Here is a 50,803-nt window from a genome sequence, read left to right on the forward strand (position 1 = left end):
CACCCTGGCCCACAAACAGCGTAGGACAACTCAACCGAGGTGATGTATCTTGCTTGTCCTCTCAGGGAGTGCCACACCCAGATACCTACCGCACAGGAGCCAACGGAGGGTGAATAGCAGCACCAGGAAGGCCCCAGTTACATCTAAAGAGGATTAGCTGATGGATGCTGTGCAGGAATGACGTCGCAGCCCAGCCAGATCTTTCAAAACAGCTGGAAAAGCAGTTTTTGTGTTTTTGGGGGGTTTTTTTTATGTGCAATCTTCCTAATTTTAAATTTGGTCATTAATTCAAAGAATCAAGCCCAGCCTGTCCAGGGGCCTCATGCAGCCCATGCTTTATTCTTCCCTGACCCAAAGCTGAGCAAGAGAAGGACCGGAAACTGGAATAGTGCCCAAGGCAACAGTACCTGGGAGCTCCTTCCTATTTTAAAACTCCCAGCTGTAAGAAAAGGAAGGCATCTTTCAGGGGTCTTGTAACAGAAATTTCTGCTGCATAAAATCCCTCTTCTTAAAATTTTCTGTTGCAGTAATAATGAGAATATAGTTGACCTTCACTGAGTACTTGACCTGTGCTTGGCACAGTCCCAAGTGTTTCACCTGCATTAACCCATTTAACCCATTTGCAGACAAGGAAACTGAAGCTCAGAGAAGTAACTAGCTCAAGGACTCCTAGTTCGAAGTAGAAAAGTGAGCACTCAAACCCAGGTGGTCTTCTGGCTTCAGAGCCTAAAGCTTTAACCAGATAAGAACAAAATGTCCAGCACCCTTACATGTGTACAACCTTCTGACTGACCCCAGAGTTCAGTGTAGGCAATGAAGGAAGGGGTGGGTGAGTGCACATACCCTCATGCATCTGGTGAGTCCTGGCTCCCTGCCCTGACTTGGCCACGCTTGCAGGTTATACAGGAAGAACAGTACCCCTGACTAGATGCCTACAGTACACAGGGCAGGGTGCGGAAAGAGGCCGAGGTGGAGGTATTACATGACTTGGTCAAGTCCCCGCAGCTGGTCACTGAAGCAGGAACAAACAGGCAGCATTATCCATTCTCCTAGTCAACAAATAGCCTTTGAGCCCAGCTATGCCTGGCACCATCTCTGCAGTCAAGCCCCAGATTTATAACACAGGTTTTGAGTGTAACTGTAGTTGGCTGGACTAAGTTTTAAATGCATGCACCAGGAGGGAACCTGTATTCCTTTATATGCTCAGGTGTTCGGTGCCTCCACGGCAGGCAGAGAGCTAAGAGAAGAAAAGAGACTGCAGGGAGAAAATAACTTTCCTGGCTGGAAAAGATCAGAAGGGAGATTCCTTTAGGAATTCAAGACCACAAGGTAAAGTAAGCATATAGTGTCTACTCAGCTTTTGCCAAGCTCTGTGCAAAAGAAACCACGTTTTTTTGAGCTTTTTTTCATGCCCTTTTAAGTGGAATAAAAGAAACTAGATCAGTCCCACCTTTCATCATACACAAATGGAAATTTTAAGTGGGATAAAAATGCAAATGTATACAGCATTACTTGGAAATTTTTTGTTGTTCGGTTGCCAGGAAATTTTTTTAGAAAACAATATTAGGAAAATATTTTTATTACACTGGAGTACAGACAAAATTTGTGAATGTGGAACAAGCATAGCGTATAAAGGAAAATTGATAACGTTGACCACATTGAAATTAAAACCTTTGGGTTATCAAGTTTAAAACTTGAAAAGTCATACACTGGAGAAAGGTATTCGCAATACATGATCTACAAAGGACTAGTTTCCAAAATATGTAGGAACTTCTACAGTGAGGCAAATAGAAAAATAGACAAAAGATGGGAATGGGCCATTGACAGGAGTGGAAGCACAAATGTCCAACAAACCTATCTCAAGATGCCTGCACTCACCCACAACCAAGGAAATGCAAATGAACACAGAAGGACACCATTCCACACTCCCCAGACAGACGCAATGAAAAGGCTCACTCTTCCAGTGGCAAACTCACTGCCAGTCAGGGTGTAAACTGGTTCAGCCACTTTGGTTATGGGTTTTATTTTCTACATTTTCCTTTTTTTTTTTTCCCTACATTTTTCAAATCGAGGGCTAACCCACATATAGAGTGCACAGAGTACACAGTCTGGTATCCAGTTTGATGCTTTTTTCCTACGTATACACCCAGGTAACCACTACCCACACCAAGACATGGACTCCTTCTAGAACCCCATAGGGTTCCATCATGCCCCTTTCCACTTCATCCCCTTCTCCTTGAGGTAACTAATCTTCCAGTCACTTTTCTCACAGATTCATTCTGCCTGTTTTAGGACTTCATCTAAACTTTTAACTTCTTTTATTCAACAAGATTCATCGATGTTGATGCAGGTAGCAGTAGTTAAGTCCCTTTTATTGCTAAGTGGTATTCCATTGTATTGATATACCATATTTGTTTCTCCATTCTCCTGGTGATTGGCAATGTGAATTGTACTATTATGAATGATGATACCATGAATATTCTTGATGTGAAGTACAGCTACCCTGGAAAGCAATTTGGCAATGTTAAGTTGCAGGTGTGTATGTGCTACCACCAGGAATCCCACTCCTCGGGTAACGTGTTAGAGAAACTTGCCCACATGTTAAAGAGGCAGCAGTTGGGGTTAAAAATTCTGAAAGGTATTATTCAAAATTGCAAAAATAAATACCTTACATACCTATTGACAGGAGAATGGATTGATAAATTGTGGTGTAGTCATACAAAATGGCAACCCACTCCAGTACTCTTGCTTGGAAAATTCCATGGACCGAGGAATCAGACGCCACTCAACAACTGAGCATGCACATACATACACAATGAAATACTGTATATAAGTAAGAGTAAATGAAATAAAGCTAATCATATCAACATGGATGACTCATACACAACATTGAATGAAAAAAAGCAGAATGTCGAAGAATACATACTCTATGATGCCATTTATATAAAATTTCTAAACAGGCAGTACATTACAGTCACAAAGTACAATATATTGTTTAGGAATACATTTATATGTAGTAAAAGTACCCGAAAATGCATGGCCTTGATAAACATAACATTCAGAACAGTGATTTACTCCAGGTGGGGAGGGAAGCGCTTGTGAGACAGGAATCCAGTGGGTATCTGCTGAATTGATGAGTGCTTTAGTTCTTAAACTGGGTAAGCAGACACAGGTGGTTATTTTACTCTTTAAACTTGAAATATAATTGTTTAAGGAGATACAGGGATGGGGACAGTTCAGGGCAGAGGTGTGCTGGTAAGTGTTGACAGTTGGCCACAGGGAGGGGAGTGACTTGCAGTATTCACCAATTTCTGTGGCATAAAGACCATGCATGCATGCTAAGTCGCTTCAGTCATGTCCGACTCTTTGCAACCACCATGAACTGTAGCCTGCCCGGCTCCTCTGTCCAAAGGATTCTCTAGGCCAGAATACTGCAGTGGGTTGTCATACCCTTCTCTAGAGGATCTTCCCAACCCAGGGATCGAACCTGTGTCTCATGTCTCCTGCATTGGCAAGTGGGTTCTTTACAACTATCCCCACCTGGATAGTGGCTGATTTCAAACTGCCAGTGTGATACCAGCAGAGGCTCCCAAGCCAGCTCCAGCACACCACTGACACTGAACGTGGGAGAAATTTGCTCCAAAGGCCAGAGCTGGGAGCCCAGGCTCGCTCTGAGGACATTTCCAAAATCCTAAGACCTGGGTCGAGGGCTGGATTGTATTCATGTACGCTGTTAAGTTACCCGGAAGTGAGGCTGGTTAGAACAACAAATACTCATTCTCACACAATTTCTGAGAGTCAAGAATCCAGGACCGACTTAGCTGGGTGTTTCTGGCTCAGGCTGTCTCCTGAGGTTGCAGTCAAGCTCTCAGCCAGAACTGCAGTCATTTGAAGCTTTGCCTGGAGCCAGATCTGCCTCCCAACTCCACCCACCCCAGACTCTCTCAGTTCCTCCTTACAGGGACTGCTCCAGGGGACTGCTAAGATGGAGGTGAGGGGAGTATCATAAGCTCATTTCCAAAATAACAGACTCTACAGCTTCTACAGTATTCTGTTGTTTACACACACCAACAGTGATGAGATGCAGGAGGGGATGACTCCAGGAGGCAAATGCCAGGAAGCAGAGATCACCAGAGGTTGGCTCACTTCTTGGTCACAGTGGAAGGAGAGCGCTGGTTGTCCTGAGATGCTTGTAAAAGGGTGAGGGGATGCCTAGGGTCTCAATGAAAGGAGAGACAGGGGAACCTGAGGGGCCCTCCCCTTCATTTTATAGCTGAGGAGACTGAAGTTGACGGGTTTCCTGGAGCGCAGGGTCTCCGTCTGGCCTTGGTCCAAGTGAAAAGGACTATGCCTTACCTTCTCCCTGCCTTCCCTCTGCAGGTGCAAATACTGGGGTCCTGGCACATCAAGACCTCCATCAAGGTCACCTTGCCCAAGAGTTCCTTCTTCCTCCGAACTGTTTTCTCACATTCTCCCTCAGCCAAAACAAGACAACCTCCATTTATTTCCACACACCTCGTCCCCTGCCACAGGGACCCCAGAGAGCGGCATATGGCATCATGTTGGCACTACCGGACACAAGTCTATGCTGGCCTTCTGGGATCCCACTGCCACTTGCAGACTGGGGTAGAACTGTTTCAGAGCTCTGTGATTGATCTCTGACTGAAATATCAACGCTGCTATCTGTTTCTTGATCTGAATGCTAATTACACAGATTACTCAGTCTACGAATAAAGTGTGTGTGTGTTTTTTTTTAAATAGTCCCAAAGACAGGGACACATGTCTGGGAAGATCCCAGACAGAAGCATTTTACTGAGCTGTTAGCAACCTTTATTCTCCAGGTACCACTGGGAAGTACCACTCAGGTGGACTCATGGGCAGATCTGAAAAGGGACTAAAGTTAGGGAGTCCTTGGCAGCAGATAAGAAGTGACATTCAGGGTGAAGGTGCCACTCAGGTAAGTAACCCCCAACATCGCTCACCTTCCTCCACACTGTGCCGAGGCCCAGAGACCCCCAAGCATCCTCAGTAGTCATGGGGCCATCAGGGTGGGGTTCCCAGTGGTCAGGATTAATAATGCAGGCTCCAAGTGCTCTTTCTTAGTAGACAGGTTAGTGGGATGGGGGAGAGGGGAGACAACGGGGTAGAAGAAAACAGGTTCAACCCAGCACGATCAGGTAGAAGATCTAGGAAGGTGCACATTTCTAACCCCTGTCCTGAGCCCCACCCTTCCAGGCACTGGCTCACCATCCTTCTCTTGACCCTGGGAAACAACACTGATCGGGCCATCGAAGAAGGAAGACCAGCTCATCTCCTTGAAGATGCTGGTCCATGCACACCCTCCCCCAGCAGCTCTCCTGGCCCACCCCTGAGCTGGGACTCTCCCAGTCCACCAGGCTCTGCAGCCAGTTGCAAGCTGGTGTCATGAGACAGGACCTACTGGGCTGAGCCGTCCCTCCATGGTTCACACCACAGTCCTGGGTGGTTATCAGCCCACAACCTCTTTGCCACCACAGTGCCAAGCCCTTGTTGGCTGCTCAGATGCTTGACGAGGAAGGAAGGACCTGAGGTGGGCCTTTCCCCGCCCCCATCCCGCTTCATGTGTAGCCACAGTAGAAGTGGGAGTGACGGAGAGGGACCTGAATGTGGCTGGGGAGGCGGGGACTTCCCTGGTGGTCCAGTGGTAAAGAATCTGCCTTGCAATGCAGGGGACATGGGTTTGATCCCTGGTCGGGGAACCAGCACTCCACATGCCATGGAGTAACTAAACCCCTGCATGTGCCACAACCAGAGAAGCCAAGTGGCATCTAGTGAGCCTGTGTGTGGCAACAGAAAATCCCATGTCTCACAACTAGGACCTGACACAGCCAAATAAGTATTTTAAAAAAGAAACTAGTAGTGAGGATCCTGGCTATCCAGGAGCCAGGCCTTGGAGCGGGGGTGGGTCAGAAGTCTCCTTTGCCCAGTAAAGCCAGGGGAAATCCTGGCACAGTGAGTTACAGACCCAACATCCCCTCCCTTTTGATCTGAAGACTCTGCCAAAGAGGTGACTCTCAAGATGCCCAGGAAAAGGTGCTGAATTAGCCTAAGGGCTGGGGCGGGGTAAGTGCAGACCTGGGCACAGCTAGCACCCTCCCCCCACCCTCCACTCTGGGACCCTTGCTGCAGACACTGCCTTAGGATCCCTAGATGGATCTGTCCCCCAGACGTTGTGGCTAGCCAGCTACAGCTGCCTGGCCAGAAACCGCACCCATTGCTTGTACCCATTTGCCAGGGCACTGCTTTGAAGCCATCCTGGAGTGGGTTCCCATTCTCAACCCCTCATGGAGTTCATTGTCCTGTCAAGGCCTGTGGTCTGGCTCAGACCACACTCAGACCTTCTGGTCCTCAGTAATGCTCTACCCGACCCTCACCGGGGGCACCTTCTGCCTCAGTGCCAATCCCTGGGCTTGTGTCCATTTCTGCCCCCACCCCAGTCCTCCCTGAGTTCCAACAGAGCCCTTCCTAGGCTTCTCTGTCATCCCGGGCCCCATGTGAACCCCCTAGTCCTGGGCCCAGCTCTCTGGCTGCCCCTCAGCGCTGTCACAGGGTACATGAGATCCAGGAAGCCTGTGGCCACAGTGGCAAAGACTTGAATCAGTGACATGATACAGGATGTGACAGGGATAAATAAGAATGTTCTGGGGAGAAGAGAGCCCCTTCCAGGTCCTATGTGTCTGATTTGTGTCCACCAGGGAGGCTCATCCCTCACTCAGGGATGCCCACGTGGCAGGGCCATGGGAGGTTCGGCCATTGACCTAGGGGTTTTAGAAGACACAGGTTGGGCTGAGGGTGGGGCAGCCCAACACCCTTCCTGTCTGACTGACATTTTCTCCCTGCAGACCATCCCCTAGAACAGAATGGGGCCCTTTTGCTTTTCTTGAAGGGTAGAAGACTGCTTCTTCTGCACGCTTGCTCAGTGCCAGCCTTCCCAGCTGGGCTCCTCCTCCTCACCAGCTACAGACCCAGACTCTCTCTGCTCACGCCCAGCTCTCCTGCCTCTCCCCTGAGACTGTCTCACGCACGAGAACCATCTTCTCAAGAAGGGTTGCTGCTGCTAACCCCATAGCCTGGGACTTGCTCCAGAGGAAACAGCACAGGGCTGTGACTAAGATTCCTGGGCTCTGGGCTCTCACTTAGGGGCTGGAGACCCAGGTTCCCTTTCCACAAGGTTCTAGGAACCTGGGCTGTGGGCTCCGTGCGGGATGGCAGAGGACATGCCTTCTGTGCTTCTTGTTCCTACAGAACCCACTGGGGGGCCTGCGCTGCAAAGTCCAGGTTGGTAAGGAATTCTTGGACCGTCCTTGTTCTGATTTCTTAAAGTCACCCCCATGTTCTTTCTCCTGTTGCGGGCAATGCTGATTTAGAGACACAGCAGGAACCACTCCACCATTTGCGTGACCCCTGAATGGTGGATCAGTCCCCTCTCAGAACCTGCAGTGACAAAAACAGTGATCTCAGGGGGACTCTGGGGCCCCAAGGCTCTCACACAGGTAGCAGCCCCAGCTGCCCTCTGGTGCCACAGAGCCCAGCAAGTCTCCGGAGGTGGGGGCAGGGCTGTCCCCTGACACCGCCTTTGTTCTCCTTCCCTGAGAAGAGGGCCACACCGGCTCCACCCTGTCTGTACCTAAACAGACCTGCTCAGTGCCTCTTCCCTGACAGGGCTGGGGGGTGGGGCGGTCAAAGGACTGAAGTCTTGGTTATGGAGGATCAGGGCTGAGGTCCTACATCTCCAACTGTCACCGGAGTGTTTCTCCTGTAACACAGTCCATCAAAGGGTCCTAGGACAAATGCATCCCGAGGTCAAGAGCAAATGGGGGTCACAACGCACATTAGCATAGTAAAGGCTCTGAGAAGGCCTGTGGGAAATTACCTTACTGTGTTTCAATCTGTGATTCCTAAACTTATTTGATTACAAGCTTTCTATTTGTTTTTGGTAGAACACATGCTTATGGAACCCCTTTTATCCATTTAGGAACCACTGCCTGCTTTCCGCACGAGGAAAGGGCCCTGACCCCCACGGCCACCCCCCCAGAAGGCTTGTCCCAGGGTGGGGGCTCTACACCTTATTCCTCTAGTGTGTGTGTGGAGCAGCAGCCATAGTTGCTGGGATCTCATTAGGATTGCAGACTCTCAGGCCCCACTCCAGACCCACAGATCTGAATCTGTATGTTAACAAGACACCCAGGTCATCTGATGAAGCACTCTTCTACCCCTCCTGTTTTTCCCTCTCCAAGATGTCCCCTTGGGTCATCTCCCCAGCAAAGTGGGGGCTCTAGGCCAATCAAGATGCAGTTGCCATACTTTGAACCTTGCACCTATGTTTGGGAATTCCCCATGTTATGAGTTCTCCTTCTCCAGGGCCCATGAGGGGAACCAAAAGGGACGGCCAGACATTGAAGAGGAATCTTTGCCAAGGCTTGCAGAGGACCAAGGAGTTCCTCAAGCTTGGCATCCCCATCCTGATCAGGTGTCTCTTCCATAGAGACACGTGGAGACTTGAAGACAGTCATCTTGGGGCTCCAACCTAGAAGGCCAGTAGCAGTCATTCACAAGGGTCAAACAGTCAATCTTGTGAGCTTGTCCCCCAGTCCACCCCCTTAGGTAGAACCCAGAAGAAAGGGAAGGTGAGCCAGCCTCTAGGGAGAAGATATTTTATTGAGCTTTTGCCACATAAATAGCCACACCAAGCTGGGAGGGCTGAATGGAATCCCTCTGCACAGATCACTAAGGAACCCTTTGCGGGGGGACCAGAAGGGAGCCTGGTAATGACCAGAGAGAGAGAGAGGACCCCCCTGGATGCTATATGGGATGAGGAGAGAGCAAGAGAGAGAGGCTAATAGCCTACATGTCACGAGGGAGGGACAAGAAGGGGTGACACAGGTCACAGCCCTTGGTATCACTGGGTCAGGGCCTGTACCACATCCTTCACCAGCATGGTGCCAATCACCATCTTCTCGCTGTTGACTGTCAGCTGGGCAGCTCCAGTGGGCCGGGCATCCAGCGTCAGCAGGACCAGGCTCCCACTGGTCAGCGTCCTCCCTGCAAACCTGGGGTAGGGGTGGAGGAATGGGCTCAACACTGGGGCCCGGGGCCCCTCCTTCCAACTAGGCCCAAGAGCCCATCTCGTCACCCTTGCTGGCAGTCAGTACCTGTATTCGTCAGATGTCCCGCAAGGGACACGACCCAGGTTGGCTGTGGCCGTCACTTTCTGCACCACAACGTGGTCACTCCGACAGGTGTCTGGCAGTGTGAGCTTCTCTGTGATCTCGTTCATGCCTGTCAGCTTTGCTGTGGGCAGAGGTCGTGGTGAGGGTGAAGGCCATGGTGGGTGCCCCTGGGTCTGCCCACTGGGCCTTCTCACCAGGGTCTACGCAGGTCTCCCTCACCAGTCTTGGGGAGGGGCTACTTCCCTCTCGGGCCGTGTCCTTCCCCACGGAGATTTTGTCAGCTTCTCCCCGCCCCACCCCAGGGTCTGTCCATACTGCCAACCAGAGACTGACTTGGTGCTTCCCCACTGTCAGACATCTGGGCTACCAGCCCCTTGGGAGTGGCCGGTGGTTTTGGAGGCCAGTCAGTTCTCAGAGGTTTCTTCCGCCTGGCCCCCACATCTTTTGGTCTTTCCTGGTTGGCCCTCCAACCCAAGTTTAACTCTCCCCCAGCTCCTGGAGGCTGACTTCTCGCAGAGAGGTCACTGGTAGCTGCTATGGGTCCTCACCAGACAGGCCAGAGTCCAGGGGTCACAAGCAGCCCTCATGGGTGGACCCCTGATTTCACACAGGACAACAGCTCCAAACATGGCCCAGGCTCGTGACATCCCCAGGCCTTCACAGCATCCCCAGAAACCCTCACTCTTCAGGGCTGACATCTCCTCTGCACTCCTATGCTCTCCCCAGCACATGAGCTCCTCCATCTGTCCTCCTGCCCACCTTCTCCCCAGCCTCTCTCCTCCCTTTGCTGCTCCCTCCATTGTTCTCCTTTGGAGAACAGACACACCCTTCCTGTTTCTTTCATCCCCTCCATTCCTAACTAATGACATTTTCTTGTCCTGTACTTTTAGTTTCTCCTTATCAAGTCTCCCCATTCTTAAGTCCTCCCTAGAAGCCAGACATGCATGATGCCAATACTGTTGCCCCTTCCCTGTTGACCTCCAAGGTCCTCCAAAGAAGATTTACTTCCTCAAGCCCCGCTCTCTCTAAACCGACTGCAGTTGGCCTCGGTCTCCCCTTTGGCAATAACCTGCTCTCTTTGATGTTGGCAGCAGTTTCCTATCTGCTGGACCTGAGGGTCTTTGGTCATCTTGGCCTGCAGGCTATCCAAGACACATTTCTACCTCCTCATCCCTCCTCCTACCTACACTCTGTTCCTTCTCTTTCCCCTCCCTTCCTTTTTCTCCTGAAGGATGCAAGTTTTCCTCAAGAAAGGTCTGTGGCCTCCTTATCTCCCCATTCATCTCTCCCTCAGGGTGATCTCACTTATAGTCACAGCTTCAGTTATCACCTCTATGCTCCTGACTCCAGCCTAGAAGTGTTTCCTGGGCACAGACCCACATTTTTCAGTTGTGTATGAAACACCTCCTCCTGAATTTCCCACGTATATTTCAAAAAGCAGCTCATCCAAAACTATCCAAGATCTTCCCCTCTCCCTTGCCTGATTCATCCTTCTTTCTTCTAGATTAGGGGTTTGGCAAATTATAGCCTGAAGGCCAAATACAACATACCACCTGCACAGTCCACAATGTAGTTTTTGTTTTTTTTTAATATTTTTTAAGTGTTGGGGGAAAAAATCAAGACTAGCTATTTCATGACACATGTAAAGTATGTGAAATTCAAGTCTGTGTCCATAGATAGTTTTATTGGAATACAGCCACACTCATTCATGTATGTATCATCTATGACTGTTCCTGGGTTACCAAGGCAAATTGCAGCAGAGACCACATGACCCAGAAAGCCTAAAATGTTTGCTGGGACTTCCCTGGTGGTCCAGTGGCTAAGACTTCACACTCCTAATGCAGGGTGCCCATGTTCAACCCCTGGTTGGGGAACCAGATCCCACATGCCACAATCAAGAGTTCACATGCCGCAACTAAAAATCCTGCATGTTACAACTAAGACCCAGCACAGCCAAATAAATAAATATTAAAATGTTTAACATAAATAAAACATTTACTTTATGGCCCATTACAGAAAAAGCTGGCCAAACCCTGGTCTAGGTGAACAGCACTGCCATTCTTCCCGCTCTCTAAGCCAGATATTCTAGAGACAGCTTCCATGTCTCTGTCTCCTCTTTCATTCGGCAAATGCCCATGGAGTCCCTCTCCCCTACCTCAGCCTTTCATTCTTTTTGCTGTGGCTCTAATCCTGGTCCTCACCATCTCTCATCAAATCTACATCAATAGCCTTATAACTAGTCACAGAATTTAGTCCAAGGTGACACACCAAGCAGGTGGCAGGTTCAGAACTTAAATCCAGGACTCACGAAGCCCCATGATTCCTTCCACTTATACTGTTCTGCCTCTTTTTCCTGCTGCCATTCTCTCAATTCCAGTCCTAACTGTAAATGTTGCCAGATTTCACTTTCTGAAACCCAAGACTGAACTTGGCCCCTTCTTTGCTCAAAAAAACTTCAATAATTCCTCTACTGCTAGAAAAATGAAATCTGCACTCCTCAACCCTCTATTAATGGAGTTGGTACCAAATAACCTCTGTGACCCCTTTCAGCTCTGAAATTTTAGGACGGAAATATTTTAGCACAGCATTCAAGGCTTCCAGAAACTAGACAGAACATATTTTCATCTTTGTTCTCCTTACTCCCCAGTGCTAAGGATCCCTAGGCTCCAAGGCAAACTGCACCCCTGCTTGCTTCCTGTAAATTTTCACTAACGCCTACTCATAATGCTTCCCCCAGCTGGAATCCTGGCCTAGAATCTTCTGCCTGGCTGCATCTCAACTCTCTCCAAAGTCTCACTGAAGTGTCCGAGGGTCTGGGAAGCCTCTGCTGGAGTCACAAGGGGCGAGGCCTCCCTCTGTGTGCAGCAGCTGAGGCTCCCGCAGCATGCCTGTACAGTGGAGCTGAATAAGCCCCAGTGGAGGGTCCTGAGCGCCCATCCCACCCACCCCCAGGGAGCACTCACCCTGTTCCTTCTTGAACTCATTCTCACTCAGGAACACAGGGGCCATCAGCTCCCCAACGGGTGGCTGAATGGAGACATAGAACTGTCGGGTTTGGGTGCTGGGAAGGCAGGAGGAGACAGAGAGAGGGAGTCAGGCTGGCTTCTCTCCCCTCACCTCGCACTGTGTCTGGAGGTAAGGCCTGAGGTCCTGAGATGCCTTCCAGATCATGATGCCTCCCCACCTAACACCACCTCCAGTCCCAGTTTATTTTGACCCCTCCTCTCCCCAGCTGCCCTCCCACTCCTCTACAAGCGGGACACATACCATAGCTGGAAGTTGGCTGCCTGGGTTGAGTCACAGAAATTAATGCCCATGACAACAGTGGCAGACTCTCCAGGTGCCAGGGACTCTGCAGTGATGGGAGGCAGGAGCAGGGGGAGACGGAGACCCCATCACCTGATGGGTCTGGAACCCAGACTCTTCTCCCCTCCACTGCCACGGCTGACTGCCTTCTATGGAACCTGGCTTTCTGGGCTGCTGGAGACTCTTCCTGGTTTCTTCCTGAAATCTAGACACCCACCCCCACCTGCCCTCACCCCACGGAAGTCACTGCTGAATCAGTCAAACCTCAAGCTCCTCCTATCCTGATATGGACTTGCTCGTTTTCTAGTTTGTCTTGTCCACTGGGGCGTGGATTATGGCAGATGCCATCTCTGTACCCCTAGAGCCTAGCCCCTGGCTGGGCACAGAGTGGACTGTCAGCAGCCACAGGCAGACCCGTGGACCCCCCTCCCCCTGTCCCCCAGAGCTTCCTCCACCACTCCGCGCAGGGCCCTTCCGCACCGATTTCAGGGAACTCCTGGATGCTGATGCCGGGAGGCAGTTTGGGGGTGCCCACGTGCAGGCCCTTGATGGGGGTGTCTGAGCTGTTGGAGAAGTGGATGTGCACAGACACCATGTGGGGGTCCCCGGAGAAAGGCTGGCGGCTGAAGGTGTAGTCCACAGCCAGCCCCTCGCCAGCCACGCGGTGCAGCAGCTCCTGTCTTCCAGCTCCTGACACAGGACTCAGCAGCTGGTGGGGATTTGGGGTGGGGGGAGTGGTGGGAAGGATGGAAATGACTCACCAGAAAAGGGCCAGCCCCAGCCTCGTCCCTGCCTGTGCTCACAAAAACGGGGACTCAGAGCTACCCACTCCATTGCACCCTCTTCACACAAACCCACACCATAGGATACACCACAGAGATGTATTTCTGCCCAGCCCACTCACCGAGGGTACCAGGGGGGAGTCTGTGAGTGTCAGGCCCTCCAGGTCAGCAGCCAGGCTGGTGGACACGACTGTGGGCGGGGACACAGGCTGGATGCTGGGCGGGGTGACTGTGGGGCATACAAGGAACGTGATGATAAAGGAGAGGCAAAGTGGAATTGGCTTGGATACGGCCATGGAGCCTAGGGCTCAGGGAGCAGACAGTTCAGCACCATGGACAGCGAGACGTGGCAGCTGGTGCCTCCAGAGCGATGCCCATCCTTGACTTCAACCCTGCACCTGAGGAGGTTGCCCTGCTGCCCCCTCAGGCTCAAAGATGTATTCTGTCTGCTCCCATTACCCTGAAGCCCCAGGGAACCTAGTCCAGAGCGCCACGGACCTTCCTACATCATCCTCCCCAGGCCTCTTTCCCCCCTGACTTCTACCCAAACTCACAGTCCTCTAGGTCAAGCAGGGAGACCTCCTTGGTTGCAGGGGCACTTTTGCTACTGGGAGGCTGGAAGAGAAAAATGGGGTGTGAGTGCGGAAGGGAGTACCCTGACCCGTTCTGGGTTGTGAGCAGACGCCTGGGCCTGGCCCAGAGGGTGGGTTGGGGTGGCTGGTCCATGAGCCAACCCCCTCTCTGCCCCAAGGTTCTCACTGTTTTTTTCCTCCAGGAGGCAGGTTCCACCTGCTCCTCCTCAGTCTCTGACGTCATCTCAGACTCTGAGGAGCTGTTGCTGGAATCGCTGCCCTCATCCGAGGACGAACCGCCTTCTTGCCCTTCTGGCACCTTCTTCTTCTTCTTCATTTTCTTCTTCTTACCTTCCTCCTCACTCTGTTCACTGGAGAAGAGGGGGCAAACAGGGCTTGGGTCCAGCCTGGATGGCCCCTTCATGCCTCACAGAAGAGCAGGGAAAACCTTGAAAACTGGGGGTGAGGGTGGGGAGCCTGGACCACAGCACACCACACCTGGGCTGCAGTGAGAGGTTCAGACCAGCCTGTGCCAGCAGGCCCCATCCCCGACTGCTTCTCCAGGCTGTGGCCCTGGTGCAGAGACCTCCTGTGGCCCTCAGGTGAGCAGACCTCGGGGACTGCAGGCCCCAGCAGCTCAGGAGGAGGCTTGGGGGCTCTTAGGAGACTGACTAAGGCTGAGTGTTGGCCCTTCTTTCCCAAGGGAGACCCTGAAACCCCCCAGTCATCTCACCTCTCACTGCTCCTCCCTTTCTCCTCATCCTCATCCTGGTCTTCGTTGTCAGACTCGCTGCTGGACTCCCCGGAGCCACTTTCACTGCTGCTCTTACTCTCCGATTCACTCTCGGACTCAGGGTCTGTGGAGGGACAGTCTCAGTCTTCCCTCTTTTCCGAGCAGGCCTCCTGGGGAGCCCTGGGAGCTCAGCTTCAGACTCTGCACTGATGCAGCAAACTCACCTCTTCCCCCTCCCCCCCGCCGCCCACACCCTGAACTGCTCCCAGCCAGACGCCAAGCAGACCAGCTGGGACGCAGATGGACCCGTGTGGATGGAGACCTACGCAAGCACACACGTGTCTGGGACATGCAGTCAGTCCCTCCGGTGCATAAACACACATACTGGTGCATGCTCCCTTGGACCCATGACCATGTAACACAAGAGCACACGCTTGCACCAGACAGGTAGCCACAAGATGCACACACAGGCCCCAGCCCTGACCATCTCCTCACCGCTGTCTGCAGACTCTGTGGGGCCCGACTCTCCCTCCGAGTCTGAGTAGAAGGGTTTCTCCTTCTCCTTCCTCTTCTCCCTGTTGGAGCACTTGGTCCATTCAGGTACCTGGATATGAGGAAAGTTGTTAGTCGCTTCAGTCGGGTCTATTTGAGACCCCATGGACTGTAGCCTGCCAGGCTCCTCTGTCCATGGGATTCTCCAGACAAGGATACTGGAGTGGACTGCAATTTCCTTCTTCAGGGGACCTTCCTGACCCAGGATCCAGGTCTCCTGCATTGCAGGCAGACTCTTTACCATCTGAGGCACCAGGAAAGCCCCTCTTATCCTTCACCCCAGCTCTTTTGGGGGCCCCACCTGGCCCTGGCCCCGAGAGGGAATAATGGGGGGTGGGCAGGAGCACTATCCCTGGAGGGTAGGGGTGGTGCTCACAGAGCCTGGCTGCCAACAAGGAAGGATCAGGGTTCGGAGCAGGCACGGGATGCAGCACACAGGGGGAGGGGGGCACTGGAGGCTGGGGGAGAGCACTGCACGCAGGGCAGGGCACACAGCACACGGGGCGGGGGACCTCGGTGTATGTGCCCAACAGGCCCACGTGGGTCTCAATAAGGGAGAGGTCTTCTTCCTGCATGTGGGGAGGGTGTCAGGAGGGCCGGGCACACCCCCAGGGCTCCCTGCTGTCCACCTCTCTCAGCACACCCTGGCCCACCCCACTCCTGCTGACCTCCACGTTGCGCACAGATGGGTCCGGGGCTTCCTCTGGCCAGTCTGGCAGCTCCTGGTAGCCCGTGGCCTTGGCATTGAGCAGGTGGGACAGGGAGCCCAGCTGGAAGTGGTCCCGGTCTGAGGACAGGGTGAGAGGTCAGGCCAGGAGTGGCAGTGAGGAAATGCCCTGGGGGTGGTTTCCTGGGTGGGGCGGGGTGACAATTCTGGTGGGAACATCCTAGATAGCCCGAAGAGGGGGTGGACGTGTCCCCTAAGGGCTCTTCAGCCCTGACCGAATCTGCAGCTCCACAGGCTGGAAAGAAGGTTGTATGACTGACAAGAGCAGGGCTGAGGGGTGGGGGAGGGGTGGGGGCAACTGGGACCTCAGAGGAGATGGGGGGCACTGTGGGCCCAGAGCTGCTGCAGGCCTGTCTGCCGGGTCTGCCTGCTGAGATGGGGGCGGGGGGAGCAGAAATGTGGGTGTGGCTTCTCCCAGGGCACAGTGCGGGTGGGGTGAGGGCTATGTGGCTGCAGGGCCAGGCTCAGGAGGGAGGCCCACTTGGGACAAGGGTATCAGCTCTAAGAGACTGGCCAGGCTGGGACCAAGGGCAAAGAGCTGTGTCTCGTCAGGCTCTGGCCTCCATGGGGAGAGCTGAGCCATCTGAATGGGAGTGGGACGGGGTCAGAGCCAGAGGAGGGCAGCACCGAGACCTGTGGTGGGGATGGTGTTGGGGAGGAGAAAAACACTGCCCACTTCCTCCCTGGGGGGTTTCCCATCTGCCCCACCGCTCTGAATCTCCTTACTCCAGGGATCCAGGGCGGAGACTAAGCAGGACAAGAAGCTACATAGGAGAACCAAGCTTTGTGAAGGAAGCTCCTTCCAGAGGAGATTCCTGGGTCCAGAGGGCCAGCTGGGCCCCCCCACCCCTCGTTGTCGGAGCCCTTCTCTCGGGAGACCTGCCTGAGAGATGAGGTAGGGCTGAGGAGCTGGGATCTGGGCTGACCTTCAGGGACAGCCCAGCCAGTGCTGGAAACTGCTTTCTCAGGACCGTTACCAACATACACCCCCCTTTGTATGCAGTTCTACTTCCTGCCTTCCTGGGGCCTTGGTATGTAAAATCTTGATAGATATGCCTGCTCAGGGAGGTGGAAGGAAAAGGAGAGTCTGAGAGCTGAGGAGCCAGGGGCCCATCCTGCCTGGGAGGGCAGAGACCAGGTGAGATGATGCTAGTGGTGGTGGTGAGTGGGTGAAGGAGCAAGCCCAGGGCGCCGCAGGACGAGCAAAGGGTCCAGCCAGGGGCACAGGAGTCCTGCCCACCAAAGGCTGGTGCCTGGCTGAGACTGAGACCTCAGGAGGAAGAGCCAGGACTGGGGTGCTGGCCAATTCTCCCCTTCCCCCATGAAGGCACCTCTTGATTTCAGCTCCCACCTTTGAAGGACGACTCCAAGACTGGGGCTGGTTTGGGTGCCAGGAAGAGCTTCTTGGCATGGCGGCTGAGGGCCCCGCCCTGCTCTGAAGGGACAATGAGCTGCCGAGTGAAGCGTGCTCGGTCGCGAATATCGTAGTTCTGGTCATACTTGGCCAGGCTCAGCACGTACTGGGTCAGCAGCTTGGTCTGGGACACGAGAGGTGAGTCAGCAGCCATCACAGAGGGTGGGGACACACGAAGTCTCCAACCAGATTTTTTTTTTTTTTGGCCATGTCCTGTAACACGCAGGATCTTAATTCCCTAACCATGGATCAAACCTGTGCCCCCAGTAGTGGAAACGCTGAGTCTTAACCACTGGACTGCCAGGAAAGTCCCAGAACCAGATTCTTTAAGCCAACAGCTCCAAGCACTGCTGCCTCCACCCAACTTTCCCTCCAACCCCACCACTGTGTCACTGTGTCAGAGCATTCCTGGTGGCTCATATGGTAAAGAATCTGCCTGCAAAGCAGAACTGGGTTTGATCCCCGGGTCAGGAAGATCTCCTGGAGAAGGAAATGGCAACCCACCCTAGTATTCTTGCCTGGAGAATTCCATGGACAGAGGAGCCTGGTGGGCTATAGTCCATGGGATCGCAAAGGGTTAGACATGACTGAAGACTAACACTTTCACTTTCCGCTGTTGTGTCAGACCTACATTTTCCCTCACCTCCCTGGCCCTGACCCCCGACCCTGACATTGACAACTGCCTTGGCCAGCATAAGAGGCTGCCCTTTTGGAACCCTCCCTCTTAGCCCTGGGGAAGCCATTCATCCTCAGGTTTGTGGTCCCCACTGCCTTCGGCCCACTCCTAACTCACTAGTCCAGGCTAAGCCAGTGTCTCCACCCTGAGGTCTAGAACAGGTTTCTAGACCTCACCGTTCCTAGACTCCATCACCCAGGGGAAACCAGACGACAAAAAGAGAAAGGGGGACACACAGGAATCCCCTTGGCCGGGGCTGTCCTCATACCCCATGGACCCACAGGGTAGAATCTGGGCAGCCCAGGGGTTTCAGAGGTCATAATCCCCTGCTGGAAGGTTCCAATGAGATTGGAGAAAACTGCAGCCACTTCAGGGTCTGCTGAAGTAAACACGGGGCTCACAGTCTGCAGTCAAGGGAGCCCGAGCCCAGGACCAAGTCTCAACTTCTGCCCTGCTCCTGACCTAGTGTCAGCTATCTTCACAAAATGAGAGTGGGAGCCACCACTTATGGAGTGCCTTCTAGTGCCCAGTACTATGCTAGTGGGGCCTGTCCCTGCGTCATGGAATCTCCACAGCCCTTCGGAGAGGTGGCGCTACTGCCCCCATTTCCAGAGGAAAATCAGAAGCACTAAGTGACATTTCCTGGGTACGGAGCCAGTCAGTGCTGCACCCAGGCCTGAACTCACCCAAGCCGGCACTCTATTTACCTGTCCCTCCCACTGCCTACCCTCTGTGGCTGACCTCATCCAGGTCTCCATCCCTGTGGCAAAGACAATCAAAATCCACCAAGTACATATATCCCGTGTCACCACGACCAGAGTATCTGGGGATATTCTGAGGGACAGGACCAGCGAACTGACTCTGGTCTTCCTGACATTCTGGTTACACAGTGTTACATCCAGCCTTGGACATGGCTGAGCCAGGTAATCTGGCAGGGCCATCAGCAAGACGCTGGCCCAGAATCAGAGTAGCTGCTGTGACAAAACTCTAGAGAGCTTCTGTGACTCCACTCCTACAACGGGGGCTTTCGCAGCCTCATGTTGAGCTCAGTCCCTTCCAGCACAGCACCACCTACAATACTGTTCCCATCAGAGGTAAGTACTCCAAACCCCACACTTCCCTAGGAGGCCCCCATCAAAATGGACTTCATTGTAGACCTGCCTCTCCTTGGCCAGACACCACCCCGTGTGCCAAGGCTATCAGAAGTCCTTATCCACACTGACTGTTATCAAGAAGCTCCTGATCCAACTCTATGGATTTCCCAGCTGGCCGATCATAGACCCTCTCTCCCTACCCTCAAGTCCTTGCCTAATTCTGAGAAGAAGAGTTCAAGGTTTTTATCCATCTGTCCACAGCCTTAACTGCCCATCAACAACCAACCTAAGAAGGGGCTAGTCCCTCCACCTCAACATTGCAGGATTTGCCTACAGTTCATTACCCCGCTCCTTACTAAGGACCCATTCCCCAGGGGTTATCGCATCCAGTCTGCAGCCCCAGGACACCTGCCTTGCCTAGCCAGTATGCACAAGAATTCTAGGCTGTTTAAGAAGGCCTATGAGACAAGCTCCAGTGCACCAAGAACTGAACAAAGCTCCCAGTTGGACCCAAGGGCTCTGGCTGCCAGGAAGAATTTTAAGTGGTGAGCATCGATGCCTTTTCAAGAACCTTTGCCAGGACTTCCCCAGTGGCTCAGTGGTAAAGAATCCACCTGCCAATGCAGGAGACTTGGGTTCGATCCCTGGTCTGGGAAGATCCTACATGCCACAGAGCAACTAAGCTCACGCGCCACAACTACTGAACCTGTGCTCTAGAGCCTGGGAGCCGCAGCTACCAAAGCCCGTGTGCCTAGAGCCTGTGCTCCACAACAAGAAAAGTCACAGCAAGGAGAAGACTGCGCACCTCAACTAGAGCACTCATCACAACTGGCGCAAGGTCCTCACAGCAACAAAGATCCAACACAGCCATAAATAAACAAGCAGAATTACTTTTTTAAAAGAACCTATGCCAACATACCCGCTACCTTGCAAACACCTGTTAAATCATGCTAGGGAAACTAGCTCTTCAGAAAAAAAAAAAAGAAGGAATTAAAATACATTCACACCTAACATGCTACACCAAAATAAGCTCTAGATGGATGCAGAGGACAGATGCCCAGGTCCTCTCCCATAATCCCACCTCCTAAAGCCCAGTCTTGCTCCCCTCCTGAGGGTAGGCGTGACCTAAAATGTAATTCTGACCAACAGAATATGGCAGAAGTGACCATATAACCCCATGACTGTTTCCTTACGTTCAACTCCAGTTTTGCTAGCAGACTGGCTCTAAACACTTTTATTCCTTGTGACTCTGAAGAAGCAAACAGCTATGTTCGGAGACCATGTGGCAGGGAGCTGAGGATGGTCTCCAGCTGACAACCAGCGAGAAGCCAAGGCCTCAGTCCTACTGTCAGGCATGTGAAGTTGGATATGAATGCTTGCCCAACACAGCCTCCAGAGAATCCCAACTTGACCAGTATCTCAGCTATAACTATAGCCTTGCATAAGACCCAACCCAGGTGGTGCTAGTGATAAAGAACCCACCTATCAATGCAGGAGATCTAAGAGATGTGGGTTCAAACCCTGGGTTGAGAAGATCCCCTGGAGGAGGAAATGGAAACCCACTCCAGTATTCTTGCCTGGAGAATCCCACGGACGGAGGAGCCTGGCAGGCTACAGTTCATGGGGTTGCAAAAAGAGTCGGACACGACTGATGGTGTGCACACGCACACGCACACACATACACATACAAGACCCAACTAGGCCATACCTGGATTCTTGACCCATGGAAACAGAAAGTAAACATGTTGTTTTGACCTACTAAGTTTGTGGTAATTTATTACACAGCACTAGAAAACCAATACAGTGGATTAAAAATAGAAAAAAAAATGGAGGAAATTATGCATGAAAATTTTAATTGATATGTGAACAAGGAAACAACTTTCTAAATATAAGGCATGAGAAAATAGAAATGAAAAGATTAATGTATTGAACAAGGCACAAATGTACAATTTCTGGATGATTGTATGTAGAAACCAAATTAAAAAAAAAACAACTAAGAAAATATAAAACCAATGCTGGTCTTTTCTAAGTGGTAGACCTATAGCTAATTTAAATATTTAACATATAATATTTCTCTGGGTTTTCCAAATGTTTTATGATGAACATGCATTATTTTTATGATATCAAAGAAGTTATTAACTCAAAAAAAAATGCAGAACTTAGACTCTTCCACTCACTCTAGAAGCCAGATTTTAGCTCCCACCATGACCTAAGCAGACTCCCCTCCCAGGTATCTAAGCAAACAAAAGCAAACCTACCTACCAAGAGCATTCAAGCAGGCAGTTGCCCGAAGTGGCTGTAATGGTCACCTTCACTATTCCTGCCACTCCAAGACCTCTGCCAGTGCGTCTTCTGTTAGACCCTCTGGTTATCTGCTCAGCCACAGAAGGGCAGAGCTCATCCATCATCTCCTCGACTCGGCCTGGGCTAGGGCCTGGCATGCAGTAGGGGTCAGCATGTGGGGGAGGGGGCAGTAGCTGGGATCATTGTGGCCTTGTGGCAGGTTGAGCAAGTCACCCTTGTACTGGGATTGGGGGAGCATCCTTGCTCTTTTGCAAGGGTGGCCATGGGCACATGCAAATACCTCCCTCCTGGTGTACAGAGAACTCCTGTTCACCACCACTCTCAGCACAGGCTGAGAAGGAAGAAAAGACAAAGACAGGGAGGGTAGGAAGGAGGAAAGCTCTCTTTACTGAGTCAAAGAACCATTCTAAGGGGCCTGTGCCTTGAAGGACTAGCCTTAGGAGAAAGGTGTGTGGAGGTTCCATCTGCCTGAACAGCCTACTCAGGGTGCCCTGATGGGGACCGGGACCCCTGTGTCCTGCCTAGGAGAGGGGTTAAGCCATCTGTACCCATGGCTCTCTGTGCCAACTCTGACTGTACCCTTTGTTGTTGTTGTTTAGTCACTAAGTCATGTCCGACTCTTTGTGACCCCATGGACTGTAGCCCGCCAGGCTCCTCTGTCTATGGGATTTCCCGGGGAAGAATACTGGAGTAGGTTGCCATTTCCTTCTCTAGGGCTTCTTCCTGACCCAGGGATCAAACTTGTGTCTCTGGCATTGCCAAGCAGGTTCTTTACCATCTGAGCCACCAGGGAAGCCTGACTGCAGCCCTTACTGCTCTGCATTTTGTGCTGTTTCCTCTACTTGGCTGTGGGCACCTGAAGGCTAGTAAACATGTCTCGCTCGCTGTCATCACCCAAGGACATAGCTCAGTGCCAGGCATAGTAGGCACTCGGGAAATGTATGTTAATTATGGTCATGAATAAATGCACAAGAAGCTTACAGGGACAACTTAGGGAAGAGCCACGTGGGCACACCCAGACTTACGCAAACATGCTGACATCACTATGCTGGGGCTCAGGGTTCTGGTGTGGTATTGAGCCTTTCAGACGCCCTCTCTACCCAGCAGCCACCCACCTAGCCTGCTTCATCTCTTCAGACCTTCCTCCCACCTGCTCTTTTCTCCCGTTTGCATAAAGGAGGCACACAGATATTTGTTCCAAGGCTTTCCTGTGGTGCCTTTCCCTCTAACTTGTCTCCAATCTGCTTCTCCCACAATACTGACACCCACAGACCCAGCCCCTCACAGATTCCACATGACCACTGTCCATCCCAGCTCCTGCCAAGAGGCCCCACATGTGACAGCCCTGCCCCCAGCTGGAGGCCCTGGGGCCCACCCTGTCCACCGTGGGTCACAGAAGATGCACAAACAGCACCATCCAAAGACTCCATGGGATGGCAAAGAGGCCACCTTCAGGCCGGCAGAGATGTCACCGCCTCCAGGGGATGGCCCACATGCTTTGTTTGCTCTGAGGGTTGCCAAATCGTTTCTACAAAAGGCCGAGGACCTATTTTAGGCTTTGCAGGCCATATGGACTCTGTTGCAGCTACAATATCCATAGACGATAAACAAATGAATGAACATGGCTGTAGCCCAGTAAAAGTTTATTTACAACAACAGGCAGCAGGCCAGGTTTGGACTACGGGCGGTGGTTTGCCAACCCCTGCCTTGCCTGACTGAGCAGAGCAGTGAGCGTGGGAACTGTCATGGCGCCTGGTGTCCTAGCACCTTGAAGTGCTCTGGCACATTACACTTGACTCATAGCAACGTCTCCTGGGACCATCTCAGAGGATGCTGGACACTCAAGTGGCTGTTAATATCCTGATATTCCAGCTTAGCTGAGCCGTGTTCTTGGCTACAGTACCTCTCATAATATTTCACCATGGGAATGACAATGAGCACCAATACCACCCAGGCTTGTGCCCCCTTATTGCTGGCATAGACTGGTGAAGCATCACCAAGCTTTGGGAGGAGGACAGACCACATCTCCTGGGACATGTGGTCTCCCACCAAGGCCTGTCACTGCAGGTCCCTCCCTCTGGCCCCAGCATCCCGAAGGCAGCAAGTAGGGACACTCCCACTGGCAGACTGGAAGTCACAGCCCCACAGAGGAGTCTCTTCAACATGGCCACCATCTCTACTAGGCCCTTGGGCCTCCAGAGTAGTCGTGGACTCTGGAGAACATTGGGTTACATGGGCAGACCAGCCACCTGTCCTGAACTCTCCAGAAAGAGGTGCTGATGTATGTATAACTGAATCACTGTGCTGTACAGAAGAAACGAACACGAACTGCATATCAACTATACTCCAATAAACATTAATGAAAATACACAATGAAAAAACTGACAAAAAGAGGTACTCAAGTTCATGCTACCTGGTGAGGACCCACAGAGCACTACCTGGGCCATTTCCGGGGCCCAAAGGGCTTTGAGGGGCATCTCTCAACCAGTACCTGCTTTGAGTTGGTCAGGTAGAGCTTGGCTGCCAGGTTGATGACCTGCAGCTTGACAATGTCCTCCTCGGCAGTGAAGGATTTGGCCATCTTTCTCAGGACGTCAGGCGCGATCCTGGGGACGTGCTCACAGTACTCGCCGATGAGCCACAGGATGCTGGCTCGGGCCATGGGCACCTGTGTGGGTGGGAGCGGAGTCAGGACTGCGGAGGGTGTGGGAGTGCGGGTGGGCATGTGGCCTGCCAGGGAGCCAGCACTCCTCCCATCTGTGCTCGCTTCTCTAGAAATGGGAGTGGGAGGTGGTGGGAGAGAAAATACTAGGTGGGCATTTCTCAGGCAGCATCTCCCCTCTTCTCCAGGGTTTTGAGAGCATGCACAGAGCCTTGGAAGTTCAGTCACAGTTTGGTATAAAAGACTGGCTTTCTGGATCCACTGTACCCTTGATGATTTCTGGCCATGTTATCCTTCCTGAAGCTTCAGGAATGCCTTGTCTGAATGTTTCAACTTGGCAGCGCAACACAAAAACACTCGCATATCAACCAGCCACCCTGAGCCAGAGCTTTAGAGAAAACATGATTGTGGACCAGGCTGGGGCTCAGCAAGGGGTCCCCAAAGGGAAGGCAAACCAGGGTCACATCGTCTCATCTTTCCCCTTCTCCCACCCAAAGACCTTCCAAGCCTTCCACTTCCAAGAAATGGTTTGGAAGTTGATTTTTTTATTAAAAAAGTGAAAGTGTTAATCACTCAGTCATGTCCAAACTCTTTGAGACCCCATGGTCTATAGCCTGCCAGGCTCCTCTGTCCATAGAATTCTCCAGGCAAGAATACTGGAGTGGATAGCCATTCTCTTCTCCAGGGGATCTTCTCCACCCAGGGATCGAACCTGGGTCACATGCATTGCAGGTGGATTCTTTACTGTCTGAGCCACTAGGGAAGCCCCTGATTTTCTTCTTATTTCTTTTTGATTTTTATTAAAGCCAGTTTAATTAGAGGACCTTTTTTTAAAATAATTCATTTATTTGGCTGCATTGGGTCTTTGGTTGTGGCATGTGGGATCTTCATTTGCATCATGCAGGATCCTTTGTTGCAGGGCACAGGCTCCTTACTTGTGGTGAACAGAGTTAGTTGCCCCTTGGCCTGTGGGACCTTAGTTCCCCAACCAGGGATCAAACCCGGGTCCCCTGCCTTGCAAGCCAGATTCTTAACCACTGGACCACCAGGGAAGTCCCTAATTATAGGGTCTTAAAATCACGGGGAGGATCCTGGGTTGGGGAAGCCAGTGGGGTCACCCCCTTACCTGGATGTTGTCTGTGAGCTTCGCCAAGTGTTTGATGATCTCTCCATGCTGGGCTGGCTGCATTTGCAGCAGCTTCTTGATAACCACCACTGACTCTGCGACCACAAGCTCTGTGGAACAGGAAACGAGCCCAGGACAGTCACATGGCCACACACAATGGGCAGACACACCTGCAATGCCCCCAGGCCCTTGGCTCCGCACCTCAACCTCCTGTACTTCCCCAGTGGCCCTCAGAGAGGCACGGGTATGAGGATACAAACTGAGGCCAATGGACTGATGAACACGAACTGTCACTGGCCAGACAGGACATGCTGGCCATCAGTCAGACATGCAGGCAGCACCCACTAATCATCAAAGCTGGACATGCAGACAGACAAACACTGACCATCACGGTTGGACAGCAGCTGCACCAGGCCGTTGAGGCAGGTGTCGCGGACTCGGCCTATGTTAGTTGCGCAGCGCCCAATGGCCTGGATGGTGGCTGCCACAAAGTCCTTGTCCATGCTGCGAATGTAGGTCTGTGGGAGGCCACAACACAGTGAGCCCCAGAAGGTGGTGATCCCTCAGACTGGACTCTGCAGTGACTCTGCAGACTTGAGGGTGACCTTCCGGAAAGCTGTTACCTGATCATGCCAGAGACTAAACTCTGGGGAAAGGAATGACACCCTCATCCATTACCCGGAGACTCCCTGACCCAAAGCCAGCAGAAGGGATTAGGAAGGGATGTGAAATAACAATTTCTCCACTTTGGGTTCTAAAGAGAAGATTTAACCCACCAAGATGATTCTCACTGAGCATAAGGAGCTACGGGGCAACTCTCATGGACCTCTCTGGCTACAAGCTGATCCCTGGCCAGTACCTGGAATTCCCGGAGGACAGTAGGAATGTTGGTCTCATTGGCGAGGTTAGTCAACACTTCCAGCTGCAGGGAGGCAGAAAAGGGGCAGGGGGTACCAGTGGGCCTCTTGTGCTTTCATTTGTTTTTAATATTTATTCATTTGGATGCATCAGGTCTTAGTTGTGGCATGGCAGGCTTAGTTGCCCTGTGGCATGTGGGATCTTAGTTTCCTGACCAGGGTTCAAACCTGCGTCCCCTGCATTGCAAGGCAAATTCTTAACCACTGGACCACCAGGGAAGTCCATCTGTGCTTTCCTTAACCCTTCATTAAGGCCACAGGCATGACTGTCCGTAACTCACCTTCAGGATCTTGATTTGGGTGGGGTCGGTGGACCTGATGTAGAAGCTCTTCAGGTACGGCTCAAACATACCCTGGCACAAGAGAGGTGGTCCCAGGGGGCTCCACCACAGCCCTGCTTCTCCTCCAGAGAGCCCCCCTCCCTGCACACCCTCCCCCATCCCAGGGCCCAGCGTCCTTCCTGCCCCTGCACTGTCTCCACTGTCAGTTCTTCCTGCCCCCTCAGCTCCTACCTTATCTTCCTTCATCAGGGCTTCCGCCCCGGGGATCCGGGTCTTGCACCTCCACCTGCATTTAGGGTCTCCCCCTCCCATGCTCCACACCGCCAAGGCATCATCCCATCCTGCCTTCCCCAGCGCCCCTGCCCGGCAGAGCCACCTGTCGGACCGCGAAGGCAGGCCTGGGTCACGTGCTCACCCGGCGCTTGATGGACATGGTGGCCACGTTCTGGAGCACCACGTACTGCACTTCACTGCGGAGACGAGCAGCAGAGGAACCCGGTCCCTAGGCCAGGGCCAGGGCAGGAGGCGCGGGCGGGGAAGGGAGGTGGGCCGGAGAGGAGGGAGGAGAGGGCGGGTGTCGGGGAAGGTGGGAGGAGGGCGGGACTGGAGTCAGTGAGGAGGGGCCGGTGGGCTGGGATGGAGGGCACCGCACTCTAGGTAGGCGGAAGGGGAGAGGCGGCCCCGCTCCAGGCGTGGCTGGGCCGTGGGCGTGGCGTGGTTGGTGTGGGCGGGGCGTGGTTGGTGTGGGCGGGGCGTGGTTGGGGTGTGGGCGGGGCGGGCACGCACCTGTGGCTCCTCAGCAGGCGCACAAGGGCCTTGGCGATAACGCCCACCTCTGCCTTGGGCGCCAGGTGGAAGTAAAGCTGCGCCACGGCCATGACCACGGCGGCGCTGCGGCTCTGCAGGAGCGGCTTCGTGTTGCGCAGCAGCAGCCGGTGGTCGGGGTCCATGACATAGGGCTTCCGGGCGGGCAGTGCCGTGGAGGCTGCCTCCTCAGACCCCGGGCCCTTGGCCTCATCCTCCTCGGAGCCATAGAAGGCTTTCTCAGGGTTCTCCTCCAGCAGAGATTCCTGGGGAGGGGTGCGGAACAGGCGGGTGGGGCAGGGGACACCTCCTCCTGGAGGCCCTCCTACCCATTCTGCTAGGGCGCGGGTCGCAGTCGCGCCTGGGGGCCCGGGCCACTCACGTTCTGCGTGGGACTGAGGAACTGCGTTCGGGCATAGCGGGTGAGCATGCTGATGATGACCACCTGGCCCCACTCCTCCACGTCGATGAGCAGGTTACAGAGCTTCCGGTAGTTCTTGTGGATCAGGTCGATGCGCTCAGGGCACACCTCCTCGAAGGCCATCACCACGCTGCCTGCCACCAGCTGGGGAATCCACATAGGCAGGAGTGCATTAACAGAAGGACAGAAGGGGCTCTGCCTGGCACCTTTCCATCACCCACCTCTGTGCATCCATATACACACCGTGGTCTTGTCAGCCAGAAGCTTCTCGATGACCTCTATCAGCTGGTCCTTCTGGTCAGAATCCAAACTGAGGGAGAAACTGTTGTTTGCCCCTCCCTCCTCTCCAGCCTTCCCAATACTGGCTGGGCTCCCCTCCCTCCCCCCAACCCTATTCATCAAGAGGTGTGAGCCACTGCTCCCAATGTCCTTCTCTGTCTGTTCCCCAAACTGCCTTAAACCACCTAAAGACTTAAAAACAACAAACAACAAAAGTGGCCTTCAAGACTGGGAGAGGCCAGGGATGGGCAGTGGCTTGGGGCATACCTGTAGAGCTTAGGGATGGCATGGGCAGCTGTTTTCCGCACATAGGGAGACATATCTGAGGCAGCTTCCTTGATGGCCAGCATCATGATGGGCACGATAATGGGCACACGGATGCTAGACAGGACACGGAGGGCACTGGCGCGAATCAGCTGGTTGGGGTCCTAGGGCAGAGGTGGCAGAGGCAGAGCCATGGGAGGGCAGCGGGCGCCCTGATGGGAGGGGAACTCACTGTCCCTGGTTGCCATCCACTCGTTTCCCTGTCTCCTGTCTTGAGCCTAGATGATGAGGTACTGGTGCTGGGTGCCTGGGGGGCCCTGCAGCAGAAATCTGGTATCTGGAGGGATGTGGCATGGGGCTGCTTCACTTTCAGGGAGAGCGACACTTTCCGAATGCCTACGATTCTTGAAGCACCTTGTTTCTCAGGAGTGTGTGCAGACCGGGAGGCTGTCTGTGTTTATGGTGGAGGAGACTGCCCAAATGCAACCTGCTCTCCCTTCCCAAGAGTTCATCCTTTCAGGGACGTCCCTGGTGGTCCAGAGGCGAAGACTCTGCTCTCAGTGCAGGGGGCCCAGGTTTGATCCCTGGTTGGAGAACTAGATCCTGCATGCTGCAACTAAGACCCAGCACAGACAGATAAATATTCTTTTTAAAGTTCACCCTTTCAGTCTTCTCTCCCAGCAAACTCTCAAAAGCTGCTCTTCTTCCCCTTCCTCTGCGTATTTGAAAGAGAATAGGTGTGTAAGCCCCTCCTCTTTGCACCTATTGCATCCTATAGACACCTGAAAGGAGTACATCAAAGCTATGTATTGTCACCCTGCTTATTTAACTGGTATACAGAATACATCATGCAAAATGCTGGACTCCATGAAGCACAAGCTGGAATCAAGAGTTGCCAAGAGAAATATCAATAACCTCAGAGACAGCCACCACCCTTATGGCAGAATGCAGAGAGGAACTAAAGAGGAGAGTGAAAAAACTGGCTTAAAACTCAACATTCAAAAAACCAAGATCATGGCATCCAATCCCATCACTTCATGGCAAACAGATGGGGAAACAATGGAAAGAGTGAGAGACTTCATTTTCTTGGGTTCCAAAATCATTGCAGATGGTGACTGCAGCCATGAAATTAAAAGACGCTTGCTCCTTGGAAGAAAAGCTATGACAAAGCTTTGACAAAAGCTGTGTCAAACTTAGACATAAATTTGACAAACTCATGACAAAGCTATGACAAACCTAGACAGTATATTAAAAAGCAGAGACATTACTTTACCGACAAAGGTCCATATAGTCAAAGCTATGGTTTTTCCAGTTGCCATGTATGGATGTGAGAGTTGGACCATCAAGAAGCCTGAGTGCCAGAGAATAGATGCTTTTGAACTGTGGTGTTGGAGAAGACCCTTGAGAGTCCCTTGCACTGCAAGGAGATCAAACCAGTCCATCCTAAAGTAAATCAATCCTGAATATTCATTGGAAGGACTGATGCTGAAGCTGAAGCTCCAATACTTTGGCCACCTGATGAGAAGAGCCAACTCACAGGAAAAGACCCTGATGCTGGGAAAGATTGAGGGCAGAAAGAGAAGGGGATAACAGAGGACGAGATGGTTGGATGGCATCACCGACTCAATGGACATAAGTTTGAGCAAGCTCTGGGAGATGGTGAAGGACAGGGATGCCTGGCATGCTACAGTCTATGGGGTAGCAAAGAGTTGGACACGACTGAGCAACTGAACAACAAGACACCTGAGAAGAGCCTTAGACACAGTATACTGTAATCATGAGATTATGAGAGCAGCAGATGTAAATTACTGTTCATCTTGAAGGACAGTGGGCAAAGGAAGAGGTCCTGGAACAGTAAAGAGTAGGGGCTACCATGAGTTTCTAAAATGGAGAAAGAGGAGAGCCACAGAATTACAGGTGAAAATGATGGTAATCCTTGCTAAAATTCCAGAATTAATTTTTAAAAAGGAGGTTTCAAAGCACTTTATTTTTAAAATATCTTATGAAGTCATGATTTTACTTTTTTTATTTGGTTGCACTGGATCTTAGTTGCTACATGCGGGATCTCCCCCAACTGGGACAGAACTCAGACACCCTGCATTAGAAGTCTGGAGTCTTAAACACTGGACCCCCAGGGAAGTTCTTCAAAGCACTTATTTTAAAAGCAGGAGTCTGTATTTTCTTAGTCAAGTCAAATCATATCCACTGCTAAAACCTATTTTCCTTTTTTTTTTAACGTTTGGAAATGATTATGGATTCAACAGGAAGTTACCCCCCAGAAAACCCCTTTCCTTTTTAGTAGGGTAATTAGGCTGGCATATATTAATACTATATATCTTGATTTCAGCAAAGCACTGTGGGGGTCTCTCATAGCATTTCCTAGACTGCCATTTTTGATGTAGGCCTTTTGTTTCATTTACTACATAAGCATTTTAAGAGCAGAATTCATGTCTATTTTATCTCTAGATAACCACAGGCCTTTGCACATAGAAGGTGTTAAGAAATTTTTTTTGCAGTTGAGATCCTTCCTAACAAGATGGAAAAATACCAGCTGACTGCAATTAGGTGGAGCCACAGTTTGGTAAAATGCAATACTTGGGGAAGATTTACTAGCAGATCAGTGTCAACCTGGAAACATGATACATGGGATTTAGTCTGTTGCCCTGGTTGGAATAGCTTATCAACATCTTACAGGAAGACATAAAACCAGGAGGACAATACTAAGATTCAGATCCACCCTGGCTTGGATCTTGTGCTAAACCTAAACAATGAAATACAGAAGGGTCTCACAGGGGATCCAAGGAACCAACTTCATAAAGACAGGATATAGGGACACCTGGATTATCTGCTTGCCAATTGGAGGTTTGTCAGAATTGAGTCAACAACATTAGCCGGCTGCAAAGCAAACAGAGTCTCAGTCTGGGCTGACAGAAAAGGTTGGTACTATTGTGCAGAAGAGCCCCCTAAACAATAATAATAACAAAAGAAAGTGAATTTTAGAGGAACACATATAAGATGGTATTTATAAAACAGTATTATACATTATTTAGGAACACATAAATAAGTAGTAAGAGAATAAATGCACACATATGAATAATATTCTTTATGCCTTTGGTGGATCTGATATAAATTTTTAAAAATTAAGATGATAGACGTTTCAACACAGTATAATGGTTTTTAAAAATTTATAATCACTTCACATCTATCAGAATGGCTGTCATTAGAAAGACAACAAATAACAAGTGTTGGTGAGGATGTGGCAAAAAGTGAACCCTTGTACACTGTTGGTGGGAATGTAAATTAGCACAGCCACTGTGGAGAACAGTGTGGAGGTTCCTCAAAAAGCTAAAACAGAACTTTCATATGATCCAGCAATATCACTCTGGGGTATATATTCTGGGTGTTTTCATTAAACAAATGAATGAGTATGACAGAACAGAAACGCCTCATAGAGAACAAGCTAGCTGTTATGAGTGGGGGTGGTGGTGGTGAGGAGAAGCAAGATGGGGTAAGGAATTAAAAGGTACAAAGTATTAATACTATGTATAAAATAAAAAGCTAAAAGAATATATTGTACAGCACAGGGGATATGGCTAATATTTTGAAATACATTTTAATGGAGTATTAGCCACAAAAATGTTGAATCAATGTATTATACACCTGAAACTAATTTAACATTGTGAATTGTGTATATTTCAATAAAAACAAAAATGAAAAACAGTGGTAGTTGTCTTAAGATGGAACTGCCTTATGATGGAGTAGGTCTGTACCACTGGAGATGACCTGTCAGAGATGTTCTAGAGCAAAGGTTGGCATACTACAGTCCACAAGCCAAATGTGTCTTCTGCCTTTTTTAATAAATAAAAATGTATTCAGGGACTCCCCTGGTAGTCCAGTGGCTAAGACTCTGAGCTCCCAATGCAGGAGGCCTGGGTTCAACCCCTGGTCAGGGAACTAGATCCCATATGCTGCCACTAAGACCTGGCACAGTCAAATATTTTTTAAAATATGAATTCAAACCCAGTCATGCACACTCATTCATCGCTGCTTTCATACTATTAAAATACAAGGGCAAAGTTGAGTCGTTGCACGGTTGAGACTAGATGGTCTGCATAGCCTAAACTACTATCACCTGGCTGGATACAGAAGTTTGCTGATTACTGTCCTAGAGAAATCACTGCATTGAGTTGAACTAAATGAGCTCTGGTTTTCTAAAAAGGGTAGAATGTGGAAACTTCAGGTCAATGTAAAAATTTGTGCAAAATGTTCAGAATGGTTCTTATAAAATGATTTTAATCCCGATTAAACCAATCTGAAAGAGAGAGAGATCATATAGTTTTGACTTGCTAAAAAATAACCTAGCACAAGGACTTCCCTGGTGGTCCAGTAGTCAAGACTCCTTGTTTCCACTGCTGGGGGCAAGGGTTCTATCCTTGATGGGGGAACTAAGATCCCCCATGCCTTGCGGTGTGGCCAAAAAATTTAAAACAAACAACAAAAACCCCTAACACAGTGTGAGGCATAGAGATACCCAAGTATTTGCTGAATGAAAGAATGGTAGATGCAAGTGCCCAGGCTTTCTGCCCCACCTCAGAGGAGCAGACTTTGCCATCACCTCCGGCTGGCCAGAGCAGACTGAACCAGGGGTAAGCCCCCAGTTTGGGCAGTCAACTCAGTCTGCTCAGCTAACCTATGGAATCAGCTGAACAGGAAAAGATGAGCCAGACATTTCAATGTCCCTCTCATAGGAATCAGAACTAAACGTGTGGAAAGACTAGAGGAGTTAATGGCTGTAATCAGAGCTGGAGAGTCTGATTGGACAAAAAATAGAAAGACAGTGATGCTGACTTCTTTACCCTGGAGATATCTTATCCTAACCACAAAAGCACCCAGTGGAGATTATCATGCTTGCATTTAACATACAAAAGATGAGAATATTCAGTTTAAATACGTGTGTGTGTTTGTGAGGGGTCAGCCTCCACTGCATACAAAAGGACTCGAATCTTCCCACTGTCCCTTCTCTTAAGTGATTCAGTTTCTACCTGACTCAAAGGGCATTTTATTGCCACAAAAGTGATCCAGGTCTTTAAATATATATATATATATATATTTTTTTTTTTTTTTTTTTTTTAATTTGAGGCCATGCCATAGGGCATGCAGGATCGTAGTTTTCAGTACAGGGATCCAACCCATGTCCCCTGCATTGGGAAGGCAGGATCTTAACCACTGGACCACCAGGTAAGTCCTGATCCAGCTCTTTAAAGGTGGATTTTTTACATACACTGGGGCATCTAAGACAAGTCAATTATTTCTTCTGGTGCTAAACAGAATAATCAACTTGTTCCTACTTTCAAGGAATCACTGGCTGTACTAACCTTACTGAAAATGGAACGGTCTTGTCTTTATGTTCTCTCTGCAGCCTGTCAAACCCAGTCTCCACGTCTGAGGCCGCTCTCCAGCTTGGTGAGCTTTGTGGTTTTCCTCTCCATGGAGCTCACTTATTTCCAATAAACCCTTTTGTCCTCCTCACCCAGTTTCAGGTGAAAAGGTTCCAAAGCCATTGTTCCTAGCAGATACTCAAACCAGGTGAGCCAGCCAGTGCCAAGGCTATGACACCCAGAGGTGAGGAATGCAGGTCAGCGGGCTCCCCACACACTCCTCTGTCTTAAGAAGGCTGACTTCTGCCTGGCTATGGGCCTGAATCCCTTAACATCAGTAGGGTGAAGGCCAGTGTCAGGGGCTCAAGTGAGTCATAGTTGAGGCAGCCGTTAGCACAGGCTCCTCTGACTCTCCTGACGTTAGGCAGGTAGGAAAGGCCCTCCAGAGCCTGACCCTCCCGACCCCCACACTCAGACCTCTCCCTGGGCCCACTCCTCTGACAAATGGAATTTATTTCCTGCCCTATCGGTAAACAAAGGATGTCACAGTCATCAGCAATTGCAGCCACCATGGACAGTGAGCTGGTGATCCCTGAGGGAACTCAGGAAGAAAGAACACCTGCCATCTAGCAGCCATCAGACTGCAGCCACTTCCCATGTGAGGCCTGGAGAAACTCACGATATGGAAACACAGGATACTGGCCCCAGATAGCTGGGGTGCATATCAAAGGAATGATTTCAGTGAGCCCAGACTCTTGCATCTTCCCATACACAGAAAAGCACCAAACTCCTTAACCTGGGTTATCTGATTGTCTTTCATTAACAACTGTCTTTTGATGTTAGACGACCTGCCCTTTGTTGCAAAACTTCTATATAACCTGACTCCTCCCCTCGCCTCCTTGGAGCAGTTCTGTCAGAGTTACTTAGATGCTGCCTCCTAGGCTTGAAGTACTAAAAACTCCCACCTAATGAAACCTAACTCTCAACTTTTAGGTTGTGAATAAGTCCACACCTCCAATACAGCCCCATCAAGGCCCATACCCCAGGGAGGCAAATGGAGACCTCTGACCTTCAGGCCACGCTGGAAGGTGGAGATAGACAGCAGGGCTAAGTCTTGCTGCTCCTCAGCGTAGCGCACCAGGTACACATAGACGAGCTTCTTCACCTGGGGAAGAGAGGGTTTCTCCGCAGGGACTGGTGCCCATGCCCTGAGAGATGTCCTCACCCTGGGTGGCTGCGGTCCACAGGGAAAGCACCCAGGCCCCGTCATGCTGATCCACATCCGGTTCAGGGACATCTGGGAGATGTCTTTTCCTGGACCAGGGACATTCTGAGCAGATTGGACCTCCAGGGACTGGGCTGTCCCCTTTCTCACTCCCAACTAGCTCCAGTTTACTCCTGGAGGTGGACATGGGAGACCCCTCCCTGGTAGCACTCACCTCTATGTTCTTACAGGCCACATTCTTCACCACGGCGGGGAACAGGTCTGAGGCGTTCTTTCCCCGGGCAATCATCTGGGTGGTGGGGTCAGGGTAGGGGGAGAACGAGAAGGGAGATGCCAGCACTCATTGGGGGAAGGTCCACAAGCAGCCAAGGAGGGCTCCTGGATCCTCAAGCTCCTCCCCCAAGGGATCCCCTCTGACCCCTCTCACCGCCACAATTCTCTTCATGGCCTCCAGCTTGAGGGAATCCTTGTTGGTGTCCAGCATCGCCTTCAGGTCATCGTGCCTGGTGAGGACAGGAAAGGTCAGCGGAGGGCACAACGGTGGGGATGGGGCTATCAGTCAGTAGGATTCAGACAGAAAGAAGGGACCTGGGCAGGGAAGGCAGGACTCGACCGGAAGGGAAGGTAGTAAAATACAGATCAGGGGGCTTGGGGTGGGGAGAAGCATGTGGGTCAGTCAATGTTACGGGGCTGAGCTGTGATCCCCTCAAAAAAGAATGTACCCAGAATGTAATCTTATTTGGAAAACAGAATTGTTTCAGCTGTAATTAGGATGAGGTAATACTGGAGGAGGGTGGGTCTCTAACTCAGTACATCTGGCATGCTTTAAGAAGATGGCCCTGTGGAGAGAGAGATGAAGGGAGAATACTGTAAATACAGAGAACTGGAGTGACTCACCTGCAAGCCAAGGAACATCTGCAATATTGCTTCTCTCTTAAGGTTTGGTTTTCGGCTGAGAGGCAAGTAAAATCTTAGCTCCCCAATCAGGGATCAAACCCATACTCCCTGCATTGGCAGGCTAAGCCTTAACTACTGGAATGCCAGGGAAGTCCTGGGTAAATGACGATGTAAATAAATAACCCCTTGCACTTGGTGGAGGGGAATAATGTTAGTCTCCAAGCCAGTATCTAAACGTCATGCAATGGCCATTGAAATTTCAAGGGAGACCTTTTGTCAGACTTCCTGAAGTGACTGCAAAATTCATCCAGAAACAAAAATCAAGAGGTAAGAACTCCAGAGAATTTTGTGGAAAAGGGGGATGGAAACGAGAAAAACGGAACAATGACAGACAATTCACCTGACCAGAATTCCAAACATAAAACAAACGACCATGATAAAAGCTGTGTGGTGCCAGATAAAAAATTTCACAAGTGGCTCTAAGTTGATACATTAGGAACAATTAACACCAATCGGAGAAAGAAACTTTTGCCTCCCCTTAAATGCTGTTGGGACAACTGCTATGTAGCAAAGAATTTAACTTGTACATGTATTTCACACAAAAATAAATCCCACATTTGTTTAATAATTAAATTATGTTGGGCTTCCCTGGTGATCCAGTGGTTAAGAATCCACTTTGCAGTGCAAAGGACATGGGTACGATCCCTAGTCTAGGAAGATCCACATGCCTCAGAGCAGCTAAGCTCATGTGCCAGAACTACTGAGCCCACACTCTAGAGCCCATGAGCTGCAACTACTGAAGCCTGCGAGTCTACAGCCTATGCTCCACAGGTGAAGCCACAATGAGAAGCCTGCACATGACAATGAAAAATAGCCCCCCATTCGCTGCAACCAGAGAAAGCCTGCGTGCTGCAACAAAGTCCCCACCACAGACGAAAGTAAATGAATCATTTAAAAAAATTATTTTAATGTATGGAAGAGGGGGAAATTTTAATTTTCAAGGTCATAAAATTATCAGTAATAAGATGGCTAGGTTTTTTTTTTTTCATCTCTTGTATATAAACTAAATTTAAGAAAAAAACCAAGGCAAACCTGTATTTGTTCACGAGAGCTGCTGTAACAGTACCACAGAGTGACTGGGTGGCTTAACCACCTCAACGGATTTTCTTGCAATTCCGGAGGCTAGAATCTGAGATCAAGGTGTCTTGATCTCAGCAGCAGGGCTGGTTTCTTCTGAGGCCTGTCTTCTTGACTTGCAGATGACTGTCTTCCATATCTTTACATGGTCTTCCCTTTGTGTTTCCTCTTCTTATAACAAGTGAATTGTATTGGATTAGGACCCGCCCTAATGACATCCTTTCACTTAATCACCTCTTAAAAGACTCTGTCTCCAAAGACAGTCACATTCTGAGGTACTGGGGGTTAGGACTTCAACATATGAGAACACAATTCAGCCCACAATAGCAACAGAAAGGAAAATATTTGGGATATGGTGAATATAAGTTTAAATAAAGTACTGACATAAGCTTAGGGTCTATATTCAGGATTCATTGTCAGGGCTGCCCATCTGTCATCCCCTTGCCCGTCCAGGTAGACACAGCCCTGAGCTGCTGCTACCCAGTCAGTGAGCAGAGCATGGTCTGGTATTCCTTGGCCATGTGCCCTTGAGCAGTGAACAACCTGCCCAGCCATACTCAGGTCCAGTGGCTGGTGGTCAGAGAAGAAAGCAGAGAAACGTGAAATCACCTCATGGAAACATGTGTCTCTACACAGCTAACAGAGCTATGGGACCACAGATGCTCTCACATTGTCCAGGCAATTCCAAAATGTGCTGAGCAGCTGTGAATGGAGACCTGTACATTCTCTGACCTCCCAGATGATACTCAGATAACCCACAGCTTTGACCCAGGCATGAGAACCCTGCCAGGAGAGGTATTACCAATGGCAGGAATTAAAAAGCAGTGTGTGCAAAGTTAGTCATAGAAGTTAAACACCTAGAAGCAATAGAATATCAGAAAATAGACGTAGCCATTTTAGGAGAGGGAAGAGCATGCTAACAGTCATAAAGAGGCAAGTGTGACTGTTGCTGATGCTGAGACATGAGTAAGTGATAAATGCCGAGAGGAAGGAAAGAACCTGACGTAACAGACACCTAGTCACAGGGCTGCATTTTGTAGAAATGTGCAAGTGCTTAACAGATAAAATCAGAAAAGACAGGAGGAGTGCTAAGAAACCAATGTTCCCAGGATTTTAAAAGTGCCTCTTGTGAAGACATTTTTGATGGGAAGCAAAGTAGAAAGATGATGACTTCCAGAACACAGAGGACTTGCTAGCTGTGAGATGAGGGTTGGAGAAGATGTTGATATTGATCTAGAACCCCTCCAGTCAGGAATACCACTCAGCCATTAAAAAAAAAAAAGAATGAAACAATGCCATTTGCAGTAACATGGATCAACCTGGAGGTTATCATATTAAGTGAAGTAAGTCAGAGAAATACCATGTGATATCATTTGTATGTGGAATTTAAAATATGACACAAATGAACTTATCTATGAAACAGAAACAGACTCACAGACATAGAAAACAAATTTGCGGTTACCAATGGGGAAAGGGGGTGGAGGGGGGATAAATTAGGAATTTGGGATTAGCAGATACAAACTACCATATATAAATAGATAAACAACAAGGTCCTACTGTATAGCACAGGGAACTAGATTCAATATCCTGTAATGAACCATAATGGAAAATAAAATGAAAAAATATGATAAAATATATGTATGTGTGTTTGTGTGTGTATGTATCTCTAAATCATTTTGCTATTCAGCAGAAACTAATACAACATTTTAAATCAACTATACTTCAATTAAAAAAAAAAAAAAAGGACGAATATCTTCCATTCAGGAAGATGTCCCCTCAAACCAGAGGACATTTTCTACAGCCTATGGCCAAGTGAGGGTCAGAAGACAACCACCTCGTCCCTCTCCCAAACACAAACCAGGTGGTCAAGTCCTAGGCATGCTGAACTTAGGACAGATGGCTGTAGACAGAGGTACAGACCATTCAGCGGGGCCTGGGCAGCACAGAGGGTGTGGGGAGAATGTCAGAGCTGAGTACCACCTTCCCCAACACACAAACGCACATCACGTGCTCCCAGGACCCTCCATACATACCTCCACAGTCAACTCACCCCCACAGATCCCTACATAACCCCAACACCCCATCAAACACTGGTACCACCGATATACTCTCACATCTGTCCCCACAGACACACCTACACCCCAGAGACATACTCATACCCCCAAAGACACACTAATAGCCCTCAGATATATACAGTTCTTACATAAACCCCCACACACTCAACAAAACCCCTGTAGACACACCCATAATCCTCACAGAAATGTACAAAGACACATATACCACACACACACTTCCCACAAAAACACTCAGCACATACACCCACACACCTGCGGACCCACATGCCTCACCTGCAAATGCCTACAGACACCCACAGGCACACACCCACCACAGGCTCTCTATACCTCCCCACACCCTGACCTAGACATGCACACCCACACATGACCCTCCACAGACACACACACACCACCCACATCACGCACACATATAGCTTTTTGACAAAACTGAGTCACTGCAATCCCATTTGCCAAAATGGCCTGTGAACTCCTATGTGTGATTCCTGATGATAAATTTAGGCTTCTAAGAGCAAATATATCCAGCCTCACAGATCCTCTGACCTCCTTAGGGGTCAGACAAGCACCAGCTGGAGCTGACTCCAGGGCCCTTTAACTTCAGGAATTCTCTGCAGTAGGTTTCCTCACACCCAGGTGTCCTCACCGCCCCTACAGATGCCACAAGCCCATGTCAAGTGCCCACACCCAGGGTGGTGCTGGGCACCCACACTGATCCTGCCCTCCCAGCCTAGTACCCACCTTCTAGGCTCCTGGGAGGGTCCGGGACCCTAGGAGAGGGGAATCAAGGGAAGAGAGGGACTGTGGGGACCCAGCACAGGCAAGACTGTCAGCTGCCCACCAGCAGAGAGCAGCCCCCACCTGAGGTGTGGCCACCATGGGTCCCACACTTTCGCTCCCACCAGCCGATGTTCCCAAGATGGAGAGGAAGGGAGAGATACACAGCAACGCTCCAAGGCCATGAAACATTCATCTCCTGGAGTCAGATCCCTTTACAAGGCTCTCACTGTGACCCGAGCCCTGGCCTGACCTGAGGGATTCTGTGGGTGACTGGAGCCAGCAGGAGGGGTGGGAGGAAGGTAAAACCTGGCATTTGAGGCCAGATATACTCACTTCATGTGATATACACCTTCCTCCCTCCCCTCACCACCCAAGTTCCAACCCACTAGATGGGAGAGAGTGGTCAAACTCTTTACCCTGTTCTTATCCTGTCTCCAAACCTCATCCGGAACCCTCACCTAGCCGGGGCCTGGGGGGAGGAACAGGTCAGGTGTTTTACTCCATCCTCAAATATTTTACTATCCTTCTCTCCTCAGAGCTACCAGGGAGTTAGGAATTAGGCTCATCTCCCCCCTTAAACTCTCAGTCCTCCGTAACACCCCCCACGCCCCCTCCCTCTTGGACACTAAATGCTGGTCCAGTCCTCCTGCTAAAGAGGTGGAACTTAAATGGTTCCTGCTGGAAGAGGCAGCTTCCCATCCCTGGCCTTCCTATCTGTCTGGGGGAGGGTCCCTGAGAGCTCCTCTGTACCGTAGTGGCTGGCTCTGGCTCTGGCCTTGGCCAGGCTCTGGGCAAGGTCCTTCCAGGGACTCTTCTGGGGTCGTGTCTTCTTCTGGGGCTTGCAGCCGCCGAAGCTCCTCCGGCTGCAGGGCCTGATACCAGGGTGGGGGCCCGCCTTCGGGGGCCAGCACAGGGCTGGCAGCCTCCTGATCGGCCTCTCTGCCCCCCGGCCTCACTGCTGCCCCCGGGAGCTGCAGGAATCGCTGCATCAGGGCACCAGATCCTGCTTCGAAATGAGACTGAGCTGACTGGGGAGCTAGGGGTGCCTGTTCCTGTCATCAGAGGGCCCGCCCCAAAACTCAGAAACTGGACACTGGCAGGAGGGAGGCTCTGGTTTCTTCTTCACTGCTCAGAGACAAGAACTCACGTGGTGGAGGAGGGCAGGGACTGGGGACAGAGCCAAGGCACGGTCTGCAGGCAGGGGACCAGCAGGCAGGGGAGCGGATCCAGACACAGGTGAGGCATCTCTCACTTCCCGCTCAGGCCACAACTGAACCTCTGCCCCCTCAAAACCCCTCCTCCTCAACAATCGTGTTCACCCCCTTTCCACTCTGACCCCCACCGTCTTGATCCTCGCCTGTCTTTCCATGGCCAGGTCCTTGATTTTTTCCCTTCCTATTGGCGTTCTCTTACCTCTACTTCCTCCATGCCTAGCTGGGGCCCCTCAAGTGCACGCCTCCAACTGCTCTTCACTTACATCCTTGGCCCTCTTGTTCTTGAGACCCCTACCCTGTCAGGAGTGGTTGACTTTATTTGTTGTATTTGGATGCTCCTCAGATTCCCACCATCCTTGCCCTTGCAACTTCACTATTTGCCTCTCACAGAAAATAAAGGCTTTAGATCAAAATCCCCACAGCTCCCAAACATCTCCATCTAGTCTTTCCTCTCCTCTTCCCTCTGGGCAGAGCTGGTCCTCCTTGAGGCCAGGCCAGTTCTCCTACCCAGGTCTGGAAGCCTCCCCTCCCATCAGTCAGGGATCTATGTCTCCTTCAATTCCTTCCAGCCTCTCCCACACTACTGGCTTCTTCCCAAAGGCAGTTAAACTTGCTCTGGGCTCTCCCAGACTAATAACAGACAAACAAAAATAACAATAAAAATAAACAGACATTCTTGAACCAATGTTCTCCTCTGGCAACTGTTTCCCTTTCCCCTTCATTAAAAAAAATTTTTGTTCATTCATTTTGCTGATCTTAGTTGCAGTGCACAGGCTCTCTAGTTGTGATTCATAGGCTTAGTTGCCTTGCAGTAAGTGGAATCTCAGTTCCCAGAGCAGGGATTGAACCCGAGTCCCCTGCATTGCAAGGTAGATTCTTAGTCACTGGACTACCAGGGAAGTCCCTACAGTCATACTTCTCCAAAGCGAAATTCTCATTCACTGTGTTTTATTCATTTACCTCCTCTTCACTCTCCTATTCACTTTTAATCTGGCTTCAGATGCTGATTAGAATTTAGGGTTCGGTGGCCATGGCCATGATGTCTACAACTTAAAGGGGTCAGCCAAAAATATTTATAGATAGATGGTTAGATAAGCAAATACCACAGAATGGCAACAACGACTGAATTGGATCTAGGTGGAGGGTATACATATATTCATTGTATTATTCACTCAACTTTTCTGTATGTTTAAAATTGTTCCTCAAAGAAAGATGGAGAAAATTAACCTAGCTCCTCCTCTTTTGAATTTGCCAGAACTAGTCTCTCAGGGGTGGAGGTGGGGAGTGGAGCAGGAAGAGGTAGACCTGCTCTTTGTCAAACCAGTGGGCATGATTTTTTTCCTTGTTTGAATTGACCTCAGAGGGCATTGACACTGCTGATGGCTTCCTTCTTGAAACAACATTTTATTTTTCCTCCTGCCTTTGGTTTACTTTTTCTCAGTTATTTTGAAACACTTTCCCCCTGCTCTCTGGTCACTCTTATTCCATGTCTTCAGGGTTCTTACTTGTGCTTTGTTTGAATTCATTTTATAAATGCTCCCTAGGTTATCTGGCTATCTTCACTTTCTTCTGTGGCTTTGATGGATGGACACGCACATGTGTGTGTGTGTGTGTGTGTGTGTGTGTGTACTAATAATCTCTTGGAATCCAAATTCTAATATCCAGCTACCTACTAGACTGTACCTCAGAGTTTACAATCTCAGCATCTCAAAAGCCAGGCTCAACATTAATCTCCACAAATTTGCTTGTAATATCTTTATTTCCAATTACCCTCTCTGGTACCACCACGTATCTAATACAAGAACTAATAACCTGAGATTATCCTCATCTTCTCCCAGCCCCTATTACCTTCCCCCCAGGTAATCAAGTCTGTGGCTTCTACCATCTCAAGAGCCCCCCGAGTCCTGGGCATCACCCATAGTCTAGGCCACCAACACACCCACCCCTCCAACTTTAACACCCCTTCACCTGTCTTCTGCTGAATCCAGCACACCTCCGATCTCTTCTTCACAATTTCACCTGGGACCCTTCTAAAATGCAAATCTGCTATTGCCTGCTTAGAAAGCTTCAGTGGTCCTGTGCCCCCCTCCCTCCACCTTGGCATCTCTCTACCTTCAGTTCTGGCCATTCCAGTGGCTTGGACAGAGATTCTGGCCACACTGTATTAGCACCTACAAAACCTGTGATCTGGCTCTCCTTCACCTCCACACCTTGTCTAAACCTCTTTGTTCTGCCTGAAACATCCTTGGCTCTCCCCCACTCCCTTCTCTCCAGGTCCAGGGACCAGCTCCTCTCACCCCTCTGAGAGCCCCACCACACTGCACTGTCACTCACAGCCTCTTCCCTGTGCCCACCTCTAGAGGGGCTTGAGGACTCAGACTGTTCATGGCGGCACCCACACTGACTAGGACGAGACTCGAAACAGCAGGCCCTTAACAACGCTTGTTTCAGAATTTACAAATAAACAAATGAACGATGGACTGAGCCAAAGGTGGAAGGGAAAGGTAGGAAGTTAAGAAAGGGCTGAATCATAGGGGCAACGTGGGCAGCAGGAGTGGGAGCTCCAGACGCGAGATGGGGATGAGGAGAGGGGGACCAGAATGAGGCGAAATGGATTTGCAGGAGCGGCCAGGCCTGGGAGCTCCTGAGTCTATCTATTCCTGGACGGGCCTTCCTGGACAGGCCTCCAGGCTCAAGCTCGCAGATTTGACCCCTCCCCCGCGTTCTTCCGGAGTCAATTCGCCACAAGCGAAAAAAGGCGGAGACCCTGTAATCCAAGCCCACAAACAGGAGAAACACCTGGGGCGGGAGGATTGGTCTCTCAGAAACGGAGCTGGCCGGCCCATCCCCCACCAGCCTCCGCCCCCACCCTCACAGGTCCCAGGCCGGCCCCTCGCGGGGCGGGGGGCGAAGCGGGGACAGGGGTCGCGAGGATCTGTGTCCACGGCAGGAGGGGGCCGTGCAGGATTCCGGTCCGCGCCACCCGGGCCGCCGCGGACGGGCCTGGGCGCTGTCCATGGTACCGCAGCGCATGTTCCCAGGCCGGGCCGGGCCCAGTCTCCCTCTCGCCCGGCTCCCTCACCGCTTGTAGTCGGAGGAGAAAATGCCGCCGCTCGCCGGGTCGTGGCCATACTCGGGCTCCCCGGGGCCGGTAGAGCCGCCTTTGTCTTCGTTGTAGGCTGGGGCGGCCGACATAGGGCAGCAGGGCAGAGGGCTTCGCTGGGGAGGACGCGGCGCCGCCGGGATGCGGCAGGGACCGAGGAGGAGCGCGCAGGCAGTGCAGGCAAGGTCTGCTGCGCTGCCGGGGCTCCGCAGAGGCCGCAATCTGCGGCGGCGGAGGCAGCAGCGCGCGGATTTATCAATCAGGGCCGAGCGCGTGGTAGATCTTAAAGGCACAGGCTCCGGCGGAGCGGAGGGCGTGTCCGCGGAGGGAGCAGGAGGGGCGGTGCAGCAAAGCCTGGCCCCGCCCCAATGCCTCGGAAATCCCTCCACCCCCCAGTACGGAAGGTTCCAGCCTTTGAAAGTGATCCTGCACCTCCAGGTCTGGGGGTGGGGAGGTAGGGTGCGGGGTTGGGGTGGAGTTGCTGGCCTGATGTTGGGACAGCCGTCTGGAGATGCAGAACGCCGTTACTCACCCCTGACCACCTCGTCTCGGTGGGACGGTCTCTTGGAGGTTCACTCATGCCAGATACTTCGCGGATTCTCACCCACGCTGTGGAAAGAAAGGCTGGGTCTTGGGAGAGGGGCGGGTAAAAGAAAGCTGTGCACGACAGCTTCCTAGAGATGATGGAATTTAAGGAACTTTGGTCCAAGAGCGCCGAGGATGAAGATGTAGAGAGATGGGGACTGAATAGAGGGAATGGTGAACCTCGAATTTGGCTTCGGAAAATAGTTTAATGATCATTTCTGAAGCCCCTTGCCCACCAGGAGTACCTGAGGTCACAGCTAGTCCACGGTCAAGTCCACATCCACGGAAACCTAGGAAAGAAGGGGAAGGGAGGAGGTTGGGTTCAGGTATGGTGTGACTGCCAGGACTTTTGGATCCTATGAGGCCTCCAGCTCCTCCCCCAAGGTCCAAGGTACCTCCAGAGAAGGCAGCCTGGATCTAGAGAGAAAGTAGTGATTGGGCTGGGGGAAGGGGGTGGGTTCCAGTAGAGTTAGGGCATCAAGTTGAGTGGGTGGGGTGAGGGTGGGGGGTTGGTCTTTTGCCTGGGCTTCCATGGTGGCTCAGACGGTAAAGAATCTGCCTGCAATGCAGAGACCTGGCTTCGATCTTGGGTCAGGAAGATCCCCTGGAGAAGGGAATGGCAACCAACTCCAGTATTCTTGCCTGGAGACTCCCATGGACAGAGGAGCCTGGTGGGCTACAGTCCATGGGGTCACAAAGAGTACGACAGGACTGAGAAAGAGTCTGACAGGACTGACTGCATTTCACTGCATTTCACTTTTCGGGAGGTGAGGCCTGGATTCGGAATGTGGAAGGGGCCATAGGACTGAGTCTTGATCTATAGGATACCGGTGTCTCCAGAACCAGAATTGGAGGGTCTCGGTGGAAATGGCGGGCCGGAAGGGTAGGGCTTGGTTTCTTAGGTAGGTTCCATTGGAAAATGGGAATGGGGGTTGACCAGGACTACCGCAGCACCTGGCTGAAGGAGGCTGAAGTAAATAGATGTGCCTGTCATCTGTGAGATGGGATCTTTCTGGAGTGGGCCCAAAAGAGTTTCTGAGGATTAGAACCTTGATGAATTAGCAGGCCTAGTTTGCTTGTGGGGGCTTTGGTTATGCCAGAGTAAAGTAGATCTCCATTTTGAGTAACGCAGCCTCGGTGGGGAGAGAGGGCCTAAACTGTCCAGAAGCTCATAGTTTAGCCACAGTTGTTAAACCGGCTCTAGACTTGGGGTCCTATGTGGGTAGCTGGGCCGTGCTCACCGAAATCATGGGACTCCAGACTACTTGTAGGGGTCCAGGTTGGGCTCTGGACCCAGCAGTTGCAGAGCAAAGTGCACGCAGTTGCTGCATGTGGGGTGATAGGGAGGCGGGTCGGCGTCCATGGCTTCACGCACTCGGCGCTCCAGCTCTACGCGGTCAATGCCACTGCGTCTACGTAGCACCCGCCAAAGCAAGCGGGAGCGCTGCATCGGGCGCTGCCCTTGTTTGGATACAACACCTTCGCAGGAGCCGAGAAACAGGTTCGACCTTTGGCCACGAGGGTTCTTGCCTGCAAGGATCACGGGTCAAGTGCGATCAGAGCTGGGTTCGGTCCTGTGACTCCAGCCCCAAGCTCCCGCCCACACCCCCATCTCCCAGGATCGCGCGGCCCAGAGCCCCATGCCCTGGATGCCCAAGCGACTTCTTTCAGAGACATGCACCATGAGCTGGGGGGTGGCAGCCTTCGTCCCTGTGAGGCCCACCCACTGGTGGAGCGGGCTTGATGGGCAGCCTCTGTTCCAAGCCCAAGGCCTGTCCTCTCACCCTCAAAGTGGATGATCTCTCCGTGGCCGCAATACACACCAACGTGGGCCCCGCACCAGCGTCCAGTGGGGGACATCAGCCTGAATAGGAAGAGGTCTCCTGGCTCAGGTTCACTGCCCTCCAACTCCACAGCCTCGAAGTGCTGACCCAGGAAAGCCTCAGAGATGAAAAACTTAATGGTGCTGACTGCCCCTGTCATGGCCTGGGAGGAAAAATGGACCAGACCACAGGGAGACTGCAGGCCCGGATGAAAGAGAAGTTGGTTCCTTCTACTGTTCATTGTGTCAGATGGGCCACCCAGGGCTCAGGCAGACCTGGCTTGAGGCTAAGCCCCGGGTGAAGGTCTTGCCTACCCCACACCTGCCTCCCTGTGCTGAGGAACTTCAGAGGCCTGGGCATCGTGAGTGAGTTCTGCCCTGAGCCAGCCTTCAACTTCCAGCCATTGAGAACTCCTGAACTGTTTTCATCTCATCTCAAATTCCAGCCTTGCCCTATCCTCCACCCCCCCCCCCCCCGCCCCTCCAATGCCCATCCCCTCATCAAGATCCCCTTTCCCACTCATCTCCTATATTTCCACTCCCTGGAGGCAACACAAGGAGCATGCCTACCTGAGATGAACTGAAGTCCTAAAGAAACAGAAACAGAAACCCAGGTGAGATCTGGACCCAAGACAGGCATCTCCTCCCAAGTCTAGGAGAGAAAGTCCCCTCCACAGCCTCAGCCATCAACATCTACTAAGCAGCTACTCATCTGATGCTTAATACAGTCCCACAAGGTGGGCACAGTATCTGTATTTTCAGGATTAAAAAAAAAAAAAAAAAGACAAAACACAGGTTCACATTCATCTGTTGGACATTTAGGTGGTTTCCACGTCCTGGCTACACTATCATGTGTAAGACAGAAAGCTAGTGGAAACCTGCTATAAAACAGGAAGATCAGCTCAGTGCTCTGTGATGACTTATAAGGGTGGGGTGGGGAGGGCCTAGGGGGCAGTGAAGTCAAGAGGGAGGGGATATATGTATATTTATAGCTGATTCACTTCACTGTACAGCAGAAGCTAACACATTGTAAAGCAATTATATTCCAATTAAAAAAAAAAAAACAGGTTCACATGTTATGTGTTGCTGGAGTGCACACAGCTTAATGTAGGTCTGCTTCTTGTGCCCTTCGACCTAAACATCAGTCACCTGGTACCTTCTTTTTCTCTATGTGGAAGGGAGCAGTACCTTCAAAGCAGGTTTCTCCTATCTTTACTGGGAACAAAGGGCTTTGGGGACTTGGGAGGATAGCCTGCTGAAATTGAGCCTGGGCTTTGGTCTCAGAGAGAGCCTGGAAAAGGAGGTGAAAGCAGGGCCGGCCTCTCCTGTCCCGGACCCTCCCCTTCGCCCCTGGCCCCACTCCATAGTCTCCCTCTCCTCTGTGTGTTACAGAGCGAATCTCATTTTCCCGAACTGAAAACTGTGAAAAGACTCAGGGGACCAACTCATCGCAGTTTGTGTGGGACCTTGCAGGTTCTAAAATCGAAAACCCAGCATCCCAGGAACCCAGGAAAACTTGGGACGACTGGTGACCTTGGGCTCCTCTCTCCCAGCTCTCTTGACCTCAGGAGACCACAGGGAGGACCCAGTCATGTGAACAACTCTTTGGTCACATTCTCCTGCAATCCACCAGCAGCCTCTCTTGCTTCCCACTCCCCCCATACCCATCAGGCCAAGCAGAGATCATAGCTGTGGGTGAGAGTGGACTGTCCTGGTCCCTGCTAGGGCAGCAGGAATCCGACCTGGAGAAAAGGTAAGACAGACAAGCTGAGGACTTCTGCTCCAGTCACCTGGGATGTGAAGCTCATCTAGGGAGGGGGAAAACAAAAACAAAAACAGCTGTCACCCCCTGGCTCCTAAGGAGTGAAGGTCCAAACCACTGCCCCTCTCACCTCTCCCCACTCAGGTTGCGCCGTTTACATGGGGAGCTGTCTATGTGTGTGTTGATGCATGGCTGTGCATTTGTTGTGCCCGTGAGTCTGTTGTAGTACTGGATACAGGACTAGGAGGCTGAGTCTGGGCAGTGCCACTTCTCGGTATAGGACATCAGATAAGCCACTCCCTCCCTCTGGGCCTCAACTTCCTCATCTGTGAACTGGGGATAATAAGCCTGGAAGACTGCGCAACAAAGGACCATTGTGAGGCACTGAGAGCTCTTTGTGAGCAAGACAAGGCCAGTCGGGCAGCAGTTTGTTTATCTTCAGTCTTCATCTGAGCATGCAGAGTTGGGCATCAAGGGAGGAGGGGTGGGGAGAAAGCGTCTGTCTCAGCTCAGTGGAGAAAAACAATGGGCCCTCAGAGTCGGGCTACCTCCCTGTGACCCCTGCCCCAGAGCGCTCAGGAAGTCGGCCAGTTGGAAAGGCTCTAGAGAGCAGGCCCTACCCCTGACTCCTCCTCTGAAAAGTTCCCCAGTGGTGGCCTGGGTGATGAGGTGCTTTGGCCACCACCAGCTGGGCCCCTGGACTTGAGTCAGGGTCCAGATGAGGAGCTGCCCCTTAAGGTAGGGGATCTAGGTCCACACATGGGGCTTCATCTGTAATGATAACGTTTATTGCCAGAAACTTTGTGATAATGTCTCTGTGCTAAAACGCCATTTAGCCCTAACAGTAATGTCATGAAATGGGTACTGTTGTTATCTTTCTAATTTAACAGAAAGGGAAACAGGCTTGGAGAGGTTGCCAGGGTTCCAAACTAGTAAGTGGAGGAATGAGGATTCAAGCCCAGGTGGGTCTGGTTCCATTGCCCAAGACCTTAACCACTGTACAGGACTGCCTCTCTCACACTGCTGGCAGACAAGCACCCCCTTCCCCAGACCCCACCACCAGGAATTACTGACCCCCTGTGTTCTTCCTGACCTTCCCCTCGGCTTTCATTGAGCCAAGCCACCACTCTCTTTGTAAGAAAAGGAGTAAAGAGCAAGAGCCCCAGGGACAGACTGTCCCACTCTCTGGGCACCTGGCCTGGCAATGCTGCCCACCATACTGGGGCTTCTTGCTGGGGACCTGAGCTCTTTCTCCCCTCACCCTGATGGAGAGTTTCAGAGGACCAGTTGTGAGAGTGGCCCTGCAGCTGGGTGTGGGGGTGACAGGTAGTGTCCTTGGGGCCCTGGGCCCTGCCCTTCCCCCAGAGATCCCTGGAGGACCTCTCAGTGGGGTCCTACCACTGGGCACAGGGCTTGTGGTAGCCCTTGGTGGTGTGGCTGTGGTCTGGCCTGAATTTCTAGCCTCTCCTGTCCCCCTTTGGTCTAGCCCTGGACAAAGGTCCCTCTGTGGGAAGCAAGTTTCTGGGGTCATTGCTCTCAGCCAGTCATCTCCAGTCAGAGGCTCCCCACTGGGCAGAGCAGGCCCTTCCTTTAAGCCCCCAGCACACCCTGGGGCTGCCCCTTCCTTCCCTTAAAAGCCTTTGGTCATCCCCTCCCTCTTGGCCCAGTGATCCCACCTGAATCCTAGCCCCCAGCTCGAGCAGCTCACCTTGCAGTAGTCACGTCTGTTCCTTGCTAGGTGCTCTCCTTCTGTGGCCAGAGAAGGGAGGGCTAGCTGTCCGCCCCGAAACAGATAAGGGAGCCACGTAGGAAGCCCTGGGGCCCTGTTCTGAGCATCACCACCTGCACCAATCTGATGGCAGCCCTCCCCGCTCCTGGCAGCTCTGGGAACAGGCAGCAGCCAGAAACTGAAAGGCTGGAGCCAGGAGTGGGTAACTGGTGCCCTCACGCACCTCTCTCCCCTCCTCCTGGTGTTCAGCCCCCACCCCGCACCCGCTTCTGCTGGGACTGCCATTTGTACCTGCTCTCTGGACCTACCTTTCTTCCCTTACTGGCCTCCAGGGTACCCAAATGCCCTGAGAACAAACTCCATACAGATTTCAGTTCCTTTTAATTTGTTGATACTTGGTTTTATTGACTAACATATGGTCTACATTGGTGAATATACTACATGCACTTGAAAATGTTCATTATACATTTAGGGTATGGTAAATATTAGCTAGGTCAAGGTGATTGACAATGTTGCTCAGATAGTCTGTGTTTTTACTGACTTCTTGTGTAGATTTTAAATTAATTGAGGGATAATAAAACTTTCAACTATGATTGTGAGACTGTCCATTTCTCCCTTCAATTCTGTCCAGTTTTGCCTAGTGGATGTTAAAATTCCATTATTACTTGACTATCGTTATGTCTTTCTATGAATTGACCCTTCATGGTTACTCATGGGCTTCTCTCGTGGCTCCAACTGTAAAGAGTCTGCCTGCAATATGGGAGACCCAGGGTCAATCGCTGGGTCAGGAAATCCCCTGAAGGAGGAAATGGCAACCCACTCCAGTATTCTTACCTGGAGAATCCCATGGATGGAGGAGCCTGGCAAGCTACAGTCCATGGGGTGGCAAAGAGTCAGACATGACTGAGGGACTAACACACAAGATCACTTACGCATGTTGCTCCTTTCTCTGCTAATAAATTTTGCTTTGAGGTCTATT

General features: G+C 51.2%; 1 protein-coding gene across 1 annotated transcript; it reads right to left on the bottom strand.

Moving 5' to 3' along the window:
• Positions 1 to 8,679: 8,679 nt before the first annotated feature.
• Positions 8,680 to 44,215, bottom strand: AP3B2 (adaptor related protein complex 3 subunit beta 2). Its single transcript, XM_043922488.1, has 26 exons — positions 43,906 to 44,215; positions 35,154 to 35,229; positions 34,941 to 35,015; positions 34,571 to 34,666; positions 28,127 to 28,287; positions 27,824 to 27,890; positions 27,542 to 27,724; positions 27,142 to 27,425; positions 26,771 to 26,825; positions 26,356 to 26,427; positions 26,017 to 26,079; positions 25,543 to 25,675; positions 25,158 to 25,267; positions 23,861 to 24,037; positions 17,233 to 17,419; positions 15,823 to 15,941; positions 15,098 to 15,206; positions 14,603 to 14,726; positions 14,057 to 14,240; positions 13,852 to 13,912; positions 13,420 to 13,526; positions 12,996 to 13,224; positions 12,477 to 12,561; positions 12,173 to 12,270; positions 9,192 to 9,330; positions 8,680 to 9,089 (listed from the first exon to the last, which is right to left on the bottom strand). Exons 1-26 carry the CDS (start codon positions 44,016 to 44,018, stop codon positions 8,939 to 8,941), a joined length of 3,258 nt encoding a protein of 1,085 aa, XP_043778423.1. The 5' UTR covers positions 44,019 to 44,215; the 3' UTR covers positions 8,680 to 8,938.
• Positions 44,216 to 50,803: the final 6,588 nt, after the last annotated feature.

Source organism: Cervus elaphus, chromosome 13, assembly GCF_910594005.1.
Source record: "Cervus elaphus chromosome 13, mCerEla1.1, whole genome shotgun sequence".
NCBI classification, from domain to species: Eukaryota; Metazoa; Chordata; class Mammalia; order Artiodactyla; family Cervidae; genus Cervus; species Cervus elaphus.

Bases quoted from the DNA above. Each gene is read 5' to 3' on its own strand.
- AP3B2 (XM_043922488.1), bottom strand. From the start codon at position 44,018: ATGTCGGCCGCCCCAGCCTACAACGAAGACAAAGGCGGCTCTACCGGC. The intron at 24,038-25,157 runs GTAAGGGGGTGA...CCACCCACACAG, and splicing joins AGCTCACAGACAACATCCAG to GTGCCCATGGCCCGAGCCAG. The intron at 14,241-14,602 runs GTGAGATGACTG...CCTCTTCTCCAG, and splicing joins AAAGGGAGGAGCAGTGAGAG to TGAACAGAGTGAGGAGGAAG.